The sequence below is a fragment of the Brachyistius frenatus genome, unplaced genomic scaffold (genome assembly GCF_029030835.1).
Source record: "Brachyistius frenatus isolate BFR_SWC_R1_liver_20210118 unplaced genomic scaffold, ASM2903083v1 Contig_24, whole genome shotgun sequence".
Classification (NCBI taxonomy): domain Eukaryota; kingdom Metazoa; phylum Chordata; class Actinopteri; family Embiotocidae; genus Brachyistius; species Brachyistius frenatus.
Window position 1 is genome coordinate 1,452,890 of NW_027210623.1, and position 53,405 is coordinate 1,506,294.

Here is a 53,405-nt window from a genome sequence, read left to right on the forward strand (position 1 = left end):
CAGAAGTGAAATGTTCTTTGTCATATCTCTAGTATTTTCAGATTTCAGTCAGAAATTGTGTGTGAAACAAAATGTATGTTGTTTTAAAAAATAAAAAAAAACATTGTCAAGCTAAATCATAAACTGGGAGCCACTTTTTTTTAGACGAATACAACCTTGTGCATAATAACTGGATTGCTTGTCAGACTCGGTGAAGACGGCTGGCCTGCAGAAGGCTCAGATCAAGCAATGCATCTCAAATTGACAGTTTCTACCGCCTGCTGTTAAATTGCGGCTGCCACTGTAATCAGCCCTGCAATAAATCATCTGACACATATATTTCTGCTCTTTTAAATGAAATTGATTTTGTATCCAGTTCTGCACCGAAATACTTTCACTGGCCAAAGTGCATGTGAATGCGTTAGATCCAATCAGATTCACACACAACTAATTTAACTTTTTCAGTCTCCTTGATATAAAAAGCAAACAACATACACATTTCATTGTTGTGAAAAGTTACTTAACTGTTTACATTAATGGTAGTTATAGCATCCTCTAAAATCTCTTTGCAATTTATTTGAATGTAAAGAAATATTTTCTCACCTGAGAAACATACATGTAACTTAAAGATGCTGTAAAGTAGAAATGAAAATTAGTTTTAAGTTCACCACACCACAGAAGTATGGGTTGTTAACTACCCATCCAAATATGAATGAAAAAAAACACCGACAAGTTTGTTAAATTAGGGTTTGAAATTGTGAGAAAATCATCAGTCTTCTCTGCTCTGAGACTGGGGGGGCGTGTCCTGAAGGAGCTGAAGCTCCGCCCACTCGCTGGAAGGTGTTCAGTGCTCTGTAGGACAGTCCTGTGGCTGCAGTTCTTTTCCCCACTAAGCGGTCCGTCTGACATCCAACCTCTCGGTGACTTTATGCATGATGTCCCACTGGTACTCTGTCTCTGGTGGACGGAGCAGCCTGTTTTATGAAAACACAATACAATCAGAATTTATTTGTCCAATGAGTGAAACATACAGATGCATATAAATGAAGCTTGTCCCCCTGAGCTGTAACACAGGAGTCAAACTGGACACCAGAGACAGCAGATTCATTATATCACGTCAATTCAAACTTTGAACCTGCTCAGGTTGAGACGACAGTCTTTCTCTTCCACTGATGTCCCTCCCCCTCCTCCTCCTCCTCCACCTCATCCTCTTCCTCCTCCGCCTCCACCTCCTCCCTGCAAATGTAGTCGGGCTCGTTTATCCGGACCGGTACCGGTACATGTAACCGAGAGGGTCGGTGATTGTAACGTTACACCGGACTACAACAACAACAACCCTCATTAATCGTGAGGACTAGATGTCCTATGGTCCATGTTCACCATCACCCCGACATGTAAAATACAGAGTTACATATATTATAGTTCTTATCGGAGTTAGATTGAGACGCATAAAAAAAGAAGCTATGAGCTCAATAGAAGCTAATTAGCACATTAGCTCCCATTTTACAAAAATAAAGTTATTCTACACTGAATAAAATCACGTTAGCGGTTTGCACCGCGGACTAAATGTAGCAGAGTTACTGTGGAAAAGTTATCTAGTATAATTATAACAAGCACACAGAACTTAAGCTGAGTGGTGAACCGGCAGTGGGCGGACAGTCGGCCGGCGGCCGGGAGGGTGAAGCTCGGCTCAGCTCGGCGCTGCAGGAGGAGCGGTGTGTCCGTGAACTCCGTCCGTCTCCGGTGGAAGTTGGTGAAACTATCCGCCGTGAAATGGTCCCTGCAGACGCGGCTGTTGGTGTTAATCCGAACGTCTCCTTTAGATCTTCATGAAGTCAATCCACCTCTTTTTCCTTCATCAGTAGGACATTTAAACAGCGATGCAGCGCTGCTTTGGAGGTTCTTGCTTCCAGGAAAGATTCCTTTGCGGGTGGAGGGAGACGTCCTGTAGCAGCTAGCTGATGTACAATAACAATCTGACTACGTCAGGAGTAGAACTGAAGTCCAGTGGGATGACCTCTTATGCTAATGAGCTGCAGGCTTTTATAACGTTTCACCGTGAGATGAGGAGCCATGCAGAAGGTTATATAAACCGTCTGTGATCTGACGTAGATAGGTTGTTGTGATGTAGATAGGTTGTTGTGACGTAGATAGGTTGGGTTTTCACACCGCCTAAAAAAAGCCTGAGCTGAAGACGGGTGAGAAACTGTTCAACAGTTTAACTCCACATTTCAGTGCGACAACGTTTTCTATCTTTGCACATGCTTTCAGCAACTCATTTTACACGTATATAATGTACTGAGAAGCAAATCTTGGAATTTGCTTTACAGCATCTTTAAGAACTGTATTTGCACCTCTCATAAATGGGATGTGGTTTTTCTTTTGCTGTAAACCGCTGTGGACACAATTCATCTGTTGCAAACAATCCGTATCCTGTTTTTAAAATGTGCTCAACTCATTCATTCAATGTGAACAAAAAAAAAAAAAAAAAAATGAGCTGATATAAATGTTTTATTTCATCAAGCTTTGCTGCTGTTCTGACACTCCTGCTGTTAGGCAGCCAAATGCATACTGTGTTGCACAAAAAAAGTTATGTAACTAAATGCTGAAATATATATTTTTGTAATATCCTGCAACCTTGCTCTGCCTTCTATGAAACTCTCTTGAATGATAAAAGGGGAAGCATCAACTGTTTCAGGTGAACAAGTGTGAATTACCATTCAAACCTGTAAACTGGTCAAATGTCTGTTAAACCTCCTGTCTGCTGACATGCAGTCTGCATCACTTTGAACTGCAAACATTTGATGGACTCAACATTGTCAGAAACATGCAGCAAAACTTGAACATCCAGGATATGGTCACTTTCACCATGTCATTTTATCTTAATTGATTTTTGGCATTTAATGTCTAATGGTGGGCAAATGAACTGAGCTCATCATGCTGGATTTACAGCCTGAATGATGTGCTTTGTGGGAAAAGTCTGCCACCTTCTTGTTTTAATAAGGAAGAGAAGAAGGAGAAGGAGAAGAAGAAGAAGAAGAAGAAGAAGAAGAAGAAGAAGAAGAAGAAGAAGAAGAAGAAGAAGAAGAAGAAGAAGAAGAAGAAGCCTTATGCTACAAACCTAAATTGGTAGAATTAAGGAAGTTTTTAGTTCCCCTGCTAATTCAGAGATATATAGAAAGCCTGCATTTTTCAACCACCTTTGGCAATTTGCTCCCAGTAGTTCAACAGCTCTGTTGTAGACACCTTCGCAGCCCAACACTGGATGTTGTGCAGAGCCTTAACGGTAAGAACCAAGCAGTCCTGCTCTGAGTAAGACTGTGGGCGTTTCCTGTCTTTCCTTATACGAGCCCGCTGATACGAGCAGTGTTTTAGTATTACTTTGTGTTTTGTAGGTGTTCAATGTCGAGTTTACAAATCAGTAAATTAACAAATTGAACTCAAAGTATTCACTTATATTGTATAATACTGTATTTTATATTTTGTTGTATTATTATTCTATTTAGAACTGTTTATTGCTTGTGTTATAGTTTTTTAAAGAACTCATATGAGATTTAAAAGTTTTTACTAAAATATTTATAGTCTGCTTTACTCAAACAAAAATGTGAACAGATAGTTGTCAAATTTTATACCTTTATTGCTTGTTTTTTGCATGAAAGGCTATTGTATTTATTTATATGCACAAATCAAGAAGAAATGTATGTATCTGATACCTAGTTATTTTAAGTAGGTATAACTGTTCATTTTTCTTTTTAAAAGCATCCTAAATGTAAACGTTACACTGTCTTGGATGATTGAATGTTTTGTACTCCCCACGATTAAGTAACTGTTTTATATCCAGTCTAAAGAATAGCCGTCTGTCGGGGGACTTTTTCTTCTTTTTGGATAAAAACCTTTTTTTTTTTTTTTTCTTTTCAACTGAATTACTCAACTGTCTCAGAAGAAATGGTGAGCGAAGACGATTACGAAATTTGAACGCTGCCACAGGAGTTACAGAGTGTGGACATCAACCTGCAGTCATTCTGGTCAAACTGATGTTCTGCAGAGAAGGAGCGCAACACTTCCTGTTGCGATGTACCCTGTATCCTGTTTTCCACAGTCAGTGGTCATGCGTGTCATTCCCCTCTGCGAGGCTGTGTGGGCCCAATCTCGTGACCCTGCACTGTGAATTTTCTCAGACTGAATAGAGGGAGAGCCCACACGTCTGAAAAAAAACCTCTTAATGTCAGCAAAAATGTAGTAAAACGGCAGATTCCCTCTGTGTAAGTCTGTTGAGTAATGACTTCAGTGTGCCGTGAAACAATTTGATGAGGAAGACTTTAAAATGCGAATGCTCCCCGTGTTTGGTGGTGTTAAGGAAGTGCTTGATACGTCCCTCAGAATATTAGCAACATCTTTAAAATACGTTCATACAAACAGTGACGAGAACACCGACACCTCCACGCAGCAGGCCTGAAGACTCGAGGGGCCAAACTATGTGACTGTGAATTAAGAGGTGCCAGTGTAACAGTTTGCGTGCCTGTGGAGGGACGAGCCGTCACAGATACGTATCTTGTGACTGCGTTCAGACTGAAAACTGTGAAGTGCTCAGTTACACCCTGCGAACCAGATGGCAGCGCTCACTCAGAGCTACTGTAGGTCACAATTTAACAGTGTGCCGCTTAACACAAAATATAACAACTTTATTTTCTAGAGTTAATCTCATTGGACCTGTTGATTTGATAGAGTAGGTGGAGTCCATTCAGGTACAGACAGTAACATGAACACCTGCTCATTGTTATTACTTTTCCTCTTTTGTGGCAGACAAAAGCACAGGTTTACAATGATGCATGTACTACATTTAAGGGAGGTCCTGCTATTGTGCATACTGGTTCACTGTGAAAACTTACTGTGACACTTAACATTATTTATTCCGCCTGCCCTTTTTCTGCTTTGTCAAGTCAAAATGTCCGCCACGGAAAACATCCATCCGCCTTTATTTCAAGATGCAGTTTGTGTTTTTGTGTTGGCCTACATCAGGTGGTGGAGGAAGTATTCACATCCTTTACTTTATTCAATTTGGGGAAATATGCTCATGCATTTTTGTGAAAAAAATGTTCGATGTGAAGATTGACTCTAACCCTCCAAATAACCACACTTTTGTTTGTGTACAGCTAGAACAAACTCTTTGTGCTAAGCTAAGCTAAGCTAAACTAGCCTGCTGGCTGCAGCTTCATATAATGAGTTCTTCTCAACTATCTTCTCTGTGAAAAAAAATGAGTAAGTCAATCTCAAACCATTCTTTTAGTAAATAGTAAGTAGCAGTAAGACACAATAAAAGCACTTGCTTACAGGTAAAACAGCTTTTACAGTTTAACGAGGGATTATGTGATTCTTCTTCTTCTAAATTTAAAGTGGAATTTCTAAGCGTTAAACTCAAGTACCCCCATCATGCACTTCAGTAAATGTGCTAAATTACAATCCATATCTGCTTGCATTGTATTTAAGGGCTTTTTTTTTTCTTTTTTTTTGTCACATGTACTGGCGTAGGTACACATGTCAACACACCTCTGACACAGACCTGGCTCAAACTGGACATGGTGTCACCTGTTTGAATTGAGTACTATTATATACTGCAAGTGTTCATGTTATTGTGTCCACCACTAGTGATACATATTGGTAATATACCTCAAGTCACAAGTTTGAAAGAGTATATAAATCTGCCGGTATTATTATGCAGTTAAAAAAAAACCTCTAAATAAATCAACTATAGAGTTGAATTAATAACTGTCAACTCCAACTGAACGTGTCTTTACAAACAGATGTTGTATTAGACTGTATTGGCTTTTACGTTGTAATAAAATGGCCTCGAAGTGGATATTGGCAATGTTGGTCAGTTTCTTTAAAATCCCATGCATATGACAAACGGAAACATTTGAGAAAAACAGTGTGCAGCATGTGATCTGTCAGGGTTTTTGTGATGTTGCAATCAGAAGGTGCAGAAGAAGAGTGAAGGGCCCGAGTGAACGCTGAATGAGTGATAAGCATTTCTTTAAATATTTGTTCATGAGAAATAAAAAAATAAAAAAAGAGCTAAAGATTTGGTGAGCCGCCTTGCAGCTGATGTGCGTGTTAAGAACACATTGCTGAGTTGTGTGGAAATAACAGTGGTGTAATAAAGCCAAGCGTCTTATCTGCCACCATCTGGTCACTGTAGTTTCTATGTTTCATACAATAATGCCAATTATGTCAAGTGTGGGTACAGCTATGTTTCCTCATTTACACAAACATTCTTTGACAATGCCTTTTTCTCCTCTTCAGTAAGAAATAAAAAAGTGTACAAAGTGTAGTTTTGTGCTGCACTCGGAGCGAGTGTGGATTCAGTGTCAGAGGACAGTGGACTGAACCTGCCAGGCCACCGTGTCATGCACAAATCACAAGAATAATGCACCAACAAGGCAACCTGCTCTCATCGAGGCCCAGATTATCCTGACCATATGACACGTAAATGGATTAATTTAAAGGCAACCTTCAAGGAACTGAATCTGAAAGAAAGTTCCCAGTTCCTCATTTAATAACATTCTGTTGTTGTGCATGCAACGCGTGCTCCATGCACCTCGTCTCTCAAGCCACAAGGAAACAAACAGACTGACACGAGTATACATTTGTGTATAAAACACATTTTGTACACAAAATATAGACAAAATATTACAGAAAAAAAAAATGATGATATCTAGTTTAAAGAAAATGCTCATTTTTTATCCAAATACTCGGTGCTCATGTTGAGTCAAAGTCTAGTTTCGGCAAAACAGAAGGATGCACTTTTAATTTACACCTAAATGATAGTTTGATGAGCTCCTTGTTCAAAACCTTGAATTTGCCCACGCTGTGTAAAGTAATGCCTTTTCTCAACCAAGCTGTTCTTTTAAGTTATGTGAAGGATTTATTTCATTCCTCAACAGATGTGCGACACACAATAATGTCATCTTTTAGAGTATTTAAAGGTTTATAAGGTGTTTCTGGTCATAAACTCTGACTGTAAAAAAAACTCTTAACATTCCTTTTAAAGCTTTAGTCCCTTGTTACTTTGCAGATTCAGATCATCAATAATACAAATGAGAGGCTTAAATAGCCCCATTTAACAGCTACAATATTAGTGATGTGCACATTATTGTTTCAATAATTATTATCCTGGAAATATTCAATAATACATATTTTTCAATAATGGGCTGTTGTGCATAATGAATACGTTAGGTTTGGCTGCTTTAACTATATTTTGATGCTGATACTTTAACTATGGTATTGTAATTTTTACAGAGTACTAGTAGTATGTGGTATTACTATCTACACTAAAGTAAAAGATCCAAGTCTTCACTTCTGAAAAAGATAGCACACAAACTTTTATTACCAACTGATTATGTAAGTAGCTCTTTAACTTTGCACTAGTCACACTACAACAACACTTATTATTATACTGTAAATTAAACAAAGTTTGATGTTTTCTGTCACTTTTCTTCTCAGTATGAAAAAACAAACCTTATCATATGGCTTCCCTGAAAATAGTTGTGATAGAAATAGTGACGGTCTTGCTGCGTCTCACTCTGTGTATTAATACTCTCGGAAAATGCTACCGAGTATATCATCGGTTCTGTGCAGGCAGCTGTGATTAAGCCGGGGGCCGGTTGGGGGGGTTGGCCACAGTCTGTGTGGTTTTAACAGCTCCCCAAACACACTGACAATTATGATCTCCCATCAGTTCAGAGGGTAAACCGGCTGGCATATCGATCAAATTATCACAAGCAAGGAGGTAAAATTATCTGAGTACCTTTTGTTTTTAAACTGCAAAGAACATGATAACGTGCATAAAAAAAAATTAAAGTATGACTACTAGGCAACGGTAATCACTGTCTGCTGAAGCTTCATCGAGTGTGTGAATGTGTTCATCGGCGTTTTAAAGAGGACATGACCATGTTTTTGAAGTGTGATCTCTGCACCCATACTGACTTTGGTTAGAAGATAAATATAACCTCAGTATTTTTTTATCTAGCAGCAAGTAATATTTTCAGAACAATGCCTTATCACAATGCGGCATTCTTCCTCTTACACGGGCGGCACCAACTACATACACTCAGATTTGTGCGACACTGTTACTGTTCCATTCAACAATTATTTTAGCATCTAGGAAATATGCTTTTTTTTTTCTTTTTTTTCCAGTTGTTACAGTTGCAACGACGGGTTCAGAAACAGGCAAAAAACAGGCTTTTCTCAGTCGATCTAACTGCTATTAGACTATTGAACAGGTGGTTATCATCCAGGATCTCTCCCAAATATACGAGTTAGCTGGGGCCTTTAAAACCTGCGAGGCAACCAGCACCTACTAGTAGGCCAAAACATGACATTAATTACGATCTCTTAACGGCTGTAGGTATAGCGCTGCCTGAGCACGCCGGCACTTTGTTTCCCCCCAACTGAGGAAAATAAAATGTTTGCAGTTCTTTTGATCTTATGCATTACGATGCAATTTACTGTTTGACCGGACAGAAACCTTTCATTTCTTAACAAGGCTTTTATTCCGAAACATTTGCAGGAATGTTTTGTGACTAAAATCGGACAATAACACTTTAGATGAGAAATCCAGAATGACTGCTATAAATAGCATGATTATATTGTTGACTTCACTGAATTAAAGCGATGGAGATATACGATATCGACTATTGTATGTAAACTCGCTGGCGTAGGAATAGTGGTTGCACAACCTTATAAATGAGCTACAAATTAATCATGCGCACGTTAATGGATGCTCTCCAATACTTCAAAAAATAGAATAAACCCCTTTGATGGTAGTCATTCTCATGGGAACAAAGTCAGGTGAAATAGTATAAAGTTTGTGGAGAGAGGAGTGCAGAAGTGGTTGGATGGATCAAATACAGGACTTTTAGCCGCTGTTTCTGTCTCATGTGAAATCAAAAGTCAGTGTGACTTACTTAAATTTTCACATGTAGGTTAACTTGCGTAATGTTTTTAAGATGGGTAACGTAGCTACGTGACATACGTAACTTCTCTGACTAACACTCATTTTAAGCCAAATCAACCACCACTGTTTGGTGAACCACATCTATGTATTTTTTGCCATGACAACAAAGGCCTGGTACACCTGCAACTCCTCTTGTCATTGATAACGGCCTCCTGAATCTTATTGTACCCCTACCAGCCCACATATTTGGGACAGATGTGAGGTGATACCACCTATTCAATAGTGTAGAGGAGCTCTGTTCCCCTCAGCATCTGTTCTAACAGTATCTCCTCTCTGTGTGATAATCATAATCTCCATTTACTTCAGTGTAATTACAGCACAGATACTGTACCTTCATCTTATCTTCCAGATGAGTGTGTGTGTGTGTGTGTGTGTGTGTGTGTGTGTGTGTGTGTGTGTGTGTGTGTGTGTGTGTGTGTGTGTGTGTGTGTGTGTGTGTGTGTGTGTGTGTGTGTGTGTGTGAGAAAACAAACTTCTCTTTACTTCACTAAAACAACCAGTTTTAGTCATTTTGCTTCAGCACACTTTCAGTACATTATTTTCAGGTCTGCTGTCAGAAGCCGGACATACGGTGGTTCAGTGTTATAAAGGACAGTGTATTAAACACAAAAAGGAACATGATTAGTTTGTTGGTAACTTCACTTTAAACTTTAGCATTTATAAGCACAATTTAGTCATTTAATAAACAACACACTGATGTCTTTAATAAGGACATATTTTTAATTATTATAACTGTAAATTACTTTATTGTCATTCTTTTTATATACCAGCATTTTCAAAAATGTATTAATTCAAACTTTAAAATGTCCTTATATTTGTGCACAACTATATTACAGTGCACAGCAAACCACTGAATGTTTAAATGCTGTTTCAGATGTTAAAATATGAAACATATTTCAAAAAGTACAGGGACTGAATGAAATCAACATAACCTGAATCTATGAATATAGAAATAGTTCATTGTGACCCATGTTTATCACCTGTAAGACATTCTTTTGGGGGAGAAACTGAGTGAGGAAAGCCCTCAATAATGATTGGCTGCTGAGGGAGGGGACAGTATACAGACCCTGATAAATGAGAAGTTTCATGGTCTCCCCTGACAAATCATCAATCGTAAGGAACCTTTAGAAGACTCACTCTGTTGCTCCCACCCACTGAAATTTTGCAGAAGTCAAAAGTTCCTTTTTCATTTTACAGTCAAACAGCGGGCCTTATTTATCTCATTTAGTCTGTCACAGCTAAGGGCCTCTGGGAGTAGTTAGGGTCAGAAGCTTCATGCTTTACAATAAGACAGAGGGAGACATTTTTGGTTTTCGTTGAGAGGAAATTTTGAAATATTGTGCAATGGTACCGCAAAGGTTTTGAAAGGTTGTGAGAGCGTTTTGCCAGCAAAGCATCTGAGAGTCGGTACGTTGGACAAGAGGTCTCCATGTTGCATCCATACAGAATGGAGAGCTACCTCATCCCACCTGTAAGTATGATTTATTTTAATAATTATCTAAACTCTGAGGAGACTTTGTAGCATCTGACACTTAAAAGAGTTCCTTGAATAGTTTGTTGTTGGTGCAGCGTTAAACAGAGCCACTTTAAGCATCATAAGGATGGATGACATTTATTATTTCAAATTAGATGACTTAATGTGGTCTCTACTTCCATTTGAATACACGACACAAATTGTAAGACTCTTCTATAGTATGAGCAACATGAAAATGAAACTCAGAAGTTCGAGAGTTTCAGAGCTGTAGAGGCAAGAGAAAAAAACGTCACAATTATAACAATCTTTATGTAAATGTAATATCATAGAAAATACAGAGGGTGAGTATTTTTTCCTTTCCTTTAAAGGATCAGATGGGTAATGATATAATGTATACTGTTGCACCATATACTCATTCCAGTAAAACTGTTTTGTTTTGTGATATCTTGTTTCTGAAAATGTCTTTATTTGCTCCTGCAGCACACAGAGGAAATGTACGATCCTGAGATCTACAGACATCAAATTACAGAGTATTATAATCCATATGTCCTAGAGGCAGATATCCAGGCAGGTGAGTTTTACTTCAACATCTATTTTGTCTCATGCGAACAGTTTTTACATGTAAAAAGCCACTTCATGTTTTTGTCAGTGATATTTAAACATTTAAATATTTATATAGAAAATTGTAAAATGCAAACATATTAAGATTCTGATAGTTAATGTCATTAGTTCGTCCACTCAAATGAAATCTTAACTCTTAAATTACAGAGCTCTCAACTTTATTTAAAAAAAAACTAAATTTACTCATCCAGTCATGTGTCATTTTATCGCCATGGTCTGATGCGGTAAGACAGACTTTTCTGGTGTATCGCACATAAAAAGAGCGCAGTGTGTGCAGCTGGAGCGCACCACATCAGGGCGTATGGAACACAGGAAACAGATGCCATTTCTTTCGGCCGCTACGACTACAGACATAGAACAACTTTTTGCCCCATGGGGTTTTGTAGATACAAGAAAGGGGTGCTGTACTTTCTCTTGTATTCAACTGCTTTGAATGTTGCTCCAAAACAAGCTAAATAGAGGGTGCGTGGGGCAGCTTCGGTTGACACTGTGATAAAAGTATCTGTGTAATATTTAAATATTTTATATCTAAATATTACACAAAATTTTAAAAATAAGATAAGAAAAAAAAAAAAGACAAGAAAGCAGTCAAGGATTAAAAGGCAATGTCTGTGGTGATACCGGTACTGTGGCAACAAACAGGAAAGAGCTTCATGCCGAATTTTCTATTATTCTCTTCATTTCCCCCCATAGATGCAAACTCCTACACGATGAGTAAGCAGCTCGTTGTCAAGTCCAGTTGCTTTTGTTTTAGTACCTTATGGCAAACATGAATTTTCACAGAACTCCTGTCAGACTTTTTCCATGAGTCATCTCAAAGTGCATTTGAGCATGTATTTCTATCATACCATGTTAAGGACATTTTCTTGAGCTGCGTGTTTAAATTAGTCTGATGGTTGTTAGCATCTGTCTTGTTTTATAATAATACATGTTGTAAATGTTGAAACAGCAAAGTAGTGATCGTTAGAAACAACAACAGGCTGTGGCCTTTATGCTGTCTGCCCCTCTTTTCTGTTCAGATCACTGGGACTACCACCCTCACCCTCACCCTCACGTGCACCCTGTAGAGTTCGAAAACCTCCAAGAGACCAACTTCACCGAGTTGCAGAGTGTGCAGGCTCTCCACCCGTCTGGCCTCATACGACCTGACACCATACGATACGAAGCAGAAAACCTGCTCGATCCAAATCTCGGAGCACATTCACATGTGTTACAGCAACCAGTAAGTCCCCCAACAATAAACCCACACACACCCATCAGTCCCTGCATTGTAGTTAGGGACTGTAACGTAATGAATGGAATCACTTATTGTTGAAGTGATAACAGTGATGATGACTGACGGTTTTCCTGAGTAATACTAATTTGACTAATCAGAGTGCTTATTAGACTTTAGCTTTGTGGTTTTCGTGGCAAATGCAAGAAGCAGACATCTGACATCAGCTTTACAATGCACATAATGTCTAATTCCCTAAAATATCCTTTTAGCTCACTGCAGACATTTTGGGATTTAAATCAGAGGGGAGATTTGGAGAGTTGGAGACTTTTTAAGGTCCGCCGACAAAAATCAGGAAGTGAATCTTTGAGTTACAAGAAACACTTTAATTTTAGGGTTTTTCTTCTTTTTCTTCCAGTTTAAAAATAATATTTTCTTTGAATAAACTCTGAGACTCAGCAACAGTTATTTAAAGGCACATCTGCATGCTTTAACCCAAAAGTTGTGAACCATTGAATCTAGAACAGAGATGTCCGGCTAAACACATCAACCTTTTCCGATTGAAACATCCTAACTTCCATTTGTTACAAATGTACAAATGCGGTGTCATGCAGTGCAGACAAGCAAAAGCAAATGTATGCAGTACAATTCATACAGCAGTCACTAACTTATATTCAAAAGAAAATATAGAGGTTAAAAGAGATCAACTAAGAGAACTTAAAAATATAAACATATGCTTATGACTTTATGTATAAAATAAACTCATGCTCATTTGTTTTTCTATCATTTTAAGCTCTGGTCACAATTGCAGGCTTTTAAAACGTACCAAATATGTTTAGCTGAACACACCTTCCCTTTGTCCAGATGAGGTGATGGTAAGGCCAAAGGTGTCACAGATTTCAATATTTCACCCTGTGTGTGAGGAGGAACAAACAGTACATGTGAAGTACATAAACATACAGCAAATCATATTTCATATTTTAAATAATATCAAACTTTCCAGAGAAACTCTTTCCTCCTAAAATACAACTCGTGGTTTGGCTGTTTGTAATCCTTGACAAAGAAGCCACAGAACTCATGTACCTTTAGCTCATGTGGTGGTTTCACATGTGAGCAAGTGAAATTTCCCCTTTTGAAAAACAAAAAACAAATTGCAATTGGAAAAAAAACACCCAGATAAGGTGTTAATACATTAATTAAAAAGTAACATGAAAATACAAAGTGACAACCACTCTTCACATGAATTCCACCAGAGACTTGATGAATACGTTCACATGTATTACCTAGCTAGGCACACATCACAGCTCATGCATAGAGACATTTGTTTAAACTTTTTTTGTGGAAACCAACACTTCAATGTGTGACTGAGACTGTGCACAGTGTATGACAGTGGCAACATAATCTCTCTGAACAGCCTAATAATCTTATACCTTTAAACTACCTAAAATGCATAATGTGTCAGACATGGCACATTTCAAGGGCTTAAAATAGAAACTCATAAAAGCTGGGTTGTTTGAAAATGTGAGGATGAGGACAAAGTATAAATATCACCAGTGGATGTTACAATAATACACTTATAAAAACACTAAATGTTTCAAAAGTGAAAGTACTCTTTATGCAGTGTAGTCCTTAACAGTCCTGGCTGGGTCTGCATTAGTGACGCATGAAAAGTGTATTTAAATGTCTGCAATGCTCACTTACCAACATGGCATTGCGCTGTGCTCACACTTGAGAAAGGTCTTGGTTGGTGAGATTTGGGGCACAACATACGTCAGATGGTAGACAATGCTGATTGGTTAAAGGCTGTTCCAGTAGTTTAAACATTAACCCGAGGTCTAACCCGGTAGGATGCAATTACTGGAAACAGTCCCCAATGGAGGGTGGACAGACAAAGTGAATTTGGGCCTGGTGATACCAGACTAACATGAAGGGAAATCTTATATGACTAACGAGCTTCAAGACAAGTTACTGCAAATGTTTTGATGTATAATTATTTGACCTAGATTAATATGTTGCAGCTAGCATTCTTCCCTCGGACCGTGTATCCACCACACGTGTCCCAGCGCAGCTCTGACGATGAGGAGCACGGTGGACGAAGTCCCCCGCTGGAGGTGTCTGATGAGGAGTGTCTGAGAGATCAAGTCCCTTATGCCACACCAGGAGAGCTGGGTAAGGAACCACATTTACATTTCACACTGCACTTGCACTCAGTGCTGGAGCAGTTAACACAGATAGGTTAGGTTAGGTTAGGTTAGGTAGTTACTTTATTAATCCCCGAGGGGAAATTTTTTTCGCTACAGCAGCAGATACTCAGGAAACACTGACTGTGCTGGCCATGGAAAGAGTCCCGGTCATCCAGCTCATTGTATGTCATGAAGTTGTCGGTCTGTTCGCTTGTTTTAGATTCTTATGATCCAAGAGTCTGAAGCAGCTTCAGCATGCTGGCCATGCACATCATGTTCATGTGTGGTTAAAATGTGTAACAACTATGCAATAGTTGTCTCTCCAGTGACATGTTCAGTTGCTGCGGCATTAAATGACTTGTTAAGTGATACTATACGCGAGTTGGCATTGAAAAGCCCCGTCATCACCACCAACACAGCATGTAAGGATGAGCAGCGCCCTCAGGGCCTCTTTCTCCATCCAGTGGACGTTTGTTAAAAGTCATGTCAGCTCTGTGTTTTGCTGACAGCTTGCACAACCGCTTTTACATTGCTGGTCTTGCATCTCCAACGGAAGTGAGCCATAAAAAGACAGAGAAGTTGTTATGTCTTCTAAATTATCATACACTTGGCCTCTAAGGCTGGATCTTTACATTTGAGAATGACAGGGCATCACTTGTGGTACCTTTTGGGACTCCTAATGAGGTGTTCCCTTGTCTGAGGTCTGCGAAGTGATTTTTTTTAGGATGCTCAGTCTGTTCTCACCAAGTTCTCCTGCATAAATGTGGCAAGCAGCAGCATGTTTGTTGAATCAGTGTTCTGTTCACCACAGCAGGAATGACTCACTGCTCCACCAGAGCTGCAGAGCCTCTCTGTCAGTGCACCGTAGTCGGGGGTGATGTCATTTTCTCTTTGTACAGTTACCTGTCGTGGTTAAACAGCCTCTGCACTTACTCTTTCAACCAGCTTAAGACTTGACAGGACCAGCTGAGCCTGAGTAAAGTCTGCTACCAGTGTCTGGTAAACAGTGCTGGCAAGACCTGTAGCCAAGCGGTTTGTGTATAATTTAACTAAGATCAACTGAAGGCTGTCTGTAAAGTGATCTGAATAACACATATACAACCTAACATCATAATGTGATATGTAAGCACTGGTTAACCTGCATCAGAGACAGTTAATATATCATCAGCTAGGTTTTACACACTGCTCAGCAGCAATATGTGAAATGCAAAAATGATGACTCACACGCCTGAAAGCATTTCTTAGAATTTTAAGGTGATTTTGTGTGTAGTCATCGTCCTGTAAAGTTACTTCATGTTAAAGATTACAAAACAGGTCCTAAAAGAAAGACACTATACTATGTTCTGCCTGTCTTAAACGTTCAAGATTTCATGGTATAAATATAAACGAGCAAAGAGACGTTTAATTTTTTTTTGTGTTGAGATTAAAGTTTTTTAATGTTTTCCATTCATATAACATAATATTACTAAATTTGTAAGCAGCAAAAAGAGTTTTATTCCATCAGTTCTCATCATGAAAAATTCTGACGTTTCCAAAGGCAACAAAAAGAAGATCCGTTTGTACCAGTTCCTGTTGGACCTTCTCAGGAATGGCGACATGAAGGACAGTATCTGGTGGGTTGACAGAGACAAGGGAACATTCCAGTTTTCTTCCAAACACAAGGAGGCTCTCGCTCACCGTTGGGGAATCCAGAAGGGAAACCGCAAAAAAATGACCTATCAGAAGATGGCTCGTGCCTTGCGCAATTACGGCAAAACTGGAGAGGTGAAAAAGATCAAGAAGAAGCTGACGTACCAGTTCAGCGACGAGGTGCTGGGGAAGAGTCACCTCGAGAGAAAAGCATACATGTAGGCAGGAGGGACGCTGAAATGTCAGGTTTAAACACTGAAAAGTGTGACATTAGAGTTGTAGTTTCCAGTGTTACTGTAGATAATGAATCAAACTTGCTGATCTGGTAAATAGCATTACATGAATAACAGTAATACTGCAGTTGAGTGGGACCAGTCCTTCCACGATTTTAGCTCATGCAGCAATAAAACTATGGATTAAGATCTCAAAAATCCCCAAAGACTCCTCTATCTTGGGAGGAAAGCTGGTAACTGTCATCCAAACTACCGAAAACACCAGAGAAAGCTCAGTTTGTCTCTCTGAATGTCTGAAAAACAAAATACTCCAAATTAGAAGTATGGAAATAAAAATGGGACCAAATATGAAAATGTGGAACATGTCATTTGCAAGTGTGTACAAAGATTTGGATATTTTGAAGAAGTGTTGTCTGTGTAATATCTGTTTGTGAATATAATCCATTTCCCCAGCAATATTGATGCGGTGGCCAAAGTTGGAACTACAGGTTATGTGATGCTCAGGCTTACAGCGACTTGTTCTCATTCTCAGGGCGTCAAATACTGCTATTTTGTCAAACTCACTGAAATCTCTGAGATAGGGACAAGTTCCTGACGGTTTAGGCACGAAAAATATTTGGTTATGATTAATGATTATAATTTGGAGCGTACAGGCAAAAAGCCAAAGGGGAGACTGAAAATGAGGTGGGGGAGTGTGTGTGTGGGGGGGTAATTATAGACTCTGTGACACTCTGTATGCATTTTTAAATTTGGCTGCACACACAGAGCAGTGGATATTCTATTATTTGGGAATGTATTGTACATTTTTCAATATTAAAATCCAAATTTTGCTTCATGACATGTAACCACAGGATGCCTCAACCTCCTTAAGATTGTGTTTGATACTTCAGGTGTTGGACATCTTAAGTTCTCTTTTAATTGTGGGTAATACGATTGTATGTACATATTTACATTTACATTTTATATTTAAACTATCCAAAAGTCAGAGAACTTGAAGAACCAACTGTGATTAGGTTAGATCTGATAGCATGATCACAATTATTTACATGATAAGAAATGGTTTGTACACATAGATTAAACTCTGTATGATGTAACTGAGAATTACTTGTAAACAAATAAATCGTTCATTGATGTATGTGTATTGTAGTTTTGACAAAGATCATGAGCGGGTAATATACGATTAATATCAGAGGTAGAAGACGAAGCAGAAGTAGAGGTCAAGACTGCATGAAGCTAAATGGTGTCAGGTTTACAGATGAGGTCTGTTATCTATAATTACAACTAAAGAGATAATTAGTGAAGTGAGGAACTATGAGGTTAATACAGGGCTGGGAGGTGAAGTGGGTTGTCACCCAGTACTTACATTTATATCTGGATGTGTATCCGGACACACCGCAGGCGCCGGCTCTTAATTCATAGTGGGTGGATACAGCCCACAGAGACACTTCTGAAACTTCAATGTCTATATGAGTAGAAAATGCAGTTCTGAGTATGAGAAATGTTTCTTCTTTCATCGTTTTACAGAACAAAGCCGTATCTAGCAATCTGTTTGAAAACAGCTTATCAAATGCTGATCAACTTCACAACCACGACCCTGCCTCCATTTCAAGAGAAAAATAGGAAGTAAGTGACCTGACTATTTTCATTTAGCATATTTTAGAACTAATCTTAATTTCAGTTCAATAAAATAAAATAAGACAATACTAAACCTCTCACGTATGATGAAATGAAAACACCAAACACAACACAAAAACACTGTAGTACAAAGGAATAACCATTTGCTAATGAGCAGTATGTAAATATAAACTTGTAGCAGCACCTGGTGTCCCAAGAGCCAACAGCTCCCCACAATGGCCCAGTTGTAATTAATATCCATAACTAACACATGGGGAGATGAAAGAAATGTCCTTGAATACAATATAATACAACAGAACTCAACAAGAATCAGATAAAAGAATATAAAAGCGCTGCATTACATTAGATTGTAGTATTTTGTTTCTGTCCGCTTCATACTTTCTAGACAGACCAAATGGAGAGAGCAGGATTTCTTTAAGCCCTCGTCCACAGAGGGGAAAACACCTTCATCTCTGCCAATCCCCAGTGTTCATTCTTATGCTCTCAGAGTGACAGGGTGCAGCACAGATGTGGGGAGAGCCAAGACACTTTTTTTCCCGGGGGATTCAAAGTTCTAAATTTAGCCGCTGCCTTGCATCTCTTCCCCTCCCTCTCAAGGCCTGTCATTCAGCTGAGGTGCTGGAGGAAAGGATGGTTGAAATATAGCCCGAAGTGGGACGTGACTGGGGGTGGGATGGGGGCTGGGCTACTGCTGCGATGGGATGAGCTTTGATGGGGGAGTACGAGTGGGTGGTTGTTGTTTTTTTGGACAATGTGTGAGGCCTGAAAATAAATTGCAGGAGAGGTGGGATGGTTCGTGAAAGAAGGGGAGGCAGCGTGGAAACAGGACCACTATTAAAGGCAGAGGGTCGAGATAGACAGCAGACTGTTCAGGAACACTGAGTCACGCTGTTGAGGGCAGGAGATCATTCAGGATGCCAGAGCCTGTCAAAAAAACAGGTAAGTGTCTTCATTCAGCTGATTTAGTCTCACTGCTCTCCTTCGCACACCAAAACCGAACAACTCGCAGTGAACTGTCTAAAACGCTTTTTCCTGTCGTCAGACCACGTGTCTCTTATCAGCTGGTCATCCATCAAAAAAATGTCAGTATTGTGAACTTTGAGATAAAATTATTATTGACAACAAATTACAATACGCGTGATAAAACCCTCTACTGAGTTTGTCCCCGCCCCTCTTAAACAACTGTAAACCACAACCAAACTGCTCACTTCAGACCTGTCAATTGTTTTCATGATAAACAGTGAGATACTGTTTGACCACACTATAACGTGATAATTACATTTTACAAACATGGGAATGTGTATATTGTTTTTTTCAATTAACTGTTATTCAATTAACCACAATGTTCTTTGTGTCACACTATTTTTCAATTGGTAACAAGTACAAGCTCATTTTGTGGTTAAAAAAAATATATATATATGGCCAATAACTTAAACATATGGGTTTATTATTTGTAGACAAAATATCTATAAAATAGAGGGACATTTTTTTTTTTTTTTACAAAAATGTATTTATCAATAATAACTACAGAATGTATGGAGACCATAATGAAACTGGGTGGTGGGTAAAATGTCCAGTGTCTTGCTGCCTTGTCCTGATAATGCAGGTACATTAACATCTACAGGAAACCTCCAGCACCTCCAATTTAAATATACTCCATGGCTTGATAAGGTGCTACAAGTTGCTTGGTAATGTGATTTACCAACACTCAGCCAGGATCCATAATCAGAGCATACTACGTATCAATTATCTGTCCTCAGCTCAAAGTGTTTCCAGGGTGTGACAGTTACTTTGAACACTTTGGTTCTTGTCAGGGACTCAGTCCCCGTGACGTGGTCCAGGTGGAAACATCGCCTGATGTGAAATCGACACGGTCACATTTCCCGCATCACTGCATTCACAAAATGATCCACTGATCCCAAAATGCTTGACGGGATTCCAGCTTGACAAATGACTTTCCACAGTTTTCTGTCGCACTCGAGTGGGAATGAGTGTCTGTTTGTAGAGTGAGAAGTCCAACATATCACATATCAGATGACACAGTGAAGCCCGGATGGCCAGCTTGTGTGTGTTAAGACCTTTAGTGTCAAGGATTTGTAGAGAACAATAACAGCAATGATCACCTTGAACCTGGAGCTTTCCTAACAGTCATCGTCAATATCCTGCAATCAATTAGATGCTTTTCACTTTGGATTTATTTTCCTTTGGCTACAGTTTATAAAAACTATTGAAACTCTGAATGAAAAAACAGAAAAGGGAACCTACAGTACACTTGGTATACACTGGAAAAGAAAGAACATTTCAAATTAACCAATAAATTATTTGATAGAAAAGTGTTGCAAAAACTAATCAGGTGTTGCGAAGATGTTTTCTTTGGCCTTTGCTCTACATTTATGGAAGCTATCAATGCTGACCAACCCCAAACCACTTGTTGTTCCTAAACAAAATAGAGTATAGTACAGTATAGTTATTAAATATCAATATTAAAAGCTGAACAATCTACTTGATTTGTTAAAATAATCCAATTTGGCTTCAGCAATGAGACACTGATTAACAAACCTCCGATAAATGTGTTGACAATCAGCTTGTAAGAAATTTTATGTACAACATTTTCTTCGTCATTAATTTTCCCACAACCAATTGTTCAGGCATTTTCTATTTTAAAGTGTTGTATGAAACTTAATCCTAACCTTAGATTCAACTTTTAGCAACACAAATCAACCAACGACAGAGTTAATGACAGTATACCAGTTAGATATTTGATGACAATAAACCATAAACAAAAGTTAACAGTTAATTCTGTCTTCTTGACAATCAGCTAAAACGATGCAACATATTTTATAATACAATTTGGACAGTTAACAATAAAGTATTAATACTTGGGTTAAATTAAATTTGCTATCAGTTAGCACAAGGTTTCTCTATTTTTATGTTCCCTACAATTATGATGGAGATTTTAAAACGGACAGAAGTCCATTTAACTTGAGATGGTTGTAGTCAGATGAAGGTGTGAGAGGTAAAGCATCAGGAAGGTCTGACATGACAAGAAGAGCTCATCATTCTTCCTCTGCCTCCAGTCATAAAAATAGCATCAAGCTAATCCCTCGCCTATGATACCTGTGGGCTTGTTGCTGCTGAAGCCTGCCAGCTTCATTTATAAATCCAGTACATATGCATCCTATATTTAAACTCATACTTGCACGGTCATCCGGCAACACATGGAGTTTTTTTAGTTTTGTGTGGTTTTGTAATGCAGTGTTAAATTGCTCAGAACTCAAACCTGGAAATAGCATGCATCTGAATTACAGCTACACACTGTTCACTTCATGATTCCTAACACATGGTGTTACTGTTCAACACGACTTCTGTCAGCGCCGTCAGTCACACTCTATTTTTAGGCTCCTTTTACACATGACAAGTGCTAGAAAAAGATATTGATGAGAACATTTTATATATTTTCAAACAAAAAGGCCAGCGGCGCTGTAAGGATTATATTCTATAGTTCACCCAGCGGTTAACGTCTAGGTTCACTGGTCGACATGCGCCACAGCTTCACCATCACCTTTGCCACCAGTGCTGAACAATCAGGGACTATTGTATGATTTCAGGACAGTTTATTTATCCCAACAACAGATTTAGCTCTATGTCAGATTAAAACTACATGTCACCCCCTGACCAATGTGATAGCTGTACATTCCACCTTCCCACCATGTTCACTTATGGTTTGCAGCCACGGCCTATTTTATGACTGTTCTTTTAATTTGCCTTTATTGAAGGTTCCAAAACTGCATGTTTTATATAAAAAAAACAAAAACAAATATAATTTCTACCCATCATTAAAAAATGCTGGGAAAATGCAAGTAGAGGAGCCCATAAGCACCGCGGCCAGACACGATTATGTTACTTGAGTAGAACACGAGAGATTGATTCACGTTCTTTTGCACCAAAGTTACCGACACATCACCACCATAAAACTCTGATTAGCCTGAATTGTAACGTTAATGAGTGGGTGCAATCAAGAAATACGACTCTGCTGTTGTCACAATTTTAACTTTCAGATCAGATGTTTGTGCCACTGGCGTTTTACACAAAATTACTATTAATAGTTTTCCAGATCAATGGTGTTTATTGATTTATTTCCTCCCTGCAGATCAGTACGCAATGACTGTTACAGAGGTTCAAAATGTTTCAGATGTTTCTGTGTTCATCTTTTGTTTGGCTTTGGACCTGATTAAGAAGACAGGATGAACAACATTTTCTTAAGAACTAGTGGAATTAACTCTTTAGTTCATTTACTCAAGTACTGCACAGTTTTATGGTACTTAGTTTACTTCTTAAAGTTCTCTTGTTAAAAACATACTTTTACTTCAAAGCATTTTTCTGACAGCTGCAATTACTGAACAGAATAATATTGTACATGTATGTAAAACATATGATTACCTTATCTGGTATAATGAACTGTTGTAGATTAAACTTCTTGGTAATACTATCTATAAATTACCTAAAATGAGTTACCCTGTTACCAGCGCCACATCATATGTTTATATATTGACATATCAGTTATAATAATCCACTAATATAATATATACAATTGAAAAACATCATGAAAAGGGCCAGTCAGCACAATGAGTACGTACACCTTTGATACTTACAGGAAAGTACATATAGTTTATAATATATCTGAATTACTGAAGTAAAATTTTGAATGCAGGACTTTTAAAGGTCTACAAGGACACCAGTATTGAGTTGGCAGTCTTACGACACTTTAGAATAAGTCATGACTGATATAAATTGATGTTTATGTTATAAACCCGGCAGGTTTTTCAGTCATTTTAACTTATCTTTTGAATGAGGCTATCATGCAGGTCATGTTATTTACTCTTTCATAATTATTCTAATGACGCTCAAATTGTACATCAAAACTGCATGAATGTGACTTAAACCAGAGCCAGATGTTTGTGTTTTGACAGATTCTGTGTGGAAGTGCAAAAAGGCCAATTCATTGGTTTTCAGTTAGCCCCACCCAGTGTGCTGCAGACTGTACAACACTGTACCCTTTCAGCACCAGCAGCTACAGCGAGCTGATCAACCCTCTTCTTTTACTAAAATATTCATGGACCTCCAAACACCATCTTTCTCTCTCTCTCTTCAACACTTCAGTTTTTTACAGTATGCGTTTTTCCTTTCTTCAGGTATGAAATTTGCTTTTGAACGGATGAAAAGTTCCAAGATAAGATCAGTCACACAACAGTATTTTGGGTCTGTTAGGACATTAATGTTGATCTGTTTTCTGTTTTTCTCAAAGTTGGCTACAATTCTCATCAATGAACACTCAGAGAGAAAATTATAGCATCTGTGTTTTATCCCAGAGCTGATTTTATTCCCCTCTAACAGCAGACTTGTTTTAAAACAAGACACTTCAAAGGGCTTACTTCTATTTTGAACCCACCCTCTTCAGTTTCAGCATTTGCCAAGAAACCAAAGACTCAAGAGGCAGAGGAGGAGTCCTCTGTGGTCTTTGAAGCAGAGACCGAGAAGCCTGACACTAAGGTCAAATGGCAGTGCAACTCAAAGGACATTGCCAGTGGCGACAAATACGTTATCACAGCCGACGGAAACAAGCACTCCCTCACCATAAAAGCTATTACGAAGGAAGATGCCAATGTCTATGCAGTGATTGCCGGGGGTTCAAAGGTCAAGTTTGAGCTGAAGGTCGTATCAAAGCCAGGTGGGAGACTTTGATGCTACAGCTGTGCATTTGAAGTCTCTGCTCGCTCACCTACAGGCTGTGTAGTCGTCACCGGGCACAAAGCAAAATGGAGCACTCAAAGCACCAAACCACTGAGGCAGTAAATACTTGATGTACTGCATGCACTTTATGGTTCTGCACATGAACTCACACCCTGCACCCTCTGACAGCTGCCCACAGCCAAATATCTGTGATCTATCTTTGAGAAATCTTGCCTTTTAAAGGAGTTAGTGCGACACTTTGGGAAATGTTTTATTTGTTGTCCTGATGAGAGTTAAATAAGAATACTGCTAAAGCTGTAAAATAAGGCTGTAGTCACCAGACAGTTAGTTAGCTTTGCGTAGCACAAAGACTAGAAATGGTGGGAAATAGCTAGCATAGCTGTGCCCAAAGTTTAGGAAAAAATCTGAGCAGTAGTGAGCTCTTCTGAAGCTGAAATGATGTCCTGCCATTACTGTGAGGTTGCTAGGCAACCGGAAATCACAAGAATGAATGACAAAAGAATAATCCTGCACGCAACAAAGCTGAATACTGTCACCACTTGTCTGTACAGTACATCCATGTGGCCCCAAAAAGCATAGACCTCCATTAAAAAAAAGAGACATCTGTAAAACTGAGGACACTGTGGACATGATATGTGGAACTTCAAACAAAGTCAATCATTACTCTTTATAATACACATTTTTAAAGTATTCATCTTTATAAAACTTCCCCAGAGGCTAGAGAAGCTATTTCTATGAGGATGATGTCATCCCAAGTCTAAAGGCTGGAGGGAGAATCACTAACGTCCAGCACAGTAGGGCGCTCAACTTAGAAGCAAACTCAACAAAAGGTTTTGGTTAAGCGCTTTATAAGCAACATTAGAATAATTTAAGTTCCTTGTCATTCGTGAAAAAGCTTATTTCCCAAAAAGTCCAACTACCCCTTTAAGGCTGTGAACACGCTCCGTCACTGGTTTAATCACAATGCTTTTGTCCAGCGTCTCACTATATCTACTGAGCACTGTCATGTCCACTGTAATGTGCACCAAGTGAGTCACAGAAAAACATGTCTGCTATTAGTCTCTCAGTGTGACCCGCTGAGGTTGTTTTATGGGATCTGATAAGGTGTAAGCAAATCTACAAGAAAGGCAGCAGACCAATGTGCTCAGTGTGCTACAAGTGACCGCCTGTGGCTCGTGTCATCGCCACCCTTACTCCGTCTGCACGGCGACCTCCACCCTCACACCAGCACATTATTTCCTCATGAGTAACCACCACTTGACTGCTGCTAAGGATAGGCATGAGAGACCGCTGATAACACGTGGAAAAGTCAGTCAGCCATTCAAAAGAGATAAGACAGAAGAAATATTTCACCAGAGAATGTTTTCATTCTGATGAAACGGTGTTTAAAAGCCTGTCAAATGGATAAAATGGTTCTTAATACACAAAATATCCATGTGTACAAATATGAATTAAATAAGGCAGATTAAACAGGTTGCAGTGTATGTACCTGAAATGTCATCATATTCTTCTTCTCTGTGCCTTATTATCTGTGTTGATGGTAACACACCAGCTCCAGCTGCAGCCCCTGCAGACGTACCCGCAGAGTCCGGTGTTAAACCAGAAGAGGCCCCCGCTCCGCCTGCAGCAGCACCCACCCAAGGAGGAACCTCCGCCCCAGCACAGGATGCTCCTCCAGCGGAGGGTGAGTTCCTTTGTGCCAGCGTCCACTCATTCAGTCACTTATTTACTCCTCTGTTCAGTCATTCATGTTCATCATACTATCTCTTCCATCGGCATCCTTGAAACAGCAGAAAACATCCCAGTCTGATATTCCAGTACACGTTTACGCACAAGAAGTTGAACATAAATAACACGTATGGAAAAGCCTCGCATGTTTAATTAGTTGAGCTTCTCACACGCTATGTTTTGATATTAAAATGGGAGGTCTTAGATCCCGTCAATCCGTGTTACACATGTCAATGTTTATTTTCATTACTGAGAACCAAAATATTGGTGCTGAAATATTCCACATCATATTCATTTATATTTTATATTACATGTACTTTACACTCGAGCCCCTCCCACTTTGGTATGACCGACTTGACAAAACTGGAAACGGCTGACTGAATTTTCATCTTTTAAATTTCATTTCATTGACTGTAGGGCTTCAATAGTTCTAAATCAATTTCAGAATTTGAGGCAAGATATATTTTCAAAATATTTGCATGCTGTACTCTGTTCCCAAAGTGTCTTAAAAGACAGAAACTTGAATGGCATATGTCTGAAACTGTATCAGTCCTAAACTCATGATATGCTGGATTCAACACATTTTAATTTCCTGGTGCTGTGGCATTTTGGCTTTGACCCTGCTGGATCTCAGATGCACAAGCTCCCGACACGAGACAGGCCCTGACCGGACTCTTCACAGAGAAACCTCAGAGTGGAGAAGTCACTGTCGGTGAGTGGCTTCACAAGGATTAGTTGTGGGCATCACACTTGTGCTCTTAACACAGTTAGTTTATATATTTTCAGCCAGACAGAAAAGATACTAGGAAATGTGAAAAGAAGTGATGGATATATTAAAACTGCCATTTGTAGAAAAGAAATATACACAGCATGAGAGTGAATGTATAAAACCACTAAATATGATGAATATTTATAGAATTTCATTACAAAATGAAAAAAAAAAAGGTAAAAGGTCAGAGGTGTATTAGATCTGAGAATCCAATGCAAACAATTTTTCTGTGCAGGTGAAAACATCGTCTTTGTGGCGAAAGTGAATGCTGAGTCGTTGTTGAAGAAACCCACCATTAAATGGTTCAAAGGGAAGTGGATGGACCTTGCCAGCAAGTCTGGAAAACACCTGCAGCTAAAGGAGACGTATGACCGCAACAACAAGGTAAACTAACGCTAAAGACACGAAAATAAGAACTGGAGAAGAATCCTGTCTTTTTTATTTTCCAAGATTTTAATGTTAGTAAAAACATTACACCTGTTCAATTAAATAACACCTTTTGTTTTTAAGAGCACAAAAAAAACAAGTGCCTATTGTCACATATTTGTCATCAACTGTACCATGCAACATTTAAAATCTGAGGAACAATGTCCTGACGAAGACACATCAAACCAATCAAAATCCTTTAAGAAATTCAGAACAAAACCAAAAGCAAGCAGAAAAAGTCAGTCATCATGATTCAAAAGCTGACTAATACTGTTATAAATATAAAGCACAAAGCTTTTGGGCTGTGTTGTAACATCATGTCACTGAACGTCTCCTCCTGCGTGTGTTTGTAGTCCTACACATTTGAGATGCAGATTATTGCTGCCAAGCCGAACTTTGCCGGAGCTTACAGATGCGAGGTTGCATCCAGGGACAAGTTTGACAGCTGCAATTTTGAGCTGAGTGTACACGGTGAGTGGGCTTTTCTTTGTTGCTTGTAATATGGTCACATGAGTCACTGTTCTGACTGCTCTGCATCACAATGACTGACAATTTTGGATCCTGCTCTGCCTTTCAGAGGCTCGTGCTCCTGAGGGATTGGACATACGTGCAGCTTTCAGGCGCACGTAAGTTTTACAAGAGTTTATTGCTTTAGAGTAATGGTTTACATTAAAACTGAATATTCTCAATTTCCATTCCCAGTTAAAGGGAAAATGTGGACCCTATCATTTTGGGTCGAAGTGACAAATGGAGACAACAATTTTTGAAATGGGTTGTAACTACATTCTTTTTAAAGGTGTCTCCTTGCTCAGGAAGATTTAATGCAATGTAGGTTAGCAGCAATGATTTTGCTTTGAATAGATTTAAAAAAAAAAATCAAAACTAAAATGTATAAATTTATATGAATAGGATAGAAAAATAATCAATTTCTGCCTGATTGTTTTACTTTATGAACCAGTCATTTTTGTTACCACTTCTCATGATTTCAAATTAATCTGAAATGAAGTTTCTTTTTACAAGATTCATAATGGGATGTAATGTGACACGAGTTAAAAAAAAAAAAAAACAGCAATGAAATGTGCTCAGTAGGAAGCATTTATTAAACTGGAGCATGAATCAGTCTGTTACAGTTCAAGTGTCTTTAAATCATATTTCATGCAACACCCTGGTCTGTTTACTTTGTATTTTGGTGGCCTATGTAAAAACACATGTAGAATACAGATTCATTCTTAAAGAAATCTATGGTCATTTTGAGGCTGAAAAGATGAAACCGAATTAATAAATCAAATTACCACTTTAGTGCCATAAACACACTACAAGAGGATTTTCTATCATCAATTTGTGTATATGGTTGATATCAAAGTTGATCAGGAGCAAAATTCTCGCCATTAATTTGCTGCCAGACTTACTTAACACCAGGTCAGCTGAGTTAATAAGGATAAGTTACAGAGAGTTGCTAATGAACTACAGTGGATTATTACCATGTGATATGTGACAAATAACTGTGGAAATGCTAACCTATCAGGAGTGAATGCGGTCAGAAGAGAAGTGGACCAGGATCAAGGTAGTAAAGGGGTTTGTTGCAACAAACGGAGGCTCCAATTTAAAATCTGAGGAGTCTGATTGTTAAAGAACAGAGAAACCAGGACCAGGATCAGAGACTCGTTCTCTCTTCTGCGGCCTGTTTCTTCTCTGCCTTCGAGTCCAACAGAACCCGTGTTGTGGATGGGGCAGCCTCCAATGTGCACATTTTTGAGAGAATGACCACAGAAGGAAGAACATGAGAGAGCTTTGAATAAATATCCAGAATGTAATCACAGCGATTGTATTAACCTGTTACAGTCCATATGTAGAGATTTGGACTCTTAAACTGTTAAGTAACGTGCACTTGTTGCATCTGTCAGCTCTCTCTGATCTCCTCCTGGGTCTCAAATCAAAACAGCAGAGCCAGCTGCACAAGCCGGTAGTGTGAGCTTTGGCGGTGGTTTGATCGTGCTGAAAGTGCAGGATGTGCTAAGACACACAGGCTTTTCAGTAGCCCAGCTCTTCCACACGCTGTTGCTGCACAGAGGAAGTTGTGCAGCTATGCTGTGTTGTAACTTCACCACATAAACCAGAGAATCACCTTCTAATCCTGTTGTTGGATCAGAGGCAGGAGACAGGCACACAGTCAGATCTATGTCCTTGTCTTTATCTTTCATCCCACTGATTAGCGACAAGCAGACTCTACTGTACAGTGACTGCGTGTTTTCTTTAACCTTGAGTGCTTTGTATTGTTCTTGCTTGGTTGACTGCTGCTGCTCATGACTTAAAGGAATAGTTCTGGATTCATGGGAAATGCTTTTTTTTCATGGAAACTTAATTTCCAAGAACTAAGAAGAATGCTAACACGCTTATGTCTGTGCTTTAAGTTTGAAGCCAGAGGCAGGAGGTGATTAGTTTAATCTAAGAGGACTGAAGCAGGAGGAAACAGATAGCCTGGCTCTCTGGAGCATCCTTGGTTTTGTTCTTGCATGTCATACATCTCTCTCCCTTTCTATTTGTTTCCCATCTGCCTCTACAGCTGTGGCTGACAGTCATAATGCAACTCACTTCCATGTCAATATGCAAATGAACACAATACATCACGTAAATAAACAAGTAAATAAATGCGTAAATACGTATAGAAAGGCGAGGAGAGAGGAGTAAAAATGAGACATCCTCGCTAACTCATGCCTCATTTTATCACACCTTCTATTAGATGTGTTTCATATTTCTAAATGTCTGAACACTTTTTCTTTGTACGGCGCAGCCTACCCCTTCAGGTGTGACCTGATCATGTCGGTTCAAGGTCAGATTATTTAGTTAAATCCGGCAGGTTTGAGAGGGTCAGTCTAAATGAACTGAGCTGCTGATGTCATCGTCTACCGTGATAGTTCACAGTTGATATTTTCATCTGCCAGTTTGGTAGCTATCGCCCGACTCTATTTTAAAGTAATCGCTTTGATTTTTTAAACTAAGATTAACTTGTGAGATTTTACAGAGTATAAAACAAACAATGGTGCTGAAGAGTAGGGACATCCCAGCTTTAAAAACTGGTCAATTGCATTGCTAATGCACCTCCTCATCTGGTTTCAAAGGCAACAGACAGACATTAGAGAGGTACAAATAAATAAGTGTGTTTCCCAAAATGATGACTATTTCTTTAAACATGGCAACACATGTCTCTCCAGCAACACATCTGCCTGCACATTCACTTCTTTTATCTTTCAATCCACTCATTTCCTTTCAGTTTTACAGATCTCTTCTGTGTTGTGCCATTCAGTATCCTTCTGCACTTGCATATTGGAGTGAACAGGAAGTGGTTAATCTTGTGTAAAGATCTGGTAACATGGATTTGTTTTATTTAAAACAAACCATGTCTGTGTAACATTAACATGTTTCTTCTCTGTGGAGAAAAGAGGAGAAAAAGTCAACCTCCTGTGCTGTTGGTGTTTTCTGATCTCTGCAGTAGCACAGATGGAAAAGAAGATTCAGGAGAGCTTGACTTCAGTGCCCTGTTAAAGAAGAGGTAAGCAATTACAAATAATAAGCACAATAATTACAGCCATTAGTTGACTTTCTGGATAAGTGAACAATTTCTTATCACTTTTTATAATCCAAACGTGTTCCACTTCTATTCTTTCTGGGTATCCTGTAATCTTCAGAGAGTAAGCTGCTTCTGCATTTGTGAACCAAAAGTTTGAATGATCACCTAATAACATTGATCTGCAAGCAAATGAGCCTGAACATGAACTCACAATGTACAGGGATAAGTTAGGGTGATGTCATGGGTCAGTTATTACAGTAACTATTAGTAACTTCAGTCAGGATTAAAACCTCTTTATTTCTCTGCTATGGAGAGTACATTGTATTAACATTATAAAATATACACATGCGACAATTAAAGTTCTGAAACTCTTGTCACCCTATTTTATCTCATTAATATCACAACACTGACTCTAATAAAGAGTCCGAAAGTCGTCTCACATTACATCTACATCTCACACCGACATTAAGTCCAACGATACTTCTTTAACATCCGCCAGGTCTGTAGTTTGTTACATAATTTGTATAGCGACGGAGATTCCTGTTCTCCAAGATTTGACCTGATGAGCCCTCATTGCATCATTTACACAAGTCCTCTTTCCAACACATCAAAGACCCTCTCTGTCTGTGACACGCCATGAACAGACACTTCTTCTCCCCTGTGCACAAGATAATTGGATTGGATGATAAAAATCCAAACACAGCATGTTGTTAGCATATGATTCATGTTTGACTGACATTGTTATTTAGGCTTAATGTGTGCAGGCTTGCTTGAGTGCAGTTTAACAGCCGTTATCATATTTAATTTGTTTTAAAAGCATTTTTCTAATATACTGATCGTTGTTGCTTTTGAAATGCTGTGTTTTAACTTGTCTAGTTTGTTTTGCATCATTTGCCTTCAACCTTTGAATGAGCAGCAGTTTCTTAAAATCCTCAAATCGGTAAGAAACTGCTGACAAACTCTGAGTGTCGAAATGAAACTTTTTGTTGATTTGTTTCACAACAATGAGCAATTATTTTTTTCAACGATTAAACATTTGCTAGTATATAGAATAAATGTTACAATAGGAATTACTTAACCACAAAGTATGTGCACAGTCAAAATTAGTATGTAACTTCATTAATCATTAACAGTGAATTGATTGTGAATAAAATAAGTAATAGTGAGTTTACTGTGATGTGATAGGTGATCTACGTATGTTACTCTACCTCTATTATAACCTGCTTCTTTTAGTCTAATATTGATCATTTAATTTCATATTGTGCGCTCTGTGACTGGTTTGAACTTCTGTGTCTGGCTGTCTGGTTTGTTTGTGTGTTAGAGCTGTGCAGATGAGCACAGAGCCTGACGTGGACATTTGGGATATTCTCAGCCGTTCTCCTGCTACTGAATATGAAAAGATTGCTTTTCAGTATGGTATTACCGACTTGAGAGGCATGCTCAAGAGACTGAAGAAGATGAAGAAGGAAGAGAAGAAGAGTGAAGGTCGGTGTGCTGAGTTTGTAACAGACAAAATGCAAACGAAGGCTAAACAGTGGTTAATTAAAATATTCTATTAATACCCTGAAACTCAGCTTTCCTCAAGAAGTTGGATCCTGCCTACCAAGTACCAAAGGGACAGAAAATAAAACTGGCAGTTGAGGTTGCCAACGCAGACGTTGAGGTGAAGTGGCTGAAAAATGGACAACAAATTCAACCAACTGGAAGGTTTGAACTTCCCTCGACCCCATAAAACATGCTGTACCTGAACGCACCAATTCTCATGACGTTACTAAATGCTTTTTATTTCTCTCTCTCCTGCCGCTCTGTGACCAAATCCTTACCTTGTCTATTCATTACATCACCAGCAAGTAAGTGTTAGAAGTAAAAAACTAACTGTTTATTGATGTTTAAAATCCCATCAACCTGTTGCCAACCTGCCTACATCATCTGAAAAACTGTATAGTGTATCTGTAAAAAGTACTTGTTTCTCACAAACGCCTCATTGTTATAGTAGCTTATGCTTTTGTATAAAAAAAAAAAATTAAAAAAAAAAAAAAATTAAATGTGATGTGTATTAAAAACATCCTGTTCTTTGTCAAGGTACATATTTGAGAGTGTTGGCAACATGCGCTACCTCACCATCAACCACTGCTCCTTGGCAGATGATGCAGCATACTGCTGCATGGTGGGAGAGGAGAAATGCACCACTGAGCTCTTTGTTAAAGGTATTAGAAGTTGCAGTGTGTGGGATTTAGAGACATCTGGCGGCGAGATTGCAGATTGCAACCAGCTGAGCACCCATCGCCTCGCTGTCTCCTTCAAAGCATAGGAGAATCTACGGTGGCTGTGAAACTCAGAAGGTTGGCGGGCTCTGTGGTAGAGGATCTGCTCCCACTGTACATAAAGAGTCTGAGAAATTAAAACGTTTCTTAGCTTTAGGTGATTATACACTGCTGAAAACACGATTCTGAATATTATATCCCATTTCTGCCAATAAATGCTCCTAAATCCGGCACACTGAACCTTTAAGGCTTAGAGGAAATTTACAACACAACATATCTAGAATCATTTGGCATAATTAAATACTTCTTGTTCTAATTATGTGTCATTCGTCTCTGTTTTCTGCAGAGCCCCCTGTCGTGATTGTGAAAAATCTGGAGGATCATATGGTCATGAAGGGTGAGCGGGTGGAGCTGGAGTGTGAAGTCTCAGAGGAAGGAGCCAGTGTTAAATGGTTAGATATTCTTCTTCACACTCACAACTAAGCTGTCAGTAGTTGAAATTTGATGTCCTTGGATCATAAATCCTAAAAGTATGCCAGGATTGGATAAAGAAGCTGGCAAGTTTCCAACTCTCATTTAATCGAATCTAATCAAGCTCAGTTCAGTTTCATTTTTAATTTTTTTGTCACTCCTTAACAGTTGCTCAGACGCAACAGATGGCATTTGAGGTTGGTATGTCGGCAGACCTCTGAGCACTCAGTGACGGAGTGAAATATTGTTACAAGTTGTAAATTATCACCTCAGTGAAAAGGTCACATCAGCACTTTAGTGTTTCCCACGTGACCTTTATGTGAAGGAGAAAGTTGCTGCAAATGCAAACTGGGCTATTATTTGAGCCCAGAATAATTTTATGTAACAAAGGTCAAAGATCAATACGTGTCAGAAAAAAAAAATCGAATGACGAAACGGAGATAAATTTGACACGGCAAAGAAAAGAGGTGTCACGAGCTACGGTTTAATCAACAAAACTGAATGCTCAGTATCAGTAAACCTAATGGCCTGAGCATTGATGTTTGTTTTTGAAGCAGTATATGCTGATCTTAAAGGTTAACTAGGTGATTCAACTTCAGCTGAATCTTGCATCCTTCATTCAACAAACGGAGCCAGCTTTGTTATGATTGCGTGACTTCAGTGTTGATTTCCCCTCATAAAAAACAAGTGGTCACATCCTGTATGGGCGGCTGATCATTACAAAGTGACATGTGTTTGAAAGCTCCAAAAGCCCTTTGAGTGTTTGTGATATTTGCTGCATCGTCACACAAACGTTAACCAGCTCCTGAAGTCCCACTCTTTAAGTTTAACTACGAGATTGTTAGTCATTAATATGGATCGCATTCATTTTGGCTGCCGTGTTAATTTCTGTGCAGGGAGAAAGACGGCGTGGAACTGACAAGAGACGAGTCGTTCAAGTACCGCTTCAAGAAAGACGGCTGCAAGCACGTGCTGATCATCAACGAGGCTATGAAAGAGGACTGCGGCCACTACAAGGTTAAAACAAACGGCGGCGAGTCTGTGGCTGAACTCCTGGTGCAGGGTGAGTGTCGGTCACGCAACGGTCATACAATGTGAGCCTCTTTTGTCGGTGATGAATTCTCCAAGTACACATTATTCTCATTCCCTACCAATGGCTGTGCGGCCTTGCCACTCTTGGCACACTGTCTATCTTTGGGATATGGTCCACATCCGTCTGCCAAGGTTGCCGCAGCGACGCGAGTCCACATGCCAGCTAAAGTTAGAAGACGTACAGTGTGTTTCACCTGAAGGGCACAGGTCTGCGCAAATGGCCAGATTTCTGTCTCTGACTTCTGTGTTGATTTACTGTCTTGTTGTCACGCTGTCTTTCTGCAAAAATGCTGCTGCAGCCAAATGTATAACCGAAAGTAAAATCAAGTCTCAGATTTCAATACCACACATTAACGCTCCACTTTTAGAATACTTCAACTTCATCGTTCATTTACTTCAAAAATATTTTATATTTTAGAAGCAAATTTTAGAGTAGAAAGTAAAGTCTATTTTTTTTAAATAAAGAGTGAGTTGTATGTTTTATTACTAGATGGTAGGTTGTCCTCTAGTATCCAGTCACAACAGCCTGGTGACGCTGATGACAGATCTGCACTGGGCCCAACAGAGTGTTGTGAGTTCATTTTTCCAGAGACATTAGTCCCAGGTTTTGTTGAGTATATTTAAGACACTGTATATTTTGCAGGTGAAGATTTATGGTGGAAATACTTAGAAATCTTAATTTCAATCCGCAGGTGATCTAAACATGATGGATGGGGACGGTTCAAACTCACCCGTACACGGACGTAGGCAAAATATAAACGCTAGCTAGTTTCACCCAGTAACAATTCATCTTAAAACATTAGCTCACATAGAAGAAATACGTTATGAACCAAATAAGGAAGCCAGTGTTTGGTTATAGTTTGACCTTTTGTTTTCTTGCAGCTACGACTTAGTCCTGGCCCTGTACTGAATATATATATAAATATATACATATATACTGACATTTGCATATATATTCATACAGTGTGTGTGATCTTTGTGCGTGTGTGTTCCAGGGGTTGTTGTGTGTAGATTTAAACCCGATCATTGCTCCTGCTCTCAGCCCTGTAAAGTTTATCTGGCCTGTTAATCGAACTCCGAGCCTGCCAAGAATTACCAGCTGCCATTGCGCAGAAGGGATTAACACCTCAGTCCACAGCAGAACTCCCATTATAATGCCATTCCCGCGCATTTGGCCTCCCTGACAGTGAGCTGACGTGAAACTCCTGTAACCTTTACAAGGAGTGCGATATGACTTATCTCGCCGAGATAACAATTTCTTTGGAATAACTTTAATAACTCCCATGTACATTATTTCTCGTGATATACAGTAATAACCTGAAGCTTCTGCATCTGGTCTTCATATCCTCCCACTTTATTTTCTGCCATAAATCCAATTAACTATTCCCCTTGTGTCTGTTGCTAAGATACAACACACAAAGGAACGGCTTACGCTCGAACGTTATTACCATATTATCCACACATACAGTAGCTGCATCTCATTTTTATATATTATCCTCACATATCATCATCTCAGTGCATTGTATTCTGTAGTCTCGTGAAGTAGTGCCTTCTCTGAAATCTGAAGGCCTCTATAGTTTTCACTGTCTGCACTCTGAGCTTGAGTTTTTGTCTGACTGTGTAGAGAAAGAACTGGAGGTCTACCAGAGCATTGCAGACCTCACAGTGAAAGCTAAGGATCAGGCTGTTTTCAAGTGTGAGGTGTCGGACGAGACGGTGAAGGGAACCTGGTACAAGAACGGTGTAGAAGTGAAGCCCGACGCCAGAGTGAATATCACACATATTGGAAGGTGAGGACACTTTCACACATGCGTTGAATATGCCGCATCTATCCAATGATATCATAAACTAAGTCTGTAAACATGTAGGATCCACAAACTGACCATTGATGAGGTCAAACCAGAGGACGAGGGAGACTACACGTTTGTGCCGGACGGCTACGCTTTCAACCTCTCTGCTAAACTCAATTTCCTAGGTAATATTGCTTTTAATTTGACACTTCAAAACTAACATCATCTGAGCCTCACAAGCTCAACGTGTACGGAAACAACGTCTAACTCTTTTTTTTAAATTATTATTTCTGGCTTTCCTAGAGGTGAAGATTGACTATGTGCCACGCCAAGGTACAGTACACAACCACACACTGACTTACTGACAGACTACCAGCTACAATGTAGAAGTCCTTTCATTTGAACCATTTGCATTACCTTCTAAGATCCTCCAAAGATCCACCTGGACTGTATGGGTCGCACTGCCGAATCAACCATCGTGGTGGTGGCGGGCAACAAGCTGCGCCTGGATGTCCCCATCACTGGAGATCCTGCTCCTACGGTGATCTGGACCAAAGGAGAGAAGGTAAAACAGACATGAAGCCCTGTGGTATTAATCAGCTGACACAAGCCGTCTGTGCAGAGACTGGTAGGTAAGTTCTGAAAACTTAAGCTTGTTGAGAAAGCAACACTTCATTATCAGGATGAAAGCCTAACTAATGCTGAAATCTAAAATTCAGACAATGCTGGCATATTTAAATTATACAGAGAACAGTTCTGTGGAGATACATCTTTATAAACTAACCATTTTGATGCTGGAAATAACTATCACGTGGCCCAGGGATGCTATGACTCATTGATGTCATGCAAACTAATGCATTCCTCCCTGCTTTGGCTGGGATACCTTCACCAAACCGAAGAAGCACAGTGCTACTAACAGCTTCGAGCAACGATGCCAACCGGCTTCCTGGTGTTTGACTTGAGGAGAAAGAGAGGTTACATGTGCTCTCTGTTCTCCTCGGCTTTTACTGCTTTGCTCTGCTCAAATGTAGGCTAGTTCTGTAAAACCTGATGGAGAAGAGCAAGGAGGGCGCTTCACCTCTTGGACCATGAAGGATGGCGAAGTAAGTGTGAACACATGTTTAGTTCATCCCTCGGTGTACAGTATGTTCCAGCTTCATGTGTACCTTTAGACCGGTGCTTCTCAACTGGTCCAACGCCTGATTTTTCCTTGGTCATTAAGTTGCGACCCAAATATTGGGCGACTTAAATCTATTTCCCAAAAAATGTCTTCATCCATGGTGAAAAACATGAAATAAACAAAAAAAAGTACAACTTGGAATAAAAACCCAATGAAGTAAAAAGGCATATTTTCCTTGAACTACAAGTATTTATACTTTTCAAAAACATTTGGACTGATGATGCTCATCAAGTTTCTAGAATCTTAATTGAACTGTGTGAAATATAAAATAAAAAGGCAGACTGATAATGAATTAAACACAAAGGCAGACTACATAATAAAAAGGAAGACTTCTCGTGCTAACTCTCAATGAGATATAAGCACTGATGTGACAATGTCAGTTTTGGTTAATAAAAGTGAAGCAGCAGAAATTCTGTAGACTTCAAAATAAAAGTTTGACTTTTTCCCCCCTGAACTGTATTAATGCACCCGTCCTAGGCCCACTCAACCACTGCTTTCGACAATATTCTTGAAACTAAAGATGACAGTCGGCTCACGTGTAGTGTGTACAAGTGTAGCCAGCGGAGAGGTGCCATGTAAACCTGCGATTGTGTTACCGCTTGAGTTTTGAAAAGATATAATGACATCAAAACCCATCAAAAAAAAAAAAAAAGAAGAAGCAAATGGAGCTCTGAGGACTGTAAAGAAAATCAGTCCAATACAGGAAAAGCACCTTCTCCAGCAGCTATCACTGTACATGTGTGTTTGCTTTTCATGTGTCACTTTACACACTAAACACAGGATAGAAACTGCATGCAGTATCCATCCCATGTCAATAAGGTAAGAGCGTGTTCTGAATCCTCCTTCAACAGAACCAGGTGAGAGGAGACTGAGCAGTAAGTATGTTTTCTATGGCAACATGAGAAAGTTAAATGATCCTTGAATTACTTAACTTAAATACATGATTATATCATCAAATAAAGCCATGCGAGAAATAGTGTGCTAAACTTCATTTACATTTTGGGATGCTGTAATCAAACAGACAAGCGCCGTATCTGGTTGGCTTAGCGTCCATAAAGAAAAATGAAAAGTTTCATGAATTAACGGCCTCTTTTCTACAGTGTGAAAAAGTCCAATCTTTTCATGCTGTGAAAGTCACAGCTGGAGCTGCAGAGTCTCGGGTTTATTTTGATAAGTTACTGTAAACCAGATCAATATATGGGATACACTGATTCAAGTGAGTTTACTTATATGGCAACTTTAAAAACAACATATGTTGTGCTATGATAAAAAAATAAATAAATAAATTCAAGCTACAATAGGGACTGGAAATATTCAATAAAAAAAATTCTGCACGATATTTGCTGGGATCTGTTCAAAAATTATTGGAAGCTCCATCCAGAACGTTTAGACAGTCAGAATAATCCTGGCATGTTTGTGCTGTTTGTTCCGTAGCGTCTGATCTCACAGCACCACACCTGCTTTACTGGAGCCTGGTTGTAACGTCTTCTCCTCCTATTGTTGTTTAAGGACAGTTACTAAACAGCTTTAAGGTGCATTATTGCCGCTTTACTTACTACCAGCCGCCAGGGAAATAAGACCAAAAATTATAGTCACATTAATTATTTGTTTTTATTATTTCCTCACGACTGCGCGAAAAAAATGACCCATAGCTAATATGGATACAACGGCACTTATGAACAACTCATGAAACGTCCAACACCGGCCCTGGATTTGCAGATGGACGTCTTGAGTTGTGTGTTCAAATCGTCATGTGTTGTTTGCTTTGAAAGGCATGATTTGCTCAAATCAAGAAACTTTTTTATGAAAAATGACGTTTGTCTCCAGAAGTGGAATGAGGTCTACTGTACCAGCATCTTTATCAAGTTAGAGACTTCCTAAAAGATTCTTGCCTCAGTCAGTGTAGTGAGTGTGCTCTGGTTCTCACTGTGCAGGTCGTCACAGAGGGAGACGGTCGGATCCATGTGGAGACCACCAAAGGCCACTGTGTCTTCACTTTAGAAGGAGCTGACAGGCAGGACGAGGGAATCTACTCTGTCGTGGTTCGAAACCCTGCTGGGGAAGACACCGCCGACATCAATGTGAAAGTTGTCGGTGAGACAAAGCTCCCCCATTAATTTTAATGAGAGCAGTCCGTTTATATTATAATCGGCGTGTAGACATCAGCCCAACCGCTGCCAACGACCACATACATACAAAGCAGCAATCAAAGTCAAATCTCTTCATGTCATCTTCAGTATTTCATGTCCAACTGATTGTGTTACTGCCACCCTCCCACCCCCCACCTCCCTCCAGATGTTCCTGATCCTCCCCAGGCTCCCACAGTCCTCAGCGTGGGAGAGGATTCCTGTGTTGTTCAGTGGGATCCCCCTCTGTTTGACGGTGGACAGCCAATCATTGGTAAAAAAAAAAAAAAAAACATGTTAAAATGCTTAATTTCTTTACATTATTAGCTCATTCCTGAGGTACCCTCCTTGTTGGGATAAGCCAAGTTAAACAAAATGTACGACTGTTTTAATTCTCAGGTTACGTGCTGGAGAGAAAGAAGCTGAAGAGCTACAGGTGGATGAGACTGAACTTTGACCCCTACCCTGAAACAACCTACGAAGCCAAGCGGATGATCGAAGGCGTGGCGTACGAGATGCGAGTCTATGCCGTCAACGCCATCGGCATGTCTCGTCATAGTCCTGCCTCACAGCCTTTCGTGCCAGTCGGTGAGTCTTAGCCGACAAGCTTTCACTGGCCCTGATCTAACACTCGACACTAAGTCTAAGACTCTTCATACGTTTGTTTCATCACATCTACAGTGAAAGGAGCTGTTTATTGTTGAAGGATCACCCATTTACAATTACACTAAACAAACAAAAATGACAGATTTCCCTACGATGTGTCATGAAGAGGTTGCCCAGCCTGCAGTGATCGAGGTGATGCAGTTGGCATGTCTGACTGTTAATGGCTGCTTTAGTCAGTCTAAGGTTTCACTCAGGTCCCGGGGGCCAAGCCAACTCGTGGTCATGACATCACGGGGTCGTGTTCGCTGTGTGTTTGTAGTAATTCAAGTCTGTGGATTTGTGTGTGTAACAAAAATATTGGCAGCACATTCGTGAGTAACATCAATCGTGAGGGTGCTCGTGTGTGTGTGTGTGTGAGGATTTATCACTGTGGAATGCAAACATTGTGTGCTAGAAGATGGAGAGCTACGACACCAGTAACAGAAAGGGTTAACTTACACGTCAAAGAGGAGAGACTTCAGCAGGGTTGGTGAGTTGATCCTCAACTCCTCCGGCTTGCATGGCATGTGTCCACTTCTGTAATATTTCTAAAGGATGGGCATTTCAAACAAACAAAAAGGATCAAGACCAATACAGCAGAACCACATATATCGTTTTCATTCAATGCATTCGTCTTTGTTGTTTAAAACCTGATGCCTTCATTCCCCAAAGTGCATCTTAAGTCCTCACATTACAGTGCACGTTTGTCACTCACACGCCTGGCTAAAAACAGACAAGTGCATACTGGAAAAATCATGTAGGACCATAGTGTCCAGATAAAGATACATGTTGTAAAAATGTACATCGGCTGTACATGTTTTCTAACATAAATTATTCTGGCCCTTACATAATAAGTTATATACTTTGATTAACATACAATATTTGTCTGTGAAATGAATAAGATTACACACAACACACACACACACACACACACACACACACACACACACACACACACACACACACACACACACACACACACACACACACACACACATACAACACAGATGCTGGGCACCGCCTCACAGGAAAGCCAGATTTACTCAATAAATGTTGATAAAATAGCGATGACCAAATATGTTATTTACTTTGGCAGCAAGCATAAACAAAATACACACAAACATGATGCAACAGCAGCTCTGCACTGGATGGAAGTTATCATAGAAAACATACACCAACGTCCAATCAGGGCCACGATACAATTATATTGTATTTATGTTATTTTTTTATGCCTTTTAAACCTGAAAGAACGACGATAAACCATTTTCTGTGACTGTCACGGGGGACCGAGGACCTTGGGGGGGGGGGGGGGAACAGCAGCTCAACTTTGTGTGTCCAATGGAAGTGGTACAAGAAACTGTGAAAGCTGGACCGTAAAGAGTAATTTAAGCTGCAGCTCAGTGCTGCATCCAGGTATTTATCTGCCTTCCCGACCTGTTGCTGCTTGGATGCCACTAGTTTCATATTATACCAGCCAAGCTACAGCCTCGGTGATGTCGGCCAAGGGTCTCCAACTGTTAAATATCCTTGTATGTCTCGTGTATTGAATTACTTATCGGGGCGGTCGGTTTTGTCATGTCCACTGCTGGTTATGATTTCAGCGGCTGATTCTGGTCCGCTACGTTTTGGGCTTTTGATAGTTCATGAAGAAATTTGAAATAAGCTTCCGCTTCGCAATTTTCTTGCCGTTGCATCTGTTTGCAGTTACATACGGTAATCTTTGACCCCCCCCCCCCCCCCGTCTGACCTGAAACGTCATTTCCAGCTGAAAGTTTAGAGCCTACGATGAATTAATAATCAGTCAGTGAACTTAAAATGTCATTAGAGTATGAAAATAATAAACAAAAATGAAATAAGACTTTAATTTATTAATTAATTTTTCCAAAATGTATAGTTGTGTATGTGCAGATTCTCTTCCCTCTGCCAGTGAGGGCTGAAACTCCCTTTTTCCCACGACCTTGCAAATATCATCAAAATACATTTTGATTTATTCTACATCTGGTTTGTTGTTTTGGGACTTTCAGTTGAATCTGACCACTCACACAGTCCTGATGAAGCACTTTAACGGCTTTTTGAGTGTGGAAGACTCAATAATGTAACCTCAAATGATGTGTAAACTGTAACTGTTTTTATTTTGTCAAATTTAAAAAAGAAACACTTAAGATCCAAACTCAATGAGGTTTTTGTCCACTAGTGATCACTCACTCGGCTGTACTGTACTTAAGGAGCTGGCTTTTTTGTTCATGATGGTGTTTTGTAGATACCGGCTATAAATCTTTACTGACTGTACGTCAAAGTAGAAGACACGAGTAAATCTGGACGCATGTGTCATTGTGAGACTGAACATAGAAACATGAAGGGACAACAGGGAGCTTGTAGCAGAGCTTGGATTTCATTTTGCTCCTGTAATTGTGTAAGCATTACAAACAGACCTGGAGGTCTAGAACAAGGCTTGTAGTTAGATGTTCTCTCTGTGGTTGTATCCTATAATTCAGGGGCTCAGGTTTGCATTGTCTCTTATTGTGCCACTAATTTTTTTAACTACCATCTCATCATCCATTTGTTGATTTAAGAGGGAACATCATTGTATCCAGATGGCCAATGGCTTGTAAGACAGCTGATTAGGAAACTATCCGTGGCATCCTTCTCTATAAATAATGACCTGGAAGCCCTCAACTCTACTGGGACCACCTGCTTAACACAGAGGGGTTCATCGCTACTGTGGAGGGTGCTGCAGGAGAAGCATTGTTGCTACTGCTGCAAAGATAGTTGGATGAGAACAGGTGACTTTCAGTGAGTGAGTGAGAGAGCGAGAGCATAGGAGACACTTGGAGACAGAGACGGACACGTACAAGCAACGCTTACAATCAGCAGCGGGACAGATACAAACTGAGGAATAATGACAAAACCTAAGCTTCCAAAGACAGCTGAGAAGAAGCCAGTGGAGGAAAAAAAAACTGTGGAGGCACCAGCAGAGTCTGAAGCCAGCAAGGTTGAAACGGATGCACCTCCAGCTCCGGATGTAGAACTGGAACCAGAAGCCAGTAGTGAGCCCCCTGCAGCGACCCCTGGAGAGGCAGCAGCCCCCAGTGGAGAAGAGGCTGCTCCAGCTCAGAGCGAGACACCGGCAGCAGAAGGTGGTCCTCCAGCAGGGGAGGAAGCTGCACCGCCGGCAGAAAATGGTCCAACTGCAGAGGAGGGAACGGCACCCCCCTCAGAAGAGACCCCTGTGGAGCCCGATCCTGCTGCTGAGCCAGCGCCACAACCTGTTTCCAGTAGGCATTATTTATTTTGAGACATAGGATTACAAAAATGAATGAAACTTAATGATGTTCATATGTGTATAGAAATTGTTTGCAAAGCGCCTCAATTTTCAGTGTTAAACACGGTTTGTCAATTAAGGTGTTGATGGTGCAGGTGTGCCACAGTCTCTATTTCGCTGTCCAAAAACACCTGAACTCATTCTTGTTCTCAGCACCTTTAGTCCAGGCTACCTTGAGCTACTCGGTAAACAGTCTCCGGTGTGGTGACTTTCAACCCACACGGAAACCCTTGACCTTTGATATGTTCTCCCATCATTTGCTTGCACTGAACACTGTGACAGAGAGCCCTGGCCTTTGTGATGACAGGTCCACAACTAAAATGTGACATCTTTCAGCCTGTCCACATGTTGTCAACAAGTTGTTTGCAATCAACATAAAATATAAGGCTGACAAAAGTTTATAACAGAGGGATGGTAAGATTGGAGAATTCTTCACTTTCACTTCTCTGTGACGACACAGAATTATTATTTTTTTGCTTTGCTGCACTAAGAGCAAAAGTGGGATCCAGACTTGTATTTGTTACCAGATAATCATATTTCCAGCATTAGTAGATCACTGTATATTTGGATTGTCCTGGCAGTGAATTTCTGATTAAATCACTGTAGTTGCAGTTGCGGCCCTGTTTATACATGTTTGGGCTTTAATTATTTAGAGCCAAGCTGCAATGATTAAAAACAAAATGTGTGTTTACCTGCTGCTGGATTTCACTGCTCCAGATGTGCATTGACTTTTGCCTCAAAATGAGAAGTCGTGTGAGTGGTTGCTCTCTTAGATCTTCTGTTTGATGGGTAGAAACAGTTCAATTTAAAAGTTTTGTGCCACTAAATCAGTCTCTTCTCTGTCTCTGCAACTACAACAAGGCCTTTTTATTCTCAAATTTGTGGTAACATGGATTTTCTTTTGGCTCTTCTGCCATGAGACCATTGCCAGGGATGAACCAATGTACCAAAGCCTTTTAAATGCAAAGTGAAATCATGTCATTTTATCCTCACGGGACACAAAGTACAGCGGGCACTTAGACTTCAGCACAGCAGTGAAGTGAAGGTCAGTCAGACGGCTCATATTTCCTTGCATGAAAAAAGATACCACACATGGGCTTACGGGCTAATGGAGTATTTGATAACTGATAACACACCGTCTAATGTTTAATGCTGGAATTAATATTGTCTTTGTTGTAATTTAAATTAGCACTATCAACAGCAATGTGTACTTACATACCCACTCATGCCACTCTTAGCAAGCCATATGTCTCCAGTGGCACCGCGCCAGCTGGAGGCGTTGTGTTTTCAGGTTGTCTGTTCGTCCCACTCTAGTGAACGCAATATATCAGAACACCTTGAGTAAATTTCTTCAAATTTGGCAGAAGCATTCACAATAATTCACTCATTCAGTTTGGTGGTCACTGTAACCGGACAGACTGACTCTTGGCTCCCAGTAATTGCACACTGAACTTAGTAGACCCCCTTTTAGTACCTTGCACCATGTAAATGGAGTAAATATTGGGGAACATTGAGGTCTCATCCCGTTGGAAAAAGTTCAACTTTAGATTTTGGACCTTCAGAGACGTCAGTGATTGTTTCTTATGCAGCTTGTGTGCAACTAGCTGTGTTTTGTTGTCTGTTTTTCACCCAGTCTCACTGAGCTCAAGAGATCGGGCTTATTAAATAAAGATTATGATAATAATATTAATTTAAAAAGCACAAACGACACGAGTGCGACATGTTTTCAAAGTACAGAGACATACGGCAAAACACTGATACATAAGGAGCTTGTTGCTTGTTGATATTGTTGCTGCTTGTAAAACATTTATGTGCTTTGATGGATACCTCAGAGACTAAATGCTGCCATGTTTGAGATATTAATGATGCATCTGGTGCACTTAAAGCTGAGAAGTACTTTTATTGTAATTTGGCATCACACATAAATTGTTCTCCACAACACAGACACAGCTGTTATACCACAAGTCATGGAGTGTAGAATATTATTTTATGACAGCTGTTGATTCAATGGGCTCGCTCATCACCGAATGTGTCCAGTCATACATATGTCAAGTGGTTGAAGTCACTCATTATTTATGTACAGTAGCTGCCACTAAAACTATTGCAGACATGTCAGTAAATTTACAAGAAGTTGATGCTATCTTTTCACATTACTCACTCAGGTGGAAGATCAAATGAAATAATGTAATGGTGGTTGATGAAGTAACTCAAATTTAACCTTAAAGTAAATACTGTTAATGCTGCTGTTGTAGAACAAGGAATAGTAAAAGTTATTGTGTCTGGTATTTTGTTACTTTAAAAACTTGTATCTTCATGATCAGATGAATCCACCTGTTAATTGATTCATTCTGATTTTATTGCATTAAAGCTCTTACTGACTGAAAGAGCCATTTATCTGCCCTCTCTCAGCTCCTACAAGTGAGCCCATCGGCCTGTGCGTGGACGACGTGAGTGACACGTCCATCTCGCTGAAGTGGCGGCCTCCTGAGAGGGTCGGCTCGTCTGAACTGCAGGGTTACGGGGTTGAGTACTGCAAGGAGGACAGTAAGTGCTGGAACCAGCCACCGTCATTCCCCTCCACACCCCGCACTCACAGCGAATCAAAATACAAACAAAGAAGAGGCTCATATAACCTGTATTCTATCAGACATTTTAACTTTGGTTCCCTTGCAACAAGAAAATTGGATCATTTTGATTTGCTGTGTGCTTTGTGGCCACAGCTGATGAATGGATACCAGCAACTCAGGGTCTGATAGAGAGGACATCAATGGTTATCAGAGACCTCACCACCGGAGACAAGCTGAAGTTCCGTGTGCGAGCGTACAACATGGCGGGACCCAGTGCTCCTGCCTCTCTGGCTCAACCCGTCACCATCAGGGAGATAATGCGTGGGTTTCCAATCAGGGCTTTAATGACACATCAGAACTAATACGCCTCATGTGGCTAAATACTTCTCCTAATCTAAACTCAACCTTTTTTACATCCTCTTATTTTGTGTTTTTCTTCTTTCTTTTTTTTTACAGAACGCCCTAAAATCTGGCTCCCGAGAACTCTCCGCCAGACTCTCACGAAGGCAGTTGGAGACACTGTCAACGTCATGATTCCGTTCCAGGTGTCGTACACATCAGTCTAAAAACAACCAGACACCTTCTTGAAATCAATAAAGCCCCACATGTCCCTTAATTCTTTATACTACAAGATAAACACCTGAATAAAACATGAATGATGCACAGGCAGAGAGATGCAGACTAGGTAATAAAAAGTGACTTCACTCTTCTGCTCTTTGGTCGGCCCAACACAATAAGTAGTGAAAGTAAAAACAATTGATTTATGGCTTTTGGCCAAAAGACCTGAATTTGGCTGGGATGGGGAAAGTTACACTGTATGACACACGGTGACAGACAGATGGTCGACCAATGAAATGTCCAGACCTCCATCACCACTAAACAAAACCTGTGTACCGTGGAAGAAATAATCGAAAAGCGCCTCCAGACTGTTTTCATTCCCAGGGCGTCAAACTATTGCTGCTTTCTCACAGCTTTCGGTGTCTAAGACAAGATTGTGATGAGTAGGTTGGAAAAAGGTCTTGTGATGAAGTTCAAAGGGGGAAAAGTCTCCGTAGGAAGGAGGTCAGATGCAGCAAACCCAGGACTTTCACCCCAAACCATGATCTTTCCCAAACCCTAATCAGACAGTGTTTTGCCTGATTAACAGCGACCATGTCACATTTAAACAAACCATAATATTTTCCTAACCTCTAACCCAACGGTTTTTGGTGCCTAAAGGTGAGGCCCCCCCGGCACATGATGAGTCTGTATGAAAGGCACAACGAACATGGCGCCTTCTCCGTCTACATGAGACGGGAACAGCTCCGATATAAAACGTCAGTGGCCTATTTGACGCCCTGGGAATGAGAACGTGTCTTGTATTGTTGGATAGTTTGAAAACGTGACCTGTTGGTGGCACAACATGGAAGATCAGGTGAACAAGAAGGACTCTGAGATTCTTCCTTGTGGGACCGTGAATGTTGGTGGCAAATTTCATGGCAATTTATCCCCCAAAAAATAGTTTTGTCATCTGTAATTTGTTAACTGACACACAAGCGCTTTGAGCTGCAACCCTTCTTCCTTTGTGTTTTTTGTGAGGCAGGGTAAGCCCAGGCCGAAGGTCACGTGGAGCAAAGACGGGGAGCCCTTAAGCCCGAAATTCGCCAGCGTGAGGAACAGCGAAGTAGATACGATCCTCTTTATCCGCAAGACGGAGAGAATACACTCGGGTATATATGATCTCCAGGTGCAGATCGAGAACGTGGAAGATAAAGCAAAAGTCACACTGCAGATTGTAGGTAAGCAGGACTAAATATATGGAGAGCTGCCATGTGCCATCCTGTGTTATCGCCAGTGGACAGGAAATCAGAACTCAGGACTCATTTCTCCGCTGCAGATCTCCCAGGGCCCCCTGAGGCTCTGAAGATGGTGGACATCTGGGGTTTCAACGTGGCGCTGGAGTGGAAGCCGCCGAAGGACAACGGTAACTGTGAAATAACTGGTTACACCATTCAGAAAGCTGACAAGAAGACCATGGTGAGACTCCCCTTCGTCGGGTCCTAGCTTTTACATTTACTTTCAAATGAAGCTGAGAACAAGCTTCTGATGTTAACATTAAATCATGTTCAGCAAGTAGACAGAAGAGACCCTCTAAGAATTTATGCTGGTATGATGTTAGACTTGTCACAGGAAACTTTGAACCTGAAAAGAATGGAAAGCCTACCAGAACCTGGAGATGACAAATTCATTTTCAAAATAAAGACACAAATCCAAATGGGACCAGAAGACAGTCCAAACTGCTGCTTCTTACTGTTGGTGTTGGCATGTTGCCCCTCAAGGCCAACCTGATCCTGTTCAAATTGAAAGTCATGGACGAGACAATGGAAAGATGATGAATGCTGCACGGACACACAGAACGATATTTTAGCCTCCCTCGTGACACTTTTATATTCTGTAATCTCCCCATGCTGAACACACAGTCTCCTCCATGGGCCAGTCCTGATGCATTATGGGAGTGTTGGCACAAACTAGAACTGCCACCGTCCTCCCTCCACCTAGAGCTGCCAGGAACAATGTCAGCCAGGAATGTCCTAATCTTATCCTAGTAGCCCTGACCTGGTCTGGATTGTCTGCACAGTGACGCAGGGCCATTGTTCTGCTGCCAGCATGGCCAGTGGCTCAGGTTTCACTGCAGTCATTATTAGATCAAATTAATTTTACTCTCAACACAGCGAGCTTGGCAATGTTGATTATCATGTTACATGTCAGAGATAAAAGTGCTGAGGACAGGTACTTTAGATCTACCCATCTCCTTTGTCACTGTTGTTATGAATACATTGTGAACAATTACACAACTGCTTTTATTTTCAGGTACATTATGACCAAGAATAGATGATTTTTTTTTGCCGTATTTTAAATGGAGTGAACACACAATGGATTTGACTTAGACTGTGTGACTTTATGCAGGTTTTAGCATATTAAAATAAGCAAATCTAAGGTGAACTCTATAAATATGTGGATATAAAGCACAAACAGATCAGGGGAAAATTATGAGAAAAAAATCCACTTAAACTGGTGGACCACCACAAGCCTCCAGAGCAACAGTGCTTTTTGAGACTCTTCTGGAGGGTTGCACACCAAATAAAACTAGTTCTTGACTCCCTCTGCCTTCATTATGTTTCCCCATTCATCTATTCACATTTCCCTTTAATTTGTAACCTACTTGCACATAAACTATCACTCCAAAACATGAAATACACCCGTCAGTTCACTGTGGCAGTGTGTTGTTTAGCCTCATCTGGGCGTTGAAAGTAAAAGCCAAAAAACTACTTGGTTGAGGAAAAGACTATGGTTGGGTTCACATGTAACTTACAGTACTTCAAAGAAATCTACGTTGACTCACAGACTTCAACATCAGTCGTTCAGTACAGTCCTGTGCTTATTTAGTCAAACCACTTCCTTACTTGGACTTCATGACTTCCATCACAACCTCCTTCTTCGACGTGGTCCTGCATGCATGCGTACTTGGTAAAACGTGACACGCTGCCCTCTCGGCGACTGATTTCACGCTTTGGTTTGATAGCCGAAATATCTGAAGCATTTTTTGTGATTCATATGAAGGAGTGGTTCACAGTCTTCGAGCAGTACAGAAGAACCCACTGCGTTGTGTCCGACCTCATCATGGGGAACGAGTACATCTTCCGGGTCTTTGCCGCTAACCTGGTGGGGCTCAGTCTCGACCCCTGCAACACAAAAGACAGCGTTTACATCCATAAAACAGGTGGGCTCCGGCTGTGCATATATAATGAATACATTTAGGTGATGTTCCTTTGTCCTGTAAATCTGTTAAGTCATTTTAAATACAGAAAAGTGGAACAGATGGAAAAATGTGTCCGTCTCCTCAGGTATTACCTACAAGCCGCCCACCTATAAGGAACATGACTTCTCAGAGGCTCCCAAGTTCACGCATCCTTTGGTGAGCCGTTCTGTCATTGCAGGATACAACGCCACCCTCAGTTGCTCGGTGCGAGGCATACCAAAGGTCAGTAGACGGGACCGTGTGTACACAATATTTGTGATCAAATTCAATCACAGCAACAAATATCCTCCAACCAGAACATTTATTGTGACAAAAACATGTAATGGGAGTGATTCTAATGAAAGTTCCTGCTCAGTGTTCACTTTCTGGCTTTTTCCAGAGCTTTTGATGACGTCAGTAAAGCTTTTCGGATTTCATTCACAGCACTTGTTGGATTTCTTGTCTGTGGTTGCTGCTAAATTAAACACGAACATTCACTCAAATCCAAAGTCAAGGTCCACTTATTAGCTTTTATGGAGAGTTTTCAACCACACCGTTGAGCGCCAAGAGTGAACTCTCATGGGCAAAAATATTTAGTATCCCAAAATACAGAATAATAACTAAGTGTAGACAAAGAATAAAACCAAAGAAAAAAATTCCATGGAAAACATACATTTATGACCTTCACACACACACACACACACACACACACACACACACACACACACACACACACACACACACACACACACACACACACACGCACACACACACACACACACACACATATTTTCACACACGGCCCTCTATCCTTGGTGACATTTTGGGATTAGCAGCGAGTAATAAACACCCTATCATTTGTGAAACAGTACCCAGCAGATAAATCCAGTGGTTATGATTGTTACTGTTGGACCAGTACTGAAGAGCGGCTTCATTGTGAAACAAAGCAAGTATTAAAATATCACTTTGACATGTTGTCCTGTCTTGTTAGCCCAAAGTGACCTGGTACAAAAACAAAATGGACATCACAAATGAGGCCAAGTACCGCATGCTCAGCAAGCAAGGCATCCTGACGCTGGAGATCCGTAAGCCCTGTCCGTTCGACGGGGGAACGTACATGTGCAAAGCGGTCAACAACAGCGGGGAAGACATAGTGGAGTGTAAACTGGAGGTTCGGCGTAAGTATTCAGATGTAACGCATGTCCTCATTTTCATGACCCACTTAAGACTGGTCTTTCTCTGGCGTCTTCCTTTTTACCCCATTTCTGGTCCTTTAAAAGTAACGTCTGTATCATCAAAGTCAACAACAAATTAATTAAAAAAATAAATGCATTTTAGTCAGTGCGTGGGAATAAATATGGCAGATGTTTAGGTTTAAATATGGTACTTACTTTCTCCGTGGTGGATTGAATGCTTGATGGCGAATTCTGTTTTTGAACGGTTTCTTACTGAAAGTTGTAAAAACCCAGTGGACCAAACTGACAACAATAGAGACGAGCTTGAGAAAATAGTGGAGCATTTACAAACCGGAGACACATATTTCTCTTTAGGAGGTGGTGGAGACCCAAAACAGCTAAAAGGGAGGTTCATTTTTCAGGTTCATGTGTGAATACTAGGCGACTCTTTGCAAACATGTCAACCCCACCAACTGAAAAGGTGACAGTAATACGTCAACACAACATTTTAAATCATTAGATTTATAACAAAATGATAACACAAGTTGATCAATGTTCAGCTGTCTTGATGTATATATGTATGTATCCCTGGCTTGCAGCTCAAGTTGCTAAAGAGGAAAAGAAAGATGCCAAGAAGTAAGACGTCCAAGACGGAGCAGATCGGTTTCTCTCCACATGCTGTCGGTTTCATCCCATGAGAAGCTCTTCACCCGCATCACCAACATCTAACAAACATCTTCTTTTTCTTTTTGCATCTCTTTCCTGTTCTGCAGTCATCTTGCATCGAGTCGTGTGTCAAGTGTCACGTGTTCTGCTGGATCACCGCATTGACTGGCAGTCACTGAAGTTGTTGTTCATTATTAGTATTTATGTATTATCTAAACCTAATTCGTGCTTTTTTTCACTGCCTTTTTTTCCCCCTCGTTTATTGAAAGACGACATATAAATCATAAGTGTTTGGTAAATATGAAAAATAGACAAAGAAAGCAGTGATAATTATAGAATTAATTTGTGTTTTGCTGTCATGTTTCTCACTTATTTCCGTTAACAGGAGGAAGAATCGGATCATAATGTTTGGATTTGTTTGAGTGCATAAAAATAGCTTAAAAACACAAACGGAGTGAGTTCATTTTTGTCGTGTCAATGCTGGCGAGAGCTGCGGCAGCCGTGGTATACGGAAAATGCAAAAAGCGTGCCGTTGATACTCAGAAGTCCAGAGGAATGGACGAGAGTTGTTGAGAGCTTAGTTTTATTGTGGCGGAGCCTCGCCGGAGTCGGAGGTGCAAAGCATGTGTCTAATGTTCACGGCGCAGAGGGACGCGTGACGGGGCTGAAATAGCCGAGATGTTCTTTTACCGGCGGGGACGCGTCAGCAAACTGGAACATGTGTTGGCGTAAACCGCCAGTTGTTCCTTTGACGCCTCGGATGTAAATATTTCCGGTGGCCTCTCAGCACACAGCTGCAAAAGATCCCGTGAGCCCCGTACATGTCGCGGGGTCACCAACATACGTGACAAACGACTTACAAGGCGTGTTTGCCGGGTTGTTTTGACATTGGACTTCACCGAAAATGCAGGAATTACCAACGCGAAGGCCACACGGCTCTCAGCTGAACATGACTTATCAGATTTCCACGTCTGTTCGTCTAATCCCGCACGTTGTGTTTCACTCATCGGCCGAGCGAGCGACCCAAGAGAAGAAGAGCAGCGGCGGTGGACAGCAGACATGACCGAGCAGGAGGCGGAAGGGAACTCCAGGATGGCACAAATGGCCTTGTTAACGCTACCGAGCTTGGAAATATATATATATATATATATATATAAAATGTCACACTTAAAATGATGTTTGAACGATGTTCAAGAGAAAATAGTTTAACGAGGTAAACCAAGAGTCTGCAGCCAAGCCAGCAGCTCGGAGGCCGAACCGAAACACAGCAGCACCACGGTGTAGAAACCAGTGCTGCCTTAATTATAGTAGACATGACATACTTTTTTTTTTATTAAGTTATAGATATGATATGATGTTAGTATTCAAAATGATACAGAATGGCTCATTTCAGAATAATACACAGTACTGTGACTGCAGCCACTGAAAGTGAGGATGTTCGAACAACTAACATTCAAAGGCAGTAAACAGGAAAATGACTCTTGTGTGTTTGAGGTCCAATCAGACGCGTCTCCAACGGGTTAGGGTTATTATTTAAATAATAAATCCAGGTTTTATAATCAAGTAATAACGCACATACTAAAAGATAATGTAATATTTCCCACCAACGTGGAGCGTCTTGTCAGCGACGTCAGCACGCCGACGTTATCCCAAAGACGCCGACGGGCCGACGCTTATAGTCCTGTTGAGCGCGTTCGCCGTGTTCGCAGCGCGTCAGCATTCGTTTCGTCAGAGCGACCGAAGTGAAATTTTGACCCTCGTGACGGACAAAACAAAATAAATCAAAAGATCACGGAAGTCGTTCGGATTTATTATCTCGAAACGCGATTTGTTTGACGGCAGTTCATCCGGTAACCGGAAATATTCCGTCCGCAACGCGTTACGATCTTAACGGCGGGCCGAGTTTACGTTAATTTCCCTCGCGGCGGATGAGACGCTTGATAATTTGTTTACTTTTTTTTTTTATTCATCAATTGTCTTTTGGCTGAAAGTGAAGAGCAACGTGAGAGAGAGAGAGAGAGAGAGAGAGAGAGAGAGAGAGAGCGCAGACGAAGCAGTAAATCCCTTTTCCTCCCACGTGGTCGTTGCGTTGCCGTCAAGACTGACG

At 40.3% G+C, this 53,405-nt stretch overlaps 2 protein-coding genes across 2 annotated transcripts; both read left to right on the plus strand.

Moving 5' to 3' along the window:
- The first annotated feature begins 10,109 nt into the window (after positions 1-10,109).
- On the plus strand, positions 10,110-17,477 carry spi1b (Spi-1 proto-oncogene b). The gene is made up of 5 exons (XM_069697697.1): positions 10,110-10,463; positions 10,947-11,037; positions 12,107-12,309; positions 14,319-14,469; positions 16,021-17,477. Exons 1-5 carry the CDS (start codon positions 10,422-10,424, stop codon positions 16,332-16,334), a joined length of 801 nt encoding a protein of 266 aa, XP_069553798.1. The 5' UTR covers positions 10,110-10,421; the 3' UTR covers positions 16,335-17,477.
- Positions 17,478-18,842: 1,365 nt separating this feature from the next.
- Positions 18,843-51,718, plus strand: mybpc3 (myosin binding protein C3). Its single transcript, XM_069697693.1, has 30 exons — positions 18,843-18,919; positions 25,284-25,415; positions 26,094-26,171; positions 26,464-26,612; positions 27,008-27,125; positions 27,232-27,280; positions 30,145-30,204; positions 31,139-31,162; positions 31,544-31,707; positions 31,797-31,936; positions 32,309-32,429; positions 32,833-32,938; positions 33,854-34,020; positions 35,674-35,839; positions 35,918-36,024; positions 36,143-36,172; positions 36,265-36,404; positions 36,871-36,942; positions 38,954-39,113; positions 39,315-39,419; positions 39,545-39,733; positions 45,522-45,656; positions 45,833-46,000; positions 46,136-46,224; positions 47,262-47,457; positions 47,556-47,695; positions 49,280-49,439; positions 49,564-49,700; positions 50,449-50,635; positions 51,232-51,718. Exons 1-30 carry the CDS (start codon positions 18,895-18,897, stop codon positions 51,270-51,272), a joined length of 3,555 nt encoding a protein of 1,184 aa, XP_069553794.1. The 5' UTR covers positions 18,843-18,894; the 3' UTR covers positions 51,273-51,718.
- Positions 51,719-53,405: the final 1,687 nt, after the last annotated feature.

Bases quoted from the DNA above. Each gene is read 5' to 3' on its own strand.
- spi1b (XM_069697697.1), top strand. From the start codon at position 10,422: ATGTTGCATCCATACAGAATGGAGAGCTACCTCATCCCACCT. The intron at 11,038-12,106 runs GTGAGTTTTACT...TTTTCTGTTCAG, and splicing joins AGAGGCAGATATCCAGGCAG to ATCACTGGGACTACCACCCT. The intron at 12,310-14,318 runs GTAAGTCCCCCA...AATATGTTGCAG, and splicing joins CACATGTGTTACAGCAACCA to CTAGCATTCTTCCCTCGGAC.
- mybpc3 (XM_069697693.1), top strand. From the start codon at position 18,895: ATGCCAGAGCCTGTCAAAAAAACAG. The intron at 47,458-47,555 runs GTAAGCAGGACT...TCTCCGCTGCAG, and splicing joins AGTCACACTGCAGATTGTAG to ATCTCCCAGGGCCCCCTGAG. The intron at 49,440-49,563 runs GTGGGCTCCGGC...CCGTCTCCTCAG, and splicing joins CGTTTACATCCATAAAACAG to GTATTACCTACAAGCCGCCC.